A 71,753-nucleotide genomic window follows, 5' to 3' on the forward strand; every position below is an offset into this window, starting at 1 on the left:
AAGATTCTCTTCCTCTATTCCCCAGAAAAGCACTAAAAGTGGATCTCATTTTGCTTGTCGTGAAACTCATGTCTCACTAAAGGTCAGGCAAGTCAGAAAAATTACAGGCTGAAAACTTAAAATTATTTGCCCAATTGTAGTTTTATTATTATGCAGGAGCAATAGCAGCAACAAATGGAGAAGTATACTCAAATTGGCTTTCAACTAGAATGATATATGAGTATATACTGCTATAGGGATTGTGAAAGTGTGAATGAGGAACTGTCTCTTGTTTTTGTTGGTCTTTATTGCTATGGCTAGTTATTAAGTGTTGTAACTTTTAGTATGAATTTTCCTAATGGTTAGTCTCATGGGTCAAGTTTTCCTGCATTTGCCTGGCGTAGTATCATACAGAAAATATGAGACCATGTTCACAAGGTTCTAGACTTGTCTTTCTATTCGAAGGAACAAGAAATGAACTTCTTTTGGAGCAGGATGCATGATGCTTGGGTGTCTTCTGTTTATTGCGGTACTGGGGGTTGAATCCAGAGGCGCTCTACCACGGAGCTACATTCCCAGCTTTTTTTTGTTGTTGTTTTTTCTTTCTTTCTTTTTTTTTTTTTTTTTTTTGTAGTTGTAGATAGAATGCCTTTATTTCATTTGTTTATTTTTATGTGGTGCTGAGGATCGAACCCAGTGCCTCACACATGCTAGGCAAACACTCTGCCACTGAGCTGCATCCCCAGCGTTTTTAAATTTTTTGAGACAGGGTCTCGCTAAATTTCAGAGGCTGACCTCGAACTTGCCATCCTCCTGCCTCCACCTCCCAAAGAGCCATTATTACAGGTGTGTGCCACCAATCCCAGTGTCAGTTTGGACTTTTATTAATGGAATAAATTTTAATTTTTTAAAAAATTTTAATCATAACTCCATAAAATGTTTAAAGATATGAGAAAAACATCTGGGTTTAGATTTAGATAGGTGAGGTCGTGTCGAATAAATCTCTGAAGGGATCTTTACTGACCTACAATTGTTTTAAAACAGGATTCCAGAAGGTTGAAGGAGTTTTGAGAGCCTTCGAATTTAGTGGTTTTCCCTAAACAAAAATAATGAAGAAACTACATTTCCCAGGAGGCCCTGGCGTCAAGTCTCCGCATTCGGCTAGGTCTCTTCTCCGCGAAGTGTAGTGGGAAATGTAGTGCTCTGGGCAGGCCCGCACGTGATGCTTACGTAGGAAGGCCAGAGGCACCTCGCGGCCGGGGCAGGACCGGGTCTGGGGTATCTAGGTGTGGGCTGCGCCTAGTCTGTAATTTGTTGTGTTCAGTGAGGGGAGGCCACCCATCGTCTGTCCCTAGTCGTATAATAAGCTGGCCCGCGTCCCGGCACTGGCTGGAACCTCTCGGGGGAAATCCGGGTGGGTTTGGCTCGGTGGTGCGGGTCCGATTTCTCGGCAGCCGGGTCGGGCTGGTGAGAAGGTGCAAACCGCAGAGCGGGAGCTGGCGCCCTGCGCCCCACCCAGGCTGCGGCCGCACGGGGAGGAAGCGCACTTAGGTTTAGCACAAAGTTTCCTTTTCTGCTTTCTCGTCAGAGCAGCTTAAAAGGACTGGGGTCTGAGAATGCCTCACTTTAGTTTGAAGGGGGCTCAAAGCCAAACGGATTAAAATAGGAGATTTCCAGCTTCCCGAAAACGCACGCCCTGCTGGCCATGGGCAGCCGAGATCACCTGTTCAAAGTGCTGGTGGTGGGGGACGCCGCAGTGGGCAAGACGTCGCTGGTCCAGCGATATTCCCAGGACAGCTTCAGCAAACACTACAAATCCACCGTGGGAGGTGAGACGTCTCCAGGGGGAGGGGCGGGCAGGACCCGGGGTCCAACTGGAACCCGAAATGGGGACCACGTCGGGTGCGTGGTGCCCGTGGATCCTTGTTGGGGTCAGGAAATAGGTGTCTGGGATCCTCGAGGGAGTGAAGTTTGGTTTGCATGCCTCTCTTGGGTCTCCCCAGCCAGGTTTTCCCAATCGGAACCCACTGCTTGGAAAGAGGGCAAAGGTGTAAACATGAAAAATGGGGAAGGGAGAGTCCAAGTGAGCAATTGCTGTATACCAATGACCAACTGCGAACTCCCGCAGCGTTCAAGGAGACCAGGGCCAATCTCTGAAGAGCAGAGGCAACTGAGACCCTCTGTAGGGCCGGTTAGGTGCCAGCGGGGGCTTTGCCCAGCTTCTCACGGGAGGTTACAGACAGCTGTTGAAGAAGGAGTAGAGGATTTAACATGGCCGAGACAAGGGAACTTAGGGGGCCAACTGGTCTGAAGGACCCAAGGATGGGGCCAGCAGTGGGGACACAAACGAGCCTCCGCCCTCTGCCACACTGTTAAATGCCCATCGGAGCTAATAAACTCTGCCTTCTGTCCATTGATCGCTTGAATGAAGGTAACCTAGGGATTCTTAAAAGAATGTGAGAAATTCTCCAAAGAATGTAAAATGTACCAGTTCTCTGACCTATATTCCCACTCCTTTTCCTCTCAAACTGGGGAAGAGAGGGAACACTAAAGAGTTAATTCATTTCTTTCTTTCGAGTGGCCTTTTGGGATCAGCTGAGCAGTTTGTTTTTTTCTAGAGGTAGACATGTCTTTTTGTTCATTAGAAGATATTTAACTAAGAAGAGCTGGTGATGGAAAAAGAGTAACTCAAAAACTTATCTCTTAAAGTAATTTTTTTTGGACTGAAGATGTAGCTCAGTGGTAGAGCACTTGCCTAGCATGTGCAAGGCCTTGGGTTCAATCCCCAGTAACACATACAAGAACTTTGTTGAGGAAAAAAATTTGTGCTAATGTAAATTTTGAAAATGTGTCCTGGGGTTCATGAATTTTTTTTCTTTTTAATTAATAACCATCTAGTTTGCAATTAAAATATCCTCCTTAAGAAAATCCAGCAGCTGGGCACATGCCTCCAATCCCAGACACTCAGGAGGCTGAGTCTGAAGGATGACAAGTTCAATGCTAGCCTGGGCAAATTTAGCAAAAACCCAGTCCAAAAAGAAATGTGTGTGTGTGTGTGTGTGTGTGTGTGTATACATATCTCCAGCAGAATTGTTTAAGTTTCAGACTATTTCCTTACCCCTTACTCCTAAATAACATGAGGGACCTTATTTCATAGATTTGGGTTAAAATGTTCTGCTTATTCATCTTTATGAATTGTTCTAGTTTTCTCTTAGTAAATAATATAATTGGATCTGGCTTTTATTTCTGTCACAGATGTGGAAGAATATATTTGCCAACCTCAGGAATTATTCTATTTCCTTATTAAAAACTTCCCCCTGGGGCCAGGGTTGTGGCTCAGTGGTAGAGCACATGTGTGAGGCACCACATCAAAATAAACAAATAAAATAAAGGTATTGTGTCCAGGGCTGGGGTTGTGGCTCAGCAATAAAGTGCTCGCCTCACATGTGCGAGATCCCGGGTTCGATCCTCAGCACCACATAAAAATAAATAAGTGAAATAAAGGGATTGTGCCCAACTGCAACTAAAAAATAAGTATTTTTTAAAAAATGTATTGTGTCCATCTACAGCTAAAATATGAAGGGAAAAAAAAAAGCTTCCCCTACCCTATACTTGTTCATCCTTAATTCTCAGAGTCTTAGTATCTCCAGATTTGGTAGGGTTTCAGCATAACTGTTTTTTAAAAATATTTTTAGTTGCAGATGGACACAGTACTTTATTTTATTTATTTATTTTTATGTGGTGCTGAGGATCGAACCCAGTACCTCACACATGCTAGGCAAGTGCTCCAGCACGGAGCTACAACCTGAGCCCTATCAGCATAACTCTTAAGCATCATCTATGTAGTGCCCTCTTCTTAGGAATCCTTGGGGACCTTCTTCATATATCATGTTCTCATCTGGAGTCCTACAGCCTTATGGATGTAGAATTCCCCAGGGTTTTTTTTTTTTTTTCATAATACAATTTAATTAGAAACCAACAGTGAAATTGAATGTGTATAGTAGAAATGGGACAGTGTTCATCTCATTTCCTCCGTTCCCCACCCCCCAACACTCCTCCCTGAGAAAATCCCCTAAATCTCCTGAAATTGTTTAATTTGAGAATACTTGAATTCATAATCACTGTTACTACCTGACCTCAGCCTTGGAGACAAGTAGTAGCAAATAAATTGGCTTGACAGGAGAGGAAGAGCTGGAGATCTCTTTGGAGAGTATGAATTATCTGTCCCACACTTAATGTACAAGTGCAGGCTCATCTCAGCCCATTGAACGCTTACACATACATAAATGGAATTAGAGTTGCATGTCCCTTGAGTTGTAACTGCATATGTGATCTGAGTTTTGTTGTTGTTGTTTTCTGTACTAGGGGTTATACCAAGGGGTACTTAACCACTGAGCCACATTTATAGCCCTTTGTTTGTCTTTTTTTTTTTTTTTTTTTTTTTTAATTTTGAGACAGGGTCCCCCTAAATTGCTTAGGGCCTTGCTAAGTTGCGGAGGCTATCCTTGAACTTGTGATCCTCCTGCCTCAGCCTCCCAAGTCACTGGGATTACAGGTGTGCATCACTCACTGTGCCTGGCCTATCTATCCCTGGATTTTTTTAAAGGTAAATTTTATTAAAGTATAATAAACTTATCTTTTCAGTGGATTTTGCTCTGAAGGTTCTCCAGTGGTCAGACACCGAGATGGTACGGCTCCAGCTATGGGATATTGCAGGTAAACTGGGAATGCCGGAGAGGAACAAGGGAAGAAATATTGGTTTAAGCAACAAGATCTCAGAAAAAAAGTAGAGCAGCAAAAATCAGAATTTTTTTCTTCTGAAGCTGGAATGATTGAGCTGCTTTGAGGATACATGGAATGAGGAGATAGAACTTTTGCAGATGTTTTTTAGATGTTTTGTCCTGAATAAATGAAAAGCAATCTGTGTGGAAGGGTTTGTGAGATGGTGGATTGTCCAGACCCTAGGTAGATGCTTCCGTAGCAGAAGGTGGGTGCTTTTTGTAGGTTTTCAGCTGACCGTAGAAACAAGATCCCCAGAAAATAGACAGCAATAATAGTGAATCTGTATTATGTGCTACCATTCTTCTGAGCATTTCAAATTTACTGATTCATTAATTCTAACAGTCCTATCATAAAAGCTTTTATCTTCACTTTACAGATGAGAAGTCTGAAGCACTGAGTCTGATTTGCTCAAAGTCACATAGATAACAAACAGCAGGGATTTGGACTTAGAGCAATCAGAGTACAGAATCTGCCTTGGAGATAATTGGGCTTAATAATGATAGAAAATCCAAGATAGAAAACCAGGAGTCCTCTACCACCTATATGCAAACTGCTCTGGCCCACAGTGAAGGAAGGACAGGCAGGGCATCAGAAGACACTGAAAGTGGTTGTCAGGGTCACCTTCTCAAGAACTTCTCTTCTCCCCAGGGCAGGAGCGTTTCACATCCATGACACGACTATACTATCGAGATGCCTCTGCCTGTGTTGTTATGTTTGATGTTACCAACGCCACTACCTTCAGCAACAGCCAGAGGTGGAAACAGGACCTGGACAGCAAGATAACACTGCCCAATGGGGAACCTCTGCCATGTCTGCTGTTGGCCAACAAGGTACATGGCCAATCTAAGAAAATTACCCCTGGCCTCTGTGGTCAGAAAGTGGATCTAAAAATGCTCTGTGATAGTGAGCCTCTGTTTCCCCTTTTCGAGTTGGCAAGATCTTCTCTACTTCCTTTGAAAAGGTGTAGAGAATGTGACTTTCTTTCTTTCTTTTTTTTTTTTTTTTTTGTTAAAAAAATATTAGATCTTATAATTTACAAAAAGTTAAACAAATTGAAATGTAGACATTTGATGAATATGTGTATTCATCTGCATTTGAAGTAATAAATAAAACATGAAAATAACCCAGGAAACTTCCTGGTCATCTTTCCTAACCACTATTCTCCCTTTCCTCAAAGGTGACCTCATCCTAATTACTAAGGTAATACGTTGATTTTGCCTCTTTGAACCTTACACAGAAGGAATCATATGGCTCACAGTTTGCTGTGTCTCCTCTTTTGCTCAATGTCACATTTGTAAGATTCACCCATATTGTTTCATGCAGCAAAAGTTTTTTTTTTTTTTTATTGAAATAAAGGTATTGTGCCCAACTATAACTAAAATATAAGTATTTTTAAAAAAAGGTATTGTGTCCATCTACAGCTAAAATATGAAGGTTTTGCACATTTTCATTGCTCTATAACATTTCATTATATTAACGAAAATTTATGTTGTCTTGGATAGCAGAATGAATCAGACATTAGTACTCTATATGCAAATATGATTACATGACCTGTGTAACGCAACATCATGTACAACCAGAAGAATGAGAAGTTTTACTCCAATTATTTATGATATGCCAAAAGGCATTCTACTATCATAGGTAACTAATTAGAACAAATAAAAAGAAAATTTATCCATTCTAGTATACATCAACTACTTGGTTGTTTCTACATTTTAGCAATTAAACTACAGCTGTTTTACATGTATTTCTGGTCCAGAAATTTATTTAGTTATTTATTTATTTATTTATTTATTTTCCCATTTAACTCACCTTTTAAAAATTTTATTTGTTCTTTTTAGTTGTACATGATAGTAGAATATATTTTGACATATTGTACATACATGGAGTATAACTTCCCATTCTTGTGGTTGTATGTGATGTGGAGTTGCACTGGTCACGAATTCATATATGAACACTGGGAAGTTATGTCCTATTCATTCTACTGTCTTTCCCATTCCCATTCCCCCTTTCTTCCCCCCACAGAGAATGTGACTTTCTTTGGGAAGAATTTTGACTGTAGAGTTTAGATACTGATGTTCTTAGCCAGTGGTAGAGAATTTTAAGCCTACAGGTATCTGAGACATGTTCCTCTTCCTAGGAAGTTTATGGTGTTGCATTTTATGTATTTTTCTTTGTCAGTGTGATCTGTCCCCTTGGGCAGTAAGCCGGGACCAGATTGACCGGTTCAGTAAAGAGAATGGTTTCACAGGTTGGACAGAAACATCAGTCAAGGAGAACAAAAATATTAATGAAGCCATGAGGTGAGTAGTTCCTGCTGACCTGGGGACAAGCACAGAGATTTACCCATCGTGTACCGTTGCTCGTGTACTATCTTTTCTTGCTTCTGAGCAAACCAGAACAGACTGAACCACTGGAATGCCAACTCCTGCACATCGGGAATACTGACTTCTTTCCCATAATGACTGGGGACCAAGAGCTTTTAAACGTATAGCTTTAAAGAATGTCATCTACTTATGAATCTGCCTGCTGTATCTCTTTTTGCTCCATCCATTTGCTCAGGATTTTTCATTTCTTTATTTATAGAGTCCTCATTGAAAAGATGATGAGCAATTCCAGAGAAGACAGTATGTCTTTGTCCACCCAAGGGAACTACATCAATCTACAAACCAAGTCCTCTTCCAGCTGGGCCTGCTGCTAGTACATTTGACTTGTTTCTATCCCAGTTCTAGAAGGCCTTTCCATTTACTCCTATTGGGCTCCTCCAGTAATTTCATTAAGAATATTCGAGCTGTCTCCTGCCAGCTATCCAGTAAGAAGGGCCATTGTGGCTTGAAAAGACCCCTGGGACCCATGTGTATTTTGGCATCTCCTGGATATTGGCTCTGACTTGCTGCCAGCTCATGTGGCCCAGTCAGTGTCTTCTGTGAAAGAATGATCACCTCATCCCTCAATTTATGATCTGGAACTTTGTGGGAAGAATTACAAATCAGCATCTGTGTTTTCAGAGTCATAATTCTCTGATAAGGTGTGGTGGTGCACACCTGAAACTCCAGAGACTCGGGAGACTGAGGCAGGACGATCACAAGTTTGATGCCAACCTCAGCAATTTAGTGAGACCCTGTCTCAAAATAAAGAAATAAAAAAAAAAACTGGGGATGTATTTCGGTGGTTAGAGCACTTACCTAGCACAAGGCCCTGGGTTCAAATCACAGTATAAAAAAAAGGAAGGAAAAAAAAAAGGAAAAGAAAGTGTTTGAGGCCAGCCTGGGTAACTTAGAGAGACCCTGTCTCAAAATAAAAAATAAGAAGGGCTGGAGGGCTGGGGTATAGCTCAGTGGTAGAGCACCCTAGGTTCATCTCTAGTACTGCAAAATGAATAAATAAATAAATAGAACTGGGGATGTATCTCAGAAGTAGAGTGCTCCTGGGTTCAATTTCCAGTACCAGAAAATAAAAAAATAATTGTCATCTACTTTTGACCTTATTTTACCACTTGATATATGATTGAGAGAAAAATGAGATCAATTGTCTTTTCCCAAATTCCTCATAGGCCAATTGCTTTCAGATTCTTTCCGTCTTGGACATGGAATTTAAACATCTGATTCTGGGATGTAGAAGATGGGGGCTGAACATATATGGATTGGGGGCTACTGGTGGTAAACTGTAGTTACTCTATTTTTGAAACTTCTAGTCATGATTAATTTTCTCTCAGCTTCAAAAATAGTCAAGCTTTTAAATTGCCTGTCTTGTGTAATGAGAGCATTTCTTTCCACAAAGAAATTAATCCACATTAGGATTTTCTGGGTTGATGTTCTGAGGCATGATGCTGTATTATCAGTTGGCTTGATAATACTCAAGGGGCCTTGTTCCTCAAAGCTTTGGGGCACCTGAATGGAAGAAAAAAGGGGCGAGATTAACAGAACAGAATCCACTGCAGCAACTTTAGGAACAGTGTGGGTGGCTAGCACAGCCATAGGAAACAAATATTATGTACAAGCCTTGGCCTGGGGGTGGAGAGTGGATAGACAGAAAATCATTAGGTAATTTAAGTGCTAAATTGGGTAGCGTTTTAGTGCCAAATCACTTCTAGACGGTTTAATTTGTTAAATTCTTCCTAGGATGGTGATTTACAGACTACCCAAGGTTATGCATATTCGTAGTGAATCCGAGCCTAAGTTCTTTGGTAGACCTTAAATAAATGTCCTAAGTCTGGCTCATCAGAACCACCTGGGAAACTTTTTTTTTTAATTTCTTAAAGTTTTAAGGTTTTAGGGATCCCAGTCTCAAATTTAGTAAATCAAACTTCCAGGGGTGCAGCCTGGGAATACATTGTTCTTGTCAAAGCTTCCCAGGTAATTCTGAATGACCAGATTTGGAAACCTCAGCTGGAGAACTTTGTAAAAATTGACAGTCAGGTCTTTACTATGTAAAGAATCCTGGGTTTGCCCGGTATGGTGTGCACGCATGTAATCCCAGCGGTTCAGGAGGATCACAAATTCAAAGCCAGCTTCAGCAATTTATTGAGGTCCTAAGCAACTCAGCAAGACTCTGTCTCTAAATAAAATATAAAAAAGCATTGGGGATGTGGCTAAGTGGTTAAGCACCCCTGAATTCAATTCCCAGTACCCCAAAAAAAAGAATTCTGCATTTGGGGCAGGGGATATAGTTCAGTTGGTAGAGCGCTTGCCTCTCATGCACAGAGCAGTGGGTTCAATCCCCAGCAACACAAACACACACACACACACACACACACACAAGAATCCTAGGTTTGTGTTTGCTCAGTTACTTTCCAGATGATTCTCATACACACAGGCTTTCAAAGCCACAGTCCCAAGGAAGAGGCCAGGAGCCAAATAAAAGAAGGACAAAGTGGGCCAAGCCTTCAGTGACGTGTTGCTGATTGAACCCAGGGGCTCCCACTTGCAAGGCAAGTACCCTACCTCTAGGCTACATTCCAGCCCATTTCTTTTGTTTTTTGGTACTGGGGATTGAGCCACATTCCTAACTCTTTTTAATATTATAATTTTTAAAAATTTTGAGACAAGACCTGACTAAGTTGCTGAAGCTGACCTACAACTTGCATCCTCCTACCTCAGCCTCCCAGATCACTAGGGCCTCAGGTCCTAGTCCCTGCTGTGCCCAGTTCCTTATTTGTTAATGTCAGTTATTATAATTTGCTTGATATTTTAAGACCTTGAAGTTCTTTTTTGTATTACCATTTTCAGATAAGGTTTTTTTGTTTTGTTTTGTTTTGTTTGTGGTGCTAGGGATTGAACCCAGGGCCTTGTGCATGCTGGGCAAGCACTCTACCAACTGAGCCATAACCCCAGCCCATCAGATAAGATTTTGATTACAGTGATTCTGAAGATAATAGTAGAGTAACAAATTCCACTTGTTTAGAGAAAATTGATTTTTACAAGATCACAAATAAATGGAAAGTAGGTCTCATATTCATGGTGGTTAATAGTTAATGGCTTTAAATGTCAGTTTGTTAAGGTGCTATTTTATACCAGTAGTTCAAGAATATTGTAGCATTGGAGATTTTATCTTTATAACCTCTGTTTTAAAGAAATTAATTTGCTAGTACCAATGCTTAGATCCAGTTGCTTAGTACCAATTCAGAACTTGATTTAATGCCCCAAATACTGCTTGGAGATGGGACCATTTTAAAACCAAATATGTTTTCTTTTCCCATTTGCTGACTCAGGATCTGCCTGCCTTTTTGAGCATTGCTGGAGGCTGGCCCGCCAGCCCTTCTGGATTTTTTTTTCTCCCAACTGGTGAACATTATAGGCCTGAAAAATCATTAAAGGCGGCACTGAAATATAACTAATTCTACTCTATTCCCCTATCCTTAAAGAAAAGGCACATACCTGTGATCCCAGCTATGTGAGAGACTGAGGCAAGTCCTGCCTTGATAACTTGGAGAAAACTTGTCTCAAAATAAAAGATATGCCAAGCATGGTGGTGGCGTTTGAAATCCCAGCAACTTGTGAGGCTGAGGCAAGAGGATTGCAAATTTGAGGCCAGCCTCAGCAGCTTAGCAAGACCCTGAGCAATTTAGCAAGACTCTGTCTCAAAACATTTTTTTTTAAAGGCTGGGGATGTAGCTCAGTGGTAAAGTGCCCCTGGGTTCATTCCCTGGTACCAAAAATAAAAATAAAATTTTTTGAAAAAGATAAAAAGTACTGGAGATGTAATTCAATGATAGAGTCTTGTCTAGCATACCAAGGCTCTGTTTCTAATTCCCCGTAACATGGGGTGGGGGTGAGGAGGAGGAGGAAGAAAATATTTACATGAATGGAAATGTGACTATACTAAAAATAGCTAGGTCCTATCATTTGGATGCCACTCCTTGGTAAAATTGTTTAGAACATGGACATTTTTGTAGCCCCTCCCTAGAGATGTTTCTATATTTGAGTCAAAATTTCCTTTTGTCATTGGTCTGGTCTTCGGCAAAAAATAAAGTCATAAGAATTTCCTAAAGGGTGTTCTGAGCAACCCAAGGAAGGGCTGAGAACAGAACTGTGGGATAGTGACTTCCCACCTTTGTTCTTTGAACAGAATAGCAAGTGATCCAATAAGTAGGGACAAAGCAATCACAGGGCAGGGATGGCCCTCAGCAATAGGGTGATGAATTCCTTTTTTATCACTTAAAAAATAATGATCCAAAGCTGGTCCAGGGTGATTTACCTAAGTCATTCTCCCCAGCTAAGTTATAATTGGATTCCTTATTTTTTCCTATTATTTCCATATTAACTTTATTCTGTTGATTTGTGTCTGTGTCCTCAGGACACTGTCCCATCTCACAAGAGACTTTTCTTGCCAACCTTTTATAGACAGTGGCCCACATTTGACATAATCTAAGACCATGGTTAGAGAAAGTAAAAATCTCTATATAATTCCGTAAAATCAGATTACCCAAGAAAACAAACCTCAGTGTCCCTTTCCCCTCCCTCCCTCTTAACTTACTATGTTTGGGTAGACTCCCGCAGTGTAAGTGACTCAATCTATTAAAGCCAAATAATCCCCAAAGGTGCATGTTGAAATAAGTAGGAAGTCATTAGAAAGAAATGTATGTTGGAAAGAACTCGACAAGTGCTTTTGATTTATTCATAAATACTACAGACTGCAGAATATATCTAGAAGTGATGTTATTGTTCGAAAAATCCTGCTTTCTTTCCTTTAAGGCATTTCAGACATGATTTGAATCCTCTCAAGTTTTATCTGCAGAGTTTCAGTATAATAATTGTATTGATCTGTATTAGAGTTCTCCAGGGAAATAGAAACAATAAGTGAAAAAGAGAGAGAAATAGAGAAGCTGGACTTGGTGGTGCACACCCATAATCCCAGCTACTTGCAAGACTGAGGCAGCAGGATCATAAGTATCAGGCTAGACTCAGCAACTTGGCAAGACCCTCTCTCAAAATAAAAAATAAAAAAGGGACAGGAATGCATCTCAGTAGTAGAGTTCCCCTGAGTCTTATCCCCAGTACTACACCAAAAAAAAAAAAAAAAAAAAAAATTGTAAAGATTTTATATAGATATCAATATATAAAGAGATATGTAGAGAAATATAGATATCAATATATGGAGAGAGCCAGGCATGGTGGCACATGCCTGTAATCCCAGTATCTCAAGAGGCTGAGACAGGAGGATAGCGAGTTCAAAGCCAGCCTCAGCAATCGCAGGGCCCTAAGCTACTCGGTGAGACCCTGTCTCTAAATAAAATACCCAAAAAAAAAATAAGGCTGGGGATATCACTCAGTGGTCTAATGCCCCTGAGTTCAATCACACTGGTACCAAAAAAAAAAAAAAAATGGAGGTACATATATGGGTAAGTGTATATGTATTTATTATAAGTAATTAGCTCATACTGTAATGGAGTCTATCAAGTCCAAATTTTGCAAAGTGAAGGGTTCTAGTTTGAGTCCCCTTGAAGGTCAGCAGCCTGGCAGATCTAGTGTTTCAGCTGTTAAGGAGGAGAATTTTCTCTTGCTTGAGAGAAGACATCTTTATGTTCTGTTCATGTCTTCCACTGATTGGGTGAGGCCCACCCACTTTAAGGAGTCAGTCTGCTTTTCGGGGTCTGCTAATTTATTAATCTCATCCAAAATACTTTCACAGAAAACACCCAGAATAGTGTTTGACCAAATATCTGGGCACCCTGTGACCCAGTCAAGTTGAGACACAAAATGAACCATCACATGCTCTTAACAGGGCTCCCTGAGTGAGGGGTACTATTTTGATAACTTTTCTTCGCACAAATTGAATTTGATTCACATTCAAGTTGAGGCCCATCTCATAAGGAGCTAATTAAAGAAGAGAAAGCAGAGAGGAAGAGGAAGGCAATGAGACAGGTATTTTCCGATGAGTGCCCAAAGCACTGAATTCCAATACCTGATTCTGTATAGGACTCTTCCCTCGGCTCTACAAGCTGTATAGGCCTCTCATACGATCTCTCAAGCAAGAGAGCCAACAGTTCTTCCCATTTTCCATTTGAGGGAACAAATGTCTCAAAATTTGACTGACTGAAAGGCAGCTGGTTGCATTTGTAATAAAGCCAAGACATAACTGCATGTCTTCTAATTCCCCATCTCCATTCTGTCATTTGGGTTTCTGGGAAACGTTTGGCCTGGAAAACCCATTTTAGAAAATAAGCCTAGACATTTAGAGAAACAGAACTGAGCCCTTTGGGGTTTGAAACTCTTGGTTTGTATTAAGATAGCTTTTGAGAACCTGCTTATGTGTGGAATAGTGACATGTGATTAAATTTGGGGCCAAATCGAGTGCACCCTGAATAACATGCAGTGCACACGTGTCCTAAGATCTTTAATTGACAGGTTCGACTTACTAAGATATGTCACCACGTGCAATGACTGTCATTTAATTTCGCGTATCACTTTTCTTATTTGCAAGTGCAGGAATTTTAACAGCTATTCTATTTTCAACTGTTGCTGCCAGTAGCTGTGTTCATCTGTGTGTTTGCTGCAAACCACATACTCTCCTAAGCACTTCACACAGAAAATTTTAATTTCACATTGACCTTATGGGATAAATATATGAGGTAACTGGGGCCAAAAAAAATGACTTTTCTCAAAATAGTGATTTTTTTAACTTTAATCAACTCCAGAAATAGCCCTTTGTTACATCACAGTGCTTTCCACTGTGTGTGTGTGTGTGTGTTGGTGGTGGTGACATCCTTGAAGTTTTTCCATTTAACAAATTTCAGTGTGGTGGAAAGAGTAATATGTTAAGTGGGTAGGTAAATTTTCTAATACCTTTATGATGAGAATGTTTATACTTGCTCATTAAGGAAATGAGAAGGAAGACCCCAAATTGGCCATAGCTCCACAACCCAATCAAGACCTCTAATTTATTTCAGTAAATTTGCTTTTCATTAATTTTTTAATGCAGACTTTTTTTTGTTCAATTGTTTTCATACTTGAAACATCTGATTGCCTGCTATTTATGTATCTAGGGTTGCAGCAGGAATTGTAGGAGATATAAGATCTGTGCCCTAGAAATCCAAAGAAGAAAGAGGTCAAGAAAGAGTTCTTAAAGTAAATTTTAGATAGATAATGATTGAGAAAAAAGTGGGATAAGATTTCAGGTTGGGCAGAAAGGGAGTTTGAAATGCTTAGGCAAGTTTGAAAAGTAGTCAATGGACCAAAGAGTTTGTGTTAAAAATAAGGTTAGTGGCTGGGATTGTGGCTCAGTGGTGGAGCGCTTGCCTTGTGAGGCACTGTGAGGCACATGTGAGGCACTGGGTTCAATCCTCAACACTACGTAAAAATTAATAAATAAAATAAAGATATTGTGTCCGTGTACAACTAAAAAAATATTTTTAAAAAGTAAGGTTAGGGCTGGGATGTGGCTCAGTGGTAGAGCACACACCTTGCATGTGTAAGGCACTGGGTTCAATCCTCAGCACCACATAAAAATAAAGGTATTATGTCCATCTACAACCAAAAAAATATTTTAAAAAATAAGGTTAGAAAGATGATTGGCAGCTTGTTTAGGTGATTCATTTGGCCGATGTGGTATGCCCATTTTGTGCCAGGTACTTCTTTAAGTATGTAGAATGCAAGGCTGGGGAGGAGAAATCTCCTGTCCCAGAAGGGTGATCAGAAAACAGAGGGACATGGAAAGAACTCTTCAGTGTGGAAAGTGCCAAGTCTTTGCTACTTAAGAGTGGTACAGCTTGAGAGGGGAGATCAGAAAAGCCTTATGACAGACAGGACAGTCAAACTGAGTAAGAGTCTGCCAACTGGAGGGCTATGGAAGGAAATGCATTTCAGACAGGTGGAATAAAGGGAATGAAGCCAGGGGAAATGTGATGCACAGCACAACTTGCTCAGAGGAAAGTGGATATTCGTCACAGCTGGAGCTGGAAGTGGGGAGGTGGCAGTAGGATTGTATTAGTCTGTGCATGCTGCTATAACAAAGTGTTAAACTTGGTAATTTTTAAGTACCAGAAATGTATTTATTGCTCACAGTGTTATAGGCTGGGAAGTCCTAGATCAAGACACCCAGTCCTAGTGAAGGCTATTTGCTTCATAGATGACACCAATTTTGCTGTATCTAACTGGCAGAAGGGGCAAACAAGCTCCCTCAGGCCTCTTACATAAGGGCGCCAATACCGTTCAGGAGGGCTCCATCCTTATGACATAGTCACCTCTCAAATAGCTCATCTAGATACCATCACATTGAGGATTAGATTTCAACATATGCATTTTACAATCAGGCCATTGCAAGAGCAGAGGTGAGAAAACACATTTGAAGTGGGGTCAAATAAAGGATATCTTTGTAGGCCATGCCAAAGCATTTGGACTTCATCTTGTAGTACCAAGTGAAGGGATGTAGTACCTGTGAAAGGATTTTTTAAATTTTGTTTTCTTAATGAAAAATACATAAATACTAGTCTTTTTAAATGTCATATTTAGACACCATTTTTTTAACCTAATTGTTCTGGATGTCATAAGCACAATATGGTCTCACTGGGCTGAAATCAAGATGTGGGCAGGACAGCATTTTTTTAGTTATAGGGAAGCATTCTTTTCTTGCTTCTGGGCCCCCTTTCTTCATCTTCAAAGCCGTTTTTTCTTATCTCTTATCACTCTGGCCTTTTTTGGCTCCTTTTTCATTTCTTTTTTGCTGTGCTAGGGATGGAACCCAGGGTCTTGTGCATGCTAGGCAAGCGCTCTTTGCTGGGGATCACCCCCAGCCCCTCCTTTTTCCACTTTTTTTTTTTTTTTTTTTTTTACTAGGAATTGAACTCAGGGGCACTCAACCACTGAGCCACATCCTCATCCCAATTTTGTATTTGCTTAGAGACAGGGTCTCTCTGAGCTGCTTAGCACCTCGCTATTACTGAGGCTGACTTTGAACTCTTGATCCTCCTACCTCAGCCTCCCCAGCTGCTAGGATTATAGGCATGCACCACTGCACCCTTTTTTCCACTTTTAAGGAACCCTTGTGATTCTATTGGGGCCCACTTGGATAATCAAGGTCAATTTTCCATCTTAAGATCAACAGATTAGAAGCTTACTTTCCCCTCACATAGTCACAGTTTCTAGGAATGAGGACCCAAAAAATTTTCAGGGATCATTGTGCTTATGATAGACAGAAAAACTGAGAGTAGAGGGGGCGAGGAACCTGTCCAAGATCATACAGCTAGTTTGTAGTAGGACCAAGAATAAAGACAATTTTTTACTATTTAAATAATATAGATATTTTTTAAAGGAGATAGGATTCTGTAATGTCATCTCTGAAATAAAAATTGATTAAGAGATTGGATATTATTATAGGTATTTCTCTACATATACAGTCCCAGCTGTGAGCCCCTCCCCCTACAAAAATAAAGTAAAATAAGAACAGGCTTATATATGGCTTTTGGCAATTTGCTTTTCTCTCTTTAATGTATCTTGGATAACTTCCCATGTAAGAACAGAGAATTCTACTTTCTTGCTTTTCATTGCTACATAGGATTGTATGGAGATATTATAATTTATATATCCAGTTACCTATTATTGGATACTTGGGGTACTCCTTTTTCCTCTATTATGAACTCATATCTTTGTATATTTATGAATTTACTGAATTTACATGAAAACTTTTTTAGGAATTCCTATAAATACTCCAAAAGGATATAAACACTTTGTTTAAATTTTGTATCAAATTTCCCTGTAAAATATATCCATATATACACATCCATTACTAGGGTCTGAGAGGTCAGTTTTCCAGTGTCCTTAACAAGACAGTTTACTGATTTGAGAAGTGAAAAAAACTAAATTATTTGGCTTTTATTTTGTTATTAGTGAACAATATGTAATGTATATTCATCATTTTTATTTCTTCTGTGAGTCATCATCCTGCGTGTGTGCGCTGGCGATTGAACCCAGGGCCTCTCCATGCTAAACCCACACTCCACCACTGGGCTACACCCCAGCCCCTTCTTAGTGATTTATTTTATATATTAAGGACAATAATCTTTTGCTATATCTTGCAAATATTTTTCCTAATTCATGGAGGGATTTTAGCAAAGTCATGTTAGATCTGGGCTTAAGAAATCTCTCGTAGTAGCTTGAATGCTAGCTTAAGGAGCTAGACTTTATTATGGAGCTGTATGCACTTAATTTGAGGATGGATGTGAGTGCTGTGCTTTATGAAGGCAGTGTTGCCTGTTAAACCTACCACAGATTACAGATCCCATCCTTCCTTCTAGGGTGGCAGGGTGAACAGAGCCAGTAGATTGGAAATAGAAATTTTTAAGAAAAATAAATTAAAGAGGCTTTCTTTAACTTCCTAGAAGAGTGGTACCTTTCTGTGTTCCTGTGATCAGTAAAAGCAGGGACTGTCTTTTTATTTATTTTTTTTTTTCATATTAGGAATTGATCCCAGGGACCCTTTATCACCAAGCTAATCTTCAGTCTTTTCTTTTTCTTTCTTTTGTTTTGTACCAGGGATTGAGCCCAGGGGCACTTTACCACTGAGCCACATTCGCAGCTCTTTTTAATTTTTCATTTTGAGCAGCGTCTCACTAAGTTGCTTAGGGCCTTGCTAAGTTCTGAGGCTAAGTTGCTGAGACTAGTCTTGAACTTGTGATCCTCCTGTCTCAGCCTTCTAGAGTCACAGGGATAACAGGCGTGTGCCACCAGGCCTGCCTTAGTTTTTTTTCTATTTTTTTTATTTTGAGACAGAGTCTCGCTAAGTTGCTTAGGACCCTGCTAAATTGCTGAGGCTGGACTTGAACTTATGAACTTCCTGTGTGTATGTGTGTGTGTGTGTGTTTGTGTGTGGGTTTGTTTTGCTGGGGGTTAAACCTAGGGCCTTGTGCATGCTAAGCATATATCCCCTGCCTTTACTGTCTTTAATATACTCAATGAAGAAGGAAAAGACTACTTCTCAAAATACAATTAAAATCATAGGGGAAATTAAGCATTGAGATAACAAGCCAAGTGGTTTTTTGTTTGAGACAGGGTCTCACTATGTCGCCCAGGCCGGCCTCAAATACTTGGACTCAAGTGATCCTCCTGCCTCAGCCACCTGAGTAGCTGGGACTACAGGCACACACCATCACACCCTCCTCTATATTTCATTTCGGGAGAAAAGGAATAACTGCCTTTTCTGTCAACTGATCATTTTCTGTTTTTATAGCTTTTCAGAGTTTTATTACACATACTGTCTCTTCAGAGTTCTCAGATGGTGCTTTCAAAATCTGACCTATCATATATGATCAGTGTCTTTCTTCAGATTCCAACAAAATGGTTATGGTTGAGATAGGCACACAGGGAAGATTGGAGGTGCAGTAGTGGGAATCTACCTTGGAGCATGCATTCTAGGTTCTGTTAGCTCTAATAGGCAGAAGTTCTGAATTTGTCCAGTAAAAAGTAAACTAGAAGTTCAAATGTTAAGCTACTTCCTTCCTAAAAGACAGTGTTGGTGAAATCTCTTATATTATTACTATTTTGTACTAGGAATTGAACTTGGGGAACTCAACCACTGAGCCACATCCCCGCCCTTTTTTATATTTTATTTAGAGACAAGATCTCACTAAGTTGCTGAGGCTGGCTTTGAACTCACGATCCTCCTGCCTCAGCCTCCCAAACTGCTGGGATTACAGATATGCACCACTGAGATATGCACCACTGTGCCTGGCCAGTGTTGGCTGAAATATGAGTGAATAAATGAGCAAATGGAGGGGAAGCATCAGCTGAAGCTTCAGTGAAGAGACAGGGAGGACATGACTCTCACCTCGGTTGGGGAGAGCCTTCATTCAGTGGCCATCCATATGCTGGCCTTGGACTACACAACCAGGCCAAGTCTTGGAAGACCTGTTGTGAACTTTTTCCCTGCCTGGACATGTTGACTGTGGCTAGTTCCATTCATTATCTAATAAATGATTAACAAGACTGCTTCTGCCCCATTTCATAATACTAAATAACGGTGTTTGCTAAAATAATAGCAATTTGTTCTAATAAAACAGCCTCCAACAAAACTACTTTTTGATCACAGCACCACCCCAATCTCGGCACTGGCATTCTGATAATAATACCAATGGTAAGACACTTAGTATAAACATATCTGGATACCTATTAGAATAGCTATTATAAAACCAAAACCAAAGCCAAAATAAGTGCCAGTAAAGATGTGGAAAAAGGAGAACACTTGTGCATTGCTGATGGAATGTAAATTGGTACATACAGCCATTCCTGAAAAAATTAAACAGAATTGCCATGTAATCTAGTAATTTCAGTTCTGGGTATATACCTAATAGAAACGAAAATAGGGACTCAGATATCTGCACACTCATGTGCAGGCACTACCCATAGGTGGGAGCAACCCATGTGTCCAGACATGATGAATGGATACACAAAATGTAGTATATACATACAATTTGGCCTTTAAAAGAAGGACATTCTGTCACCTGCTATGATGTAGATGAACCTAGAAGATATTAATTAAGTGCAATATGCCAACCACAAAAGGACAAAAACTATGTGATTCCACTTATAGGAGCTACGTGGAGTAGTCAAATTCATACACACTGAAGGCAGAATGGTGAGGCCCAGGGCTGGGTGCAGGGAGAGGGAGTGGGGAGTTAGTGTTTAACTGCACAGAGTATCCGTTACCTTCCTGGAAGATGGAAATGTTCTGGAAATGGATGATGGTGATGATCACCCAATGACATGAATGTAGTTAATGCCATACTACTGTACACGTAAATATGCTCATTTTGTGTAATCTTTTAGCCATAATTTTTGAAAAAGCAGGGTAGGGGAGAAGTTGGCAGGACCTGGAGTAGACAAGAGATAACTTGTTTAATGTTTCACTGGTTGGCCGTACTATTCTCTTCCCTCAGAGAAGCCACGTTTTACAAAGGGAGACTTTCAGGAGGCAGATGGTGATGAGTTTTGTTGTCGTTTGGGGACTGCATCTTCAGTTGGTTATAAACGCTCTGTGGCAGGGATTGAAGACTATTTACAATGAATGGTGGGGTAAACTTCAGTGGTTCCCATAGGGATCTCTGAAATCTCTGATCTCTGAAATTTAGGTACACAACAAATGTTTGTGGATTTAAACAGAAAGCTCTGACTTACCTTCATTTATGATTTGGGAGTCAGCCCCGCCTCTACCCAAGGATGTGGTCATATTTTAAAAATTAAGTGTAGCACATACACATTGCACTTATGTATGCCAGACTGTCCTAAAGGCTTTTCACGTATCTATTCATTTAACCCTAATAAGCCTGTGCGGTAGGTACTTGTTTCCCATTTGACAGATGAGAAAACTGAGGCACAGTGAGAGAAAGTTATACAATTATAAAGTGGTGGATCTGGGATTCCACAGGAAACTCATTCTCCAAATTATTGGAGCTCATTCTCCAAATTATTATACAAAAAAAAGCGGGGGCTTTAATGACCCTGAAATGGATTTCAAGGTCCAGAATGGAGAACGTAAATTGGGGATGAAGACATCTTTGATTATGATCCTGATTCTCTACTTCAATGGCGAGGTTGGTCTCCTGAGGGGTAATGTCGGAGCCAGGTTTAAGGGCTTTCGGGTTTAAGGTCAAATTTTTTGAACCTAAGGAATTTCCCTCCAATTCTAAAGCAGCCCCTTAGTGACGAATCTGCGGCGTAGCCCACGGGTTTTGCTATTAGCAGATTTCCTAAGTGATCAAGGCAGACGAAATGAAACACGATTTCATGAACACTGAGCCACGTTGAACCCTATATAAATCTTTTTTTCTAGTCATTTCAAGATACAGCTCAAGACGAATCTGCAACTTTGGAGTGGAAGCCAGGGGGCGGGCTGAGCAGCGACCATTTTTGTTTTGCGGCCGTGCGCTCTCAGAGCATCTTGATTAACAGGACCTCACGGAGGAGGCGGGGCCTGCCAGGGGGAGGGGCGGGGCCTGAGAGACGTGATGATTTAAACTGACTAATAAGCAGGAAGCATCTGGCAGAAGCCGCCAATGAGAGAGCGTGTTGGGGCGGGGCGCCCAAACCCTAGTGGGTTTGGTTGTGCCGCTGCTTTGGCGCATTTTCGGCTGGTTTGATTCATCCATTTTGAAGAGACGGGGGAGCGGGGGGCTCGTCTGATCCAGGGGCCCTGAACCAAGGAGCGGCGGAGTTTGAGAAGCCAGCATCTCGGGGTTCGGCGGCAGCGGCCCCATCGGCCGAAGTTCGGGGGGGGTGGGGCGCCGAGCGCGCGGGGTGGGGGGGGTCCTGGTCTTTGGCTTCTCGACTCGGTCCTGTTTCGACAGCGAACATGTCTCGGCCTGTCAGGTCAGTGCGGAGTCCGAGGCCTGGAGCGGGTTGGAGGGGGTTGGGGGTGAGTGGCGAAGGAGTGGGAGACGGAGCCTAGAATCGGCCCTCCCGGTTGCCACGCGCGGCCTCCTCCCTTTCGGGGCCCGCGCGCGCCCTTGAGCGTGGGGGGGCCCTGTTGGCGCGTGGGGGTGGCGGCAGCGCGCCCGTGCGCGCGCCCCTCCCCTACCCGCGCCGCTGCAGGGCTCCGGTCTGCTCTGATGCCTCCCCCACCCGCCGCACTGGAACGGGCGGGGTGTTCCCGAACCGCCAGGGCCAGAGGGGGAGGGGTGTGAAGTCAGCGCCCCCAAGCAGGCCCCACCTCCTCGGGGCGGGCCCCTCAGATCCCGTTAGGGAGACTGGCAGACTCGCGCTCGGCCCCCCCAGATTTAGTGAGGAGGGGCGCAGGCATGGTGTTACCCCTTCATCCCGCGCCTTGCGTCGGGGTGGGGGCACTCGCCCTCCTGCTCCAGCGGACAGGGTGTTCCACGCAAAGGGGGAGGGGCAGCAGTGCTGCCCGGCCCCGCCTCCCGGGCCGGACGTGGGCGGGACCCGTTCTTTACCCTTGGAGCAAAAAGTTGAGGGATTGGACCCCCCCAAAATAATGCACGGCTCTCTCTCCCCACCCCGGAGTTTGGAGAACTTTAACCCCGAAGTTCGCTCTTTCCTCCGACTAGAAATGTCCTTCGGGGAAATGTCCGTACTCAGGGAGGTGCGGGTTAACAGCAGGACCCAAATCCCGTGTGGTTCTCGTTCCGCCCTAACCCGGCCTACAAGTCTCGGGATATTTCTGTAACCCTCTCTCTCCCCGGAGTGACTTTTTAATCATAAAGGGGCTAGATTCCGTTAACCATCAGACTTTATTCTCAGAATTTCAACAAGTTTGCTGCTCCCCCAGCGGTCGGTGGGATCGCCCTCTACCATTCTCCAGGCTGTTGTATGGAATGTGCCATTTACGGAGGGGTGTGGTTTAGTCCGATCTGTTAAGGCCTTAAAGAGGAGAGCTGTTGTAAATAAATACGCTTACTATAAAGGATTGGCTACTTTGTATAGTGTTTTCTAAACAGATATTTAGTTTTTAAACGTTTTCATGCTTGTCGATTTCCCTTCATTCCAAGTTTTGTGGGCAACAGAAGTATTTTAAGAGTTCTAAAAAAAGGTTTGGGATCCTGGGAACGGTTTTGTTGCACACCATTCTGTCTCCTACTAGATGATCCGTTTCCAACTGGTGGTGGTATGGGACTGCGTACTCCTATGCCTGGGTGGGAATGCAGAGAATGAGCTAACTACCTGACTGCTTCTGTGCCATCCAACTTCAATCCGCATCTCTATAAATCACCACCTACTGACAAAAGTTTTGCTGGCTTTTTGGTAAGGAGTCTAGATGGCTCTTTCAAATTACAGCGTGAATACTTTTTTGGCATAGAAAGTGGCCAGTGTATTTCATCAGGATATTTTTTCCTTAGGATCAGGTAATTAGACAATATTATAATAAAGATTTATTTTATCTGGATTTGATCTTTTCTCTCCTGGAAGTAATTACTGTGTGGTGAAACTAAACTACTATTTTTCCCTGCCATGAAATCAGTACACTAGGTTGTGATGAATTTGTATTCCTAGATTTAGATAATGAAATATCCACAGAACTTTTTTACTGGAAAACTTGGGGTTATCACTTTGTGGACATAAATATATTAAGAATATTTATTATTTTTTGGAGGTATTGGGATTTCTGCACAACTTTTTCTTAATGTGTTGTTAAAAATAATTAAGCTTTGTCTATCTCCATAATTTGAAGAGCGAGGTCAATATATTGTGGGCTTCTCTTTTGTCACTTTCAAATTATTAATTTCAGAGCAGTTTGGTTTCTGATTATATTTTAGTGATAAACTCTGTAATTATTTTTTAAAGATTCTTTAATATACTTATGACCAATAATAAAGCAGAAACAAATAAACTTGAGTTTGGTGGTTTGTCAAATTTTGCTATAAATAAGTCCTAGCTTAGGGAAATGCTATAGTTTCAAAGTGTAATTGAAGAATCTGTATTACCCTAGATCATTTAACAACAAGAATGTAGACATTGACTTGATTTTAAAACAATCAAAAAGAAGTATATGTTGAAAAATATCAATGTCAGTGCATCATTTGCTGTACATTTCTGTCCATGGACCATTTTTCTAGTTCTCGTTTTTACTGTAAGTGTTTATTTTAATATAAACCTAAATATTTAAAGGGCATTTAGAAATGAATTAATGGTGCTTTGACACGAGTATCTAAATAAAGCATATAATGGGCGGATTGTATACAGCATGGTTTTCCATGGATGTCTGGATTGATAGTACATTATTTCGTTTTAAATTATTTATTTCATGGTGCTGGGGATTGAACCCAGGGGCTCATGGATGTTAAACATATACTTTGCTACTGAGCCACATCCCCAGCATAATACGTTATTTCTAAGTAATTTTTTTTCATACAAGGTAGCTGTCTTTACCTTTTACAGTATTTATGACAGCTCAAATATGTTGAGCCTTAGTTTCAAATTAATAGCATAAAACTATAATCCTGGAACTAGAAAGAAAGGACAACTCAGTTCACAGGACAAGTGACATGCTTTGTATCACATACTACTAGTAGGTCCCAAAATTGAATCTAGAACCAAGTCTTAATTCCCCATAGTAATCACTTTACTTCTGCCTGAGAAGTAGTAATAATGTCTGTGGTGATTCAAAAACGGTATATAGTGTTTTTTAACTTCAGAGTGCTTTTGTGACTCTTAATCCTTGTATAGAAGGAAGGAAAGTGCCACTTGTAAAAGATGAGAAAGAAAGCTCAGATTTACTGACTGGCCCTCACTAGAAACCAGGATTCTTGATCCAGCTTGGTATATTCTCCAGGGATCCTCCTCCCTTGTTGAAAATAGAGATCTAAGTCACTCAAGTCAGTCTTACTTGCTCCTCTTTGTAACAGAGGTGTGCTTGATATCTTTTGTTTAATACTTGAGAATACAAAGAGTCTTTGCCATTGAAAATTTAAATGTGAAAGCAGAGGCTCTTACAAGTTACTTTTATTGTTTATAATTACAATGAAAATTAACAGTTTTCCCAAGATTCCAGATTGCTTTCTTTTCAAGAATGTGTGTTTAGACTCTAAAAATATGTTTGTAGCAAAAAAAAAAATTTCAAGAATCCCTCAGTTGGGGCTGGGGTTGTGGCTCAGTAGTAGAGCATTTGTTTAGCATGTGGGAGGAACTGGGTTCAAGTCTCAGCATCACATTATAAACTAATAAAGATTGTATCCATCTACAACCAAAAGTAATGCACATACCCAAAAAAGCCCTCAATTATAGGGAAAACTTAGAAACCTGGAAATTCAAGGTAGCTTGGAATTTGTTACCAAGCAACCACAGGATGACACTTAAGTTGTTATGGCTGTAAATAAGCCAGTTTCTTTATATCTCTTCAGGTATTCTTTTTGGTGTTTATGGATATGTGTGAGATGAGTATGACTTTATTAACCTTGGGTCTGTACATTTTATTATTAGCTTTTATCTAAAAAGACAATCCCAGACTGGGTGTGGTGGTCCACACCTGTAATCTCAACTACTGTAGAAGCTGAGACATGGTTTGAAACTTTGAAGTCAATTTAGTGAGACCCTGTCTCAAAAACTGAAAAGGGCTGGGGATGTGGCTCAGTGGTAAAAACACCCTTGTGTTCAATCCCCAGAACCAGGAAGAAGGAAAAAAAGGATAACATAATTTTAAAAGCCTGAATAATGGGGAAGTTGGTTTTATGAGAAATTAAAAGCACTCAACTTTTTCAACATATTTGATTAATTAAAATAATAATACAATGATTAAAATAGAGTAGACTACTGAATAAACATTCATTGAGGAAAAAAATGCAGTCAGGCACTGTGCTTTCACTTTATCTTGTTTTATCCTTTCTAAAAATATTTAACCAGGGTATTTTTTTTAATACCCATAAAACAGAAAAACTTAAAAGCTTTTTGGTACTCAAGGTAATAGAGTAGTAGCAGAACCATGACCTAATAAATCAAATCTAGCTATAGCATTCTTTCATGGTACCACTCTTTACTACCTAGTATTTGGTGTTAAAATGGTCAAGGTTTTTTTGTTGTTTCTGTTTTGTTTTTTGCATGGGATCCAGCTTAGACTTGTTCTTGCTAGGCAAATGTTGTACCGTTGAGCCACACCCCTCATCCTGAATACATTCTTTATTCATAGATTTTAGCTCCACATAGGAAATTTTTTTGGAGAAAACATAGCCAAAATATTTCAGTATGAGCACTGTTGTTTGACACTATACAAAATAATTTTCAGATATATTTTTTAAAGAAAAGCATTACATTAAAATCAGTTTCTTCAGTTTACCAGTGATGATTTTGAAACCCGAAGAATTAAATACAGATAATAGCAAGGCTGCATTTAGACTGCCTGAATCTTAGCCATTCTACTTTCTGCATATTTACTGTATTTGGTTCCACAGAGAATATATTACAGGTATACAGGTCCCTGATTTGAAACCTTTGGGGCCAAATATGGGAATTTTGAGTTGTTTTGGTTTTCTTTTTAATTTAGAAAAGATAATGGGGTACATATAACATAAAAGTACTACCTCTTGGGTAGTACTATAATCAAACACATTGGTATCTTATGAAGTTTTATGAATATTCACAGAGGAGATGGGTTTGTAAATTATGAAAAAAAAAGGTTTTCAGAATTTAGGGCGTTCTGAACTGTGAATTAGGGATTGTGGACCTTTAATGGCATAAATTGAAAAAAAATCACTTCTAAACTCAAGAGAGCTGTCAGTCACTGAGCAACTCTTAGGTGCCAGGTATTTAGCCAGGTACTTTATACAACTGTTTCAAAATCATGCAGTAGTTCTTCAAGCAAGGTATATATTATCCCATTTCATGTGTGAGGCCTGAGGCTTGGAAAAATTAAGTACCTGGCACAGTCCACCTAACTATTAAAGAGACAAATCAGGAATTTGAATCCAGGTGTGAACAACCAAAAGCCATTATGATCTTTCTCATGTGGCACCGTCATAAGGTGTGGTTTTTCCTGCAGTGATTGTGCACTGTCTTTGGAGGGTGATGACATTTCATATTGGGACTTGTGGGGAGGGTTAACTTTAAGGAAGTTGGGAGGGTGGTAAAGGACACTCTTGGAAGGAACAAAGCATGTAAAGCAATTAAATGAGGATAAACTTGACTAGGGAGGAAAAATTGAAATTAGTTTGAGTCTTTTGAGGGAAAATGTCAATGATAAATGGTATTATTGCATTTACACATTTCATAATATGAGGGCATTTCCCTTGATTAAAATATGCCAAAGAAATACAAGAAAGTTATATGCTTATTTTACATTTTTGTTTTGTTTTGATACTGGGGTTGTGCCCAGGGATGCTTAATCACTGAGCCATATCTCCAGCCCTTTTAAATGTTTTATTAGAAACAGAGTCTTGCCGAGTTGCTAAGTGCCCCTTCCTAAATTGCTGAAACTGGCTTTGAATTATAATTCTTCTGCCTCAGACTCCCAAACTGCTGGGACTACAGGCATGCACCACCTACAGCTTGTTTTACATTTTTTTTTTTTTTAAATTGACGCCAAAACAAATCCAAACAGACTAATAACTGACTGAATCCAAGGTATATTAAAAGAATTATGTGATCAAGTAGTTTGTTCAAAGAACAAGAGTCTTATCACTAATTCATTATAAAGACTAAAAGAAAAATCATGGTAATTGAAAGTTTCAACATCTATTAACAAAACTTGTTAATGCCATTAAAATTAGAAGGAATTTAATATTAGGAGTTTAACTTGACAAAGTTTCAAAAGTAAGTGGTTAAGTTTTTATTTTTTTAAGTCTCGGTGATAAAATTTTTGCTTTTGAGGTGCTGGTGACTGAGATAAACTAATTCTTTGGGGGAGATAGCATGGTATAGCAAAAGAAACCCTGGGCGGGGGGGCGGGGATGTGTTTCAGCCTCTTTTAGGTTTGTATAATGGACATGTTGAACTTCACTGGAGTATTACTACATTGCATTTAACAAAACAAGCATTTTAGTTTTCAAAGCTTTTCTCATTGGTTTGAGCTCTAAAGTTACCATTCATGGAGCTGTGGTTGTGGCTCAGTGGTAGAACACTTGCCTAGCATGTGTGAGGCACATGGGTTTGATCCTCAGCACCACATAAAAATAGATAAATAAAGATATCGTGTCCATATACAACCTAAAAATATAAATTAAGATATTAAAAATAAAAAATTACCATTCATTATTAAGGAGAAAATAATTTCAAATAAAGATTTTTGTTTTGAGCAGTGTTTGGTCTCTTGTTTCCAGAAATGTAAAACAAGGCCACCACACTATAAAACTCAGGGACATCATCCTCATTATAGTCCATGTGTATGTTGAACCTATATAATTGTGTGATTTATAGTCTGCATAGCCAGAATTTATTTCTGTTTACTTGAACTAATAAAGATATTATTGCTATAAAGTGTTAATTGTTTGCAATTTTAAAAATTCTTAGCTGCAAGGATAAATGTGACTTAAGATTCAGAAGTAGTTTTTTAGATGGTTGAGACAGCACCTAGGGGACTCTGTAATGTTGTATACAAATAGAGACGATAACTGATTTAGCACAGGACCACTTTGGTCAAATTGAGCATCCTTTTTTTTATTGTGGGAAAATCTGACTATCATTTGGCAGTGGCCTACGTCAGTAATCCCAGCAACTCTAAAGGCTGAGGCAGGAGGATCATGAATTCAAAGCCAGCTTCAGCAAAGGCCACACTAAGCAACTCAGTGAGACTCTGTCTTGAAACAAAATACAAAATAGGGCTGGGGGTGTGGCTCAGTGTTCCAGCACCCCTAGTTTAATCTCAGTACCAAAAAATAATTTTAAAAATATTTGACTATCTAGAGTCAAGGAAATGAAGCTGATTATAGAATTGCATTTCCATGTTTAAAATAACTACCATTTAAGTAGTCATAATTATAGGTCTTTGAAATACTTTAGATGAAGAGACCACCTGCTGCTAAAAGTTGCAACTAGGTATTGCATATTTTCAGGTGCCTTGAATTGTATTTTTGTTCAGTTTCCACTAAGCAAGGTACTCTTCAGAGAGATTTCCTTTCCAACTACTTTTGGTTGTATAGAATCCTTCATTTGTCAAAATCATAACCTGAAAAATAAACTACATGAGAAATTAAAAATTGGGTTACCAAGAAAATAGAAGTCCACCCTGCTATGTTTTTGTTGTTGTTGGTTTGTGGTACTGGGGATTAAATCCAAGGCCCTGTGCATGGGAGGCAAGCACTCTACCAACTGAGCTGTATCCCCAGCCCATCCTGCTATGTTTTGAGCTAGGATAACAGATGTAGTTGTCTTCCAAGAACATGCCACAGCTGTAAAGTTTCATGGCAACCTGTTCTTTAGTTGCTACAGTTCTTTTTTCTAGGCAGGGCTGGGGATTGAGTCCAGGGGTACTCTACCACAGAGCTGCATCACCAGCCCTTTTTTATTTTTTATTTTGAGACAGGTGTCACCAAGTTGCCGAGGCTGGCCTTAAACTTGCAATCCTACTTTAGCCTCCTAAATTGCTTGGATTACAGTGTGCCACTGCACCCTTCAGTCACTACTGTTTTCTTAACAAGAAACCTGGTTTCTTCAAAATCAGAGACTTAGAAAGATTTTTGTTTAGAATTATAATATCACATTTTTGTCAGGAAGATCTTAGTCACTTTGACATAGAGAACTAGTCTTGATTTACAGTTTCAGTGCTTTGGATGAGGGATTGCTAGCCATGAAATTCCAGATCTATCTTGCCTTTTTCCCCAAGAAATAGGACCCTTGGTCCACTTTGCAGTCCAGGCCTGTGTGTACCCCTCTAACACATACTCCTACATTTAGAGCCTGTCGAGACCTGCTCTTTTTACCTTAGTTCTGTATTTTCCCAAAATCCTAGAATTTTTTTTTTTCTGATATCAGATGCCTGGCACTACTGATGTGTTTTGTTTTAATGAGTCAATACACCTCACTTGGTCAGGCCACAGAATTGTCCCTGGTGATTGAGTTAGGCAGTTGAGTAGATTCCATATGGTTTCCAAACACCCTCTGCTGAAAAGCAGTCCTTTAGCTCAATAATGTGTAAACCTGAGACCCCTGAGTCTTTACCATTTGAGACTTCTCTGTCCCCATTTGCATAGGTTTTACAGTAAAATTCAATTGGGAAAAATCTTCTAGCACATCTCATAGCAAATATTTTATCTTATACTCATTGACATTTGTGTGTGATTTTCCTATGGAGTGGAACTGAATATGGTAAGTCAGTGAAATATCTTGAGCCTTGGTAATAAAGCATACTATATAGGAATTAATATTTGTGTGGATTAAGACAAGTTAGTAAAATGTTTAGTAGAAAAATGTCATTTATCTAAAAAACATGTCTGGCTCATCATCCAGACTTTCTATAATTTTCTTGTTTGTTTGCTTTCCTGTATCTGGTAACTTTGTTTTTAATTTATATATAGAAGATTATATATATATATTACATATTTATAGTATATGCATGTATTTATATATAAATATTTTATATGGGTATATGTATGTATATATAGATATATATAGTATTTGCATATATATTCATGTATGGTACTATGGATTGAACATTGAACCTAGGGCCTAGTGCTTGCTAGGCAAGAACTGTACCACTAAGCTACATCCCCAACCCTTGATGTTTTAAATGTGAATAATAGAATTACATAAAATCTACTTAAAATTATATATCTTAGGGGCTGGTACTGTTGCTCGGTGGCAAAGTGCTTGCTTAGCACATGTGAGGCACTGGGTTTGATCCTTAACACCACATAAAAATAAACATACAATACAGGCACGCTATGTCCATCTACAACTACAAAAAAAAATTTTTTTAAATTATATATCTTAGAAGGAACTTGAAGGTAAAAATAAGTGAAATAATTTTAAGAAATTGTCCTGAACTAAGTTCAGGTATCCTGGGCCTCAATGAGCTAACATTTTTATATCCTGAAATATCTGATATGTAAGATTGCTTAATCATTTGAGGGATAGAATAATAGAAAAAGGTAAATGTCCTAGATTTTAAAAAGGAGCCGATAGTTGATGTGCAGAAATTTTAATGGGATCAGTTCCACAGAAGAGTTGGCTTTATAATGTTTAGGAAAGTTCTAGAGGTTGCCTCAGTAGCATATGTGAGTTTGAAATAGGATGGACTTAGGTTGGAAAATAGTCTTTGTTGTAGTAAATTGTTTATTGAAGTAAAGTTATGTAGCCTTTTCGAGCATTATTTTCCTCAGGCAAATCTGATTTTGTAGATCAGTAGTCTTCATAATGTTGAATTTCAGAGATATATTAGACATTTGATTCACATTTTGTTTTTTAAATATGGATAACTTGGGAGACATTTTTTAAATGTTTTTTTATTGTTGACGGACCTTTATTTTATTCTTATTTATACGTGTGCTGAGAATCAAACCCAATGCCTCACACATGAGGCAAGCACTTAGCTACAGCCCCAGCCCCAGGAGACATTTCTTTTTTTAAATATTTTTTTCCCTTAGTTGTTGATAGATCTTTTATTTATTTATACGTGGTCCTGAGAATCGAACCCAGTGCCTCACACATGCAAAGCAAGGGTGTTACCACTGAGCCACAGTCCCAGCCCGGAGACATTTTTTAAAATGTGAATTATAAAACCAATTTATACTTTTTTTTTTCTTTGTAGTGTTAGAATTTTTTTAAAATTTAACTTTTTGTTCTTTTGCAATTGAACACAGGGCCTTAGCATGCTCTGTACCTTTGCGCATACTCCTAACCCCAAGTTTATACTCTTAAAATGCTACTTACAAATAGCTGTGTTTTATTTGTTGTTTCTAGGCAGTTTTCTGGTTGGTTGGCTTTTGCTTTGTTGTTGGGCTACTGGAGATTGAATCCCAGGGGCACTATACCAAAGCTACCTCCCAAGCCCTTTTTTAATTTTTGAGATGGGGTTCTCATTAAGTTTTCAGGGCTAGCCTAGAACTTTTTACTCCAGCCTTAACCTACCCAAAATCTAGGCAGATTTTGTTTCAACAAAAGTATACTGCTTTGAGTTATGTCAAACAGATCCTTTAGTGTTCTCATCTTAGCTCCCCACTTTACTTTTCATTTCTACATTTTAAATGTATATGAAAGTGGAAGCTTCCTGTTTCAAAGCCCCGTGGGATCATCCAGGAATTGGTATGTTATGACCAAAATCAACTTTTTTTTCCTTGATGCTTGAGATTGAACCCAGTGCTTTTGCACATACTACATACATGCTCTAGCACCAACTTATATCCCCAAGCTCCCTCCCCAAGTTACACCTAAAATCTAGATACAGCGGTTATATAAGCTTTTTAAGTGAGAACAGGCACAAAATTGGCATTTAAAGTTTCTGTGTTTCTGCCAGGAGTGGTGGCATACATTTGTAATCCCAGCAGTTTTGGAGGCTGAGGTAAGAGGATTGCAAGTTCAAGGTCAGTCTCAGTAATTTTAGCAAGAACCTATCTCAAAAATTCAAGAACAGTTTTTAAAGGGTCAGGGATGTGGCTCAGTGGTTAGGCAAACTTGGTACCAAATTCATGGTACCAAAAATAAATAAATAAATAAATAAATGCATACTTTCATTCATACATACATACATACATACATACAGTTTTTGTGTTTCTGCCAGGCATTGTAATGCAACATTTTGAATCCCAGCGACTCTGGACACTGAGGCAGGAAGGTCACAAATTGAAGGCCAACCATGCACATTGGTGTACACCTGTAATCCTAGTGGCCCGGGAAGCTGAGGCTGGAGGATCATGAATTCATAGCCAAACTCAGCAACTTAACGAGGTCCTAAAAGCAACTCAGAAAGATCCTATACCTAAATAAAAGATAAAAAAGGGCTGGGGATATAGCTCTGGCAGAGGGCTCCTGGGTTCAATCTCAGGACCTCAAAAAATCAAAAAATTTTTTTAAATAAAGCTTTTATGTTCTAGATTTTGTATTGTTTTCCTTGTTGGGTTGCAGTTTTCTTTCTGGCGCAAACTTTGAGACTAGTTTAAATGGAACTCATGTTGATTTGAGTATTGGGAATTGTTATAACCCATTTGATGGTTTTAAAATGCTATTACTTGCTGCTTTCTTGGATCTAAATGGTGGGGTTTTTTTGTTTGTAGTGCTGGGAATTGAACCTAGGGCCTTATGCATGCAAGGCAAGCACTCTACCAACCAAGCTATATCCCCAGCCTGATTGGATCTAAATGGTAACCTGAAAACTTTGCCATAAAGTTAAAAATCACGTAGTATAAAAATAGGGAGATGTAGGGCTGGTATTGTGGCTAATTGGTAGAGTACTTGCCTGGCATGTGTGAGGCACTGGGTTCAATTCTTAGCACACCACATGGATAAATGAATAAAATAAAGGGTCATCAACATCTTAAAAAAAAATAGGGACATGTAAGAAATAGTAGCTGATATTAATTGGAGAATAATCTACCCAACACTCGCTTATTCTTAGAACAATCTTGAGAGGTACTCCTGTTTTAAATGTGAAGAAAAACTGAAGTTCATTGAGGAGAAAGCACTTCCTTGGGGACATACCACTAGTAAGTGGCAAAGTCAGGATTTAAATCCAGTTTGGAAATTTGTTTTTGACCTCTCTGATAAATTGTAATTTTACAATATGGGCCTCTAAGTTCTAGTTATTATCCATTATACACTGGAGAATTAGTTTAGCTTTGGTTTGAATTTAAATAATAATAATTGGAGGGACTAATGTTATTTCTGTTTAGGCTAGAAAATCTCTGAATACTCAAATCCCTTATATAAAATGGTATCTTTGCATGTAACCTATGCATATTCTTCTGAATGTTTTAAAGTCATCTTTAGATACTTGTGATGTCTGTATACTGTAAATGCTGTGTTAATAGTTGTTATACTGGGTCTGAGGTATAACCCATTGGTAGAGCACTTGCCTGACATTCGTTAAGTCCCTGGGTTCAATCCCCAGCACCACACACACACACACACACACACACACACACACACGCAAAAGTAGTTGTTATACTGTATTGCTTAGGGAATAATGACAAAGAAAAATATACACTTTTTTTTTTAAACACTGAATGTTTTTACTCCATCATTAAATCTGCAGATGTGGAACCCACATTTAAAGGACTGACTTTAGTAGAATTGGTATTTTTTTTTTTTTAGGTATCTTTAAAAGGCAGGATATAGTTTGAGAAATCAACCAAATTATTATTATAAGTCAATATAACTAGTCATTATGAATGGCCCTTGTTACCATAGATCATTTACCTAAATAATCCTTTCCTTTTTATCAATTTTTTATTAGTTTAATTTGGTTTGGCTAGTTACCCTTAATAAGACTCCATTCCTATACTCATATTTTGCTTTCCTCTGTTTTTTCTATTTGTTTGTTTTGTTTTATTATTTTTTAGTTGTAGTTGGATATAATACCTTTATTTATTTATTTTTATGTGGTGGTGAGGATTGAATCCAGGGCCTTGCATGTTTTAGGCCTTGCATGTTTTACTGCTGAGCCACAACCCCAGCCCCTTTACTCTATTTTAATAGTTTTTATGACAATGACATAATTTAAAAAAAAACTTGTTATTTTTAGCTATACATGACAATAGAGTATATTTTGACATACATACCCATGGAGTATAACTTTTTAGGATCCTATTCTTGTGATTGAACATGATGTAGTGTTCAAATAACAATTCAGGTCCAAATAACATAATTCTCAAAATTCTGGCTGTTTTCAGATCATTTAAAAGTTTAAATAATGGGGGCTGGGGATGTGGCTCAAGCGGTATCGTGCTCGCCTGGCATGCGTGCGGCCCGGGTTCAGTCCTCAGCACCATATACATAAAAGATGTTGTGTCCGCCAAATACTAAAAAAATAAATATTAAAATTCTCTCTCTCTCCCTTCTTTCTCACTCTCTCTCACTCTTTCTTTAAAAAAAAAAAAAGTTTAAATAATGGTGGTTTTAAAGGAAGGGATCATCTTTTGATTCAGTTTTGAAACTTTCTTATTTCTCAGTATTGTCTGCGTAGAATTTCTGTAGTTCTCTTTGAAAATTAGAATAGAGAAAATATACTTAATAATAGACTTCAACTAAGTTGTTTTTGTGTGTGGGATTTTTCCTTTTTTTCTTTTTGCCACATTGGAGATTTAATTTGGGTGTGTTACCACTGAGCTACATCACGGCCCTTTTTGTGTTTTTGAGACAGGATCTCACCAAGTTTCCCAGGCTAGCCTTGAATTTGAAAATTTATTAAAGAAACAAGTTATTTCATAGGAAGGAAATAGTTTTGTCTTGAAAGGCATTGTTAGTCAAATGCCTGATAGGCTGAAAATGACAGTCTTGCAAACTTCCTCTCTACTGATGCCTTTTCCCGCCCTAACCCTTTGCAGATGCTAAATCCATTTACACATCAAATACCTTGCTTAAGGGGCTGTGTTGGTGGCTTAGTGGTGGAGCCCTTGCCTAGCATGTGTGAGGTACTGGGTTGATTCTCAGCACTGCATATAAATAAATAAATAAATTCCCATCAACAACTAATAAAAATATTTTTTAAAAATACATTGCTTGAATTTGGTGTTCCTGATGAAGAAGAGACAACCCCTGCCCACAAGAAGTTTAAGTTCAGTAAGACAGAAGTTTTAACAAATTACATAGTATCAAAGGATTAAGGGTGTTGAGAGGTCAAGTTGGATTTGAATGGGAGTAACCTGCACAGCCTTCTGGGACAAAGCAACAGGAGCAAGTGGTAAGAAACCATAGGATTGGAGGAACTTCTAGGTTGCTTGATTGTCAAGTGGCAAGGGATGAGATCTCAAGACTTAAAGGATATTGGATATTATTCTATAAAACAGAAAAATAAGCTTTAACAGAGCTCTCAAATTTGACCTAAAAGCAAACTTTTTACCTTGCCCTTTGCCATAAATGTGGATATCCAGACATGATTGTTACTTCCAAGAAGCTCAGATGATGAAGAAAACATGACTACTCCTTTTCATGTCAATGAATGCTGTAATGTAGCTAACATGTTTTCTCTTGCAAGGAATGTGTTCAGTTTATATTCATATGATGCATCCTTTTCTATTCTGGTAGCATACATAAAGTAGTCTCGGGATTTGTTTATGGCTACTTGACACTCAGAAATTGAGTGATATTTTTGTTGCCATATCACAAGTACGAGATAAACTAAAATTATGCCTACAAGTTTGGAACCTAGAGTCCAATTATTAGGGATTAAGATTTCAAACTTCCTCTTCTGGGGTTCAGAGTATAACTCAAGGATAGAGCTTATGTGGGGCCTGGGTTCAATCCCTAGATTACAAAAAATAGATAAATCTACCTGCTGTTGGTTTATTTCATGAACTTGTTAAATAAAAAGTTTTGTTTTTAAATCGTCCCTCTTCTGGGTATTTTCCTTTCCTCGTTTCCATGTCCTTTTTTGTTTGTTTTGTAAATAATACAGAAGATGCCTCTCTGCATTGTAATCATAATACTATTTTTCATGGCATTTGTCATTAAAAATAATCATTTTTCCAGAGCACAGTGGGCATTTCCATACTAGCCCCCAAATACTTTTTAAAATAGTTTTAATAGTTACATTTTCATTTGGATAAAACCTATTTAATATGATATTTACCATCTTGACCATTTAATGTACAGTTTAATAGTGGAAAGTATATCCTAACTACTCATGCCCCCTCTTCTAGCCCCTTGCAACCACCATTCTACTTTTTGCCTCTGTGAATATGACTACTGTAGGTCCCTCATATAAGTGGAATTAATAGACTTTTTTTTTAAAACAGGCAAAGTACAGATTTATTGAAGTGAAGGGAAAATAGCACTCGGAGGGGGCCAAGTAAGAGAGTCTCAAGGCTTAATAGACATTTAGTTGGAGCATATTTCATGCTTTTGATAAAAGAAAGAAAAACAAAGCAAAATTCCTCTAGATCTTTATTTCTCTCTCTAAAACTGATATGACTAATACCTCTTTCTACAGCTAAGCCCCACGTGTGTTTTGAAAATCCTCACACCCAAACCATCCTTACATATTATGATAATACTAAATAACCAGTGCTTATACTCACTGTCTTTGGATCTTAAGTGATGTCCTATTCTATACAACCTGGAATATCCTTTTAATACCTTGATTCACTTATATGTGCATCTTTTATCTAAGACCCTTTTGGAAGCTGGTCTGTATGGTTTCTAACATGGAAGCTTGCTAATATTTCTAAAGGAGGAATTTCAAATTTAGATTTAGTAAGAAAGCAAAAATTAAGATTAGTTTGAGGCTGGCACCCGGGGCAGCAGCTCTGGAAGCCAGCCCTGTCTGGTGACCCGCCAAAGGTCCCAGAAACCTCTCTGCTGATCTAAGGGTGCAGCACAAGTGGCCAGAAGTTGTAAGTGACCAAGGGAAATCCTGAAGGAATTGGATGAATATTTTGAGAAGTTTGAATGAAGGAGAGATGGTTGATGCCCAGAAAAGGTGAGTGGTACACTGTATCCAGACAGCTCTGATTTGGAGCTAGGAGCAGGGCAATGAGAAGATTCAAGTTGAGTCAGATGGCATAGCTAGTAGAGAACCAGGACAGACAATTCATGTTGAAATTTTTTGAAGCACATCAAGAGAGTGTGACCCCATTGCAAAGTGGCAAAACTGGCCAGGATAAGTCCAAGAATGAGATTATCACACAGGCAAGAAAACTGAATAACGAGGTCCCAGCCACAATGCAACACTAAAAATGGAGAGAATGCATCCAATAATCATAACCATGATAACATCACCTTGGGAACACCCAAGGAAAAGAAAGCGAAGACCTCAAAGAAGAAGAAAATGTTCCAAGGCCAAAGCAGAGATGGAAGCATCCCCTGCAGACCTTCCCATTAACTCAAGTGAACCCAAGTACTGTGCAAACAGCTCTCCAATGGAGAAATGATAAGCTACCACAAGGAAGAGTGCCCCATCCAGTGGTTCCACTTCTGAGTATGACTCAGTCACAGACCAAGTCAAGTGATACTGCACCAAGTGTCAGGGAAGATGAGAAAATAATGACAAAGCACTGGAAAAATTCAAAAAAAGGCGACTTAAAAAACAGTTTGTGGACATTAAACAGTCTGAAGAGAACAGAATCAACCAGTATGTTTATTACATTGTCACTTTTGTTTAGGTGTGGGAATTGTCAAATGTAAATTTTTTTTAAAAAGATTGTGTCCATCTACAACTAAAAAAAAAAATTTTAATGATATACCCTTTAATAAAAAACTTCTTTTGACTAAACCAGTAAGCTTTAGTCTCCTTCTCATGTATAACATTTAATTTAGTGTTATATTTTTTGTTTTACTGTAACTATATTATGTCTAAAAATTGCTGTTGCCTTGAAAACAAAGTTTAGCAGTAATTTTGTTTATGAACTATACATGTGTATAGCAGTAAGAATAAAAATTTACAATTTTGCCTTGCAAATATGGTATCTGTATAATGAAGGTATGGTGAGTTAGTTTATTTTGCTGACGTGTGTTTTGGGAAGGTAGTTTTATGGCATTTGAACTGTCACTGAGATGAGCAGTAAAAAAGAATAATTTGAAATATTTTGAATTAAGCTGCATTTTCCTATAACAAAATGTGAAGGGCTGGGGTTGTGGCTCAGAGATAGAGCACTCACCTAAGGTGCATGAGGCACTGGGTTCGATCCTCAGCACCACATAAAAATAAAGGTATTATGTCCACCTACAACTAAAAAATAAATATTTTTTAAAAAAATATGAAGTATATTGGCTAAAATATGGAACTGTTAAATAATTTTCAGAGAGCTATTCTAATTCTGTGTATGAAATAAAAGTGTACTTTCTGATATCTTGTAAAAGTTTTGCATATATATGATGTTAATTATTCTCTTCTTTCTACAGAAACAGGAAGGTTGTTGATTACTCACAGTTTCAGGAATCTGATGATGCAGGTATGTTTTGTGATTTCAACAAATTTTATGTTGGACTGACTAGTGGAAGAGTTGGCAGCTAATATATCATATTTTAGTAATAAATTTTATTTGTTCATTTTGCAGTACTAGGGATTGAACTTAGGCCACTTTACCACTCAGCTACATCCCCCAGCATTTTTATTTTGAGAAAGGGTTTCGTTAAGTTGTTGAGGCTGGCCTCAAACTTGTAGTCTCCCTACTTCAGCCTCCTCTGAGTCAACTTGGATTAAGGCATGTGCCACCCTTCCTGGTAAAATAAGTTTTATTTTTTATTTTTAGAATATTTATCCAAATTATTTGTGTTATCCAAAATAAAAGTTGAATTTGTATGGGAATTAGCTTTCTTGTAAGTCATAGATAATAAACACTTAATTTTTTTTCTCACATGGTTTTTGAGTCCTAAAGTTAAATGTCCTATAATTCCAATATAGTATTTATTACTTAAAATATCTCCTGCTAGCCAGGTACAGTAGCCTGTTTGTAGTCCCAACTACTTTAGAGACTAAAGCAGGAGGATCACTTGAGCCCTAGTTTGAGGCCAAACTAGACAACATAGTGAAACGCTGTCTCAAAAAATTTTGGCTATTATCAGAGTAAAACCTGTGTCTTATATTGGAGGGCAGGGTTAAGGTTTTTACATAATAAAGTAACTAAAATGGGATTCCATTTTGTGTAACAACTTTGATTTATTAACTAATTCATCATAGTATTTCCTTCCCTCTTCCTTCCTTCCCTCCTTTCTTCCTTCCTTCCTTCCCACTCTTCTACCCTTCCCCTCCTTGGGAAAACTTTAAAAAGTGCAGAAAGATACAAAAGAGGGCTAGGGTTGTGGCTCAGAGGCAGAGCACTTGCCTAGCATGTGTGAGGCACTGAGTTCAATTGTCAGCACCACATATGAATAAATTAATAAAGATCCATCAACAACTAAAAAATAATATTTAAAAAAAAGATATACAAAGGAGTAAAAACTAAATACCAAATGCTGCCTTTTGCTCCAGGAATTTTGCTCTAAATGTTCGTATTAATAATTTATTCCTTAGAACAGTCCCATTAATATGAGATGTGCTATTACTATTCTCATTTTATAGTTAGGGAAACTGAGGCAGAGAGAATATTCCAGACCCATTAGCTAGCAAATAGTATTTCAACCTTTTTGTTAATTCCTGGTCTTTTTTTTTTTTTTTTTTTAACCTTTTAAAAATGGAATTGAAGCTACATCTCCACCCCTTTAAAATGTATTTTATTTAGAGACAGGGTCTTGCTAACTTGCTTAGGGTCTGGCTAAGTTGATGAGGTTGGCCTTGAACTTGCCATTCTCCTCCTCAGCCTCCTGAGTTGCTGGGATTTTAAGATTGTACCTCCATCCCCAGCAGGAGTGGACATTAAATTCTTGAAGTGCTGCATGATGGATTCTCCTGGGGGATGGTAACATTCTAACCCTGAACTCTGTCCCACATGGAGTGGAAAAGGACTCCTTGCTACCCACATAATTAGTGTTGCAGGAGAGAATAATTGCAAGCAAGAACCAAATTTTAAGAAGTGGATGAAGAAATGGCCAATACAGCTAGGCACGGATGCACACAGCTGTAATCCCAGCAGCTCAGGAGACTGAGGCAGGAGGATTGCGAGTTCAAAGCCAGTCTCAGCAACAGCTAGGCACTGAGCAACTCAGTGAGACACTGTGTCTAAATAAAATAAAAATGGGGCTGGGGATATGGCCAGTGGTCAAGTGCCCCCTAAGTTCAATCCCTGGGAGGGGGGAGAGTAGGAATGGAGTTGAGGTCTTGGTCTTTGCCCCTATCTCACTCATACTTAAAAGCATGTTTCAAATTTTATTAAAGGTTATTTGAAAAATTCCTCTAAATGGTATGATAGTTCATCATGGAATTTATAATATATCCAGTCACTTAATAATTGCTGAAGCTCCAGACTACTTCCACCTTCTTGCCATTACATGTAAAATGGTGTAGTACATAGTTTTGGAAATAATCACCTTTTGATGTAGGACAATTTTCTGTAATGTATAAGGCTTTTGAAGTTAGAGCTATTTTTCTGAAGTGCTAGAGTACCCAGAATACATTATATGTGTTTAATATTTTAGTTTACAAGTAATTTGCTTTATAACAGTAATTATGTTAGGACTGTAGAATTCTAAGTTTTTTACTTTCTAAAATGCTTTTGACATAACCTTATTATTATAATAATATTCAAATAAATATGAAGATGTTGATGATGGGAAAATCATGGAATGATATAAAATGATGAGATTTGGCTATAGGTATATAAAATATGTATATATGAGGACTAGAGGGTAATATACAAAAATGGAATTAATGTAATAAAACTAGGTTGGAAAATTTTTTTAAATAAAAGAAAATATTTGGAAAATCCTCTGTTTGCCATTTAAGTAACATGAGATAATTATTGTCAGTAAATATAAGTTGGTGCTTTTAACGTGTAAACATAATATAGTTAAATGAATTTGAAAAAATGCTCTGTTTAGATGAAGATTATGGAAGAGATTCAGGTCCTCCTGCTAAGAAAATTCGATCATCTCCTCGAGAAGCTAAAAATAAGAGGCGATCTGGAAAGAATTCACAGGAAGATAGGTAAGAGGCATTGTTTTTCTATTCTTGCTGATGCTGTCACTCTGAAATGAGGGCAGTCTTTGATCTTTAAGTTGGTGAAATCTCCTTATATTTTTTGGAGAGTTCTTACTGTCTACTTAGTGTTTTGCATATTTCATTATCTCAGGTCATGCTCTAGGTCTAGAGTTGAGTCATGAGGCTTGATCAGATTCAACCTTAAATCCGAAGTGATCAGCCAGGCTTGATGGCACATACCTATAATCCCAGCAGCTCAGGAGGCTGAGGCAGGAAGACCACAGGTTTGAAGCTAGACTCAGCAATTTAGTGAGAACCTGTGTCAAAATAAAAAGTAGGGCACAGTGGTGCACGCCTATAATTGCAGTGTCTAGGGAGGCTGAGGCAGGAGAAAGGTGAGTCAAACCAGCCTCAGCAGCAGCGAGGTGCTAAGCAATTCAGTGAGATCCTGTCTCTAAATAAAAAAGGGCTGGGGATGAGCCTCAATGGTTAAGGGCCTCTGAGTTCAATCCCTGATACAATATAAATAAATAATTCAAAAGAAAAAACACAATAAGCTGGCTGCAGTGGTGCATGCCTATAATCCCAGCAGTTGGGGAGGCTGAGGCAGGAAGATCACCAGTTCAAAGCCAGCCTCAGCAAAGGCAGGGCCTTAAGCAATTTAGTGAGACTCTGTCTCTAAATAAAATACAAAAAGGGCCAGGGATGTGGCTCAGTGGTTAAGCACCCCTGGGTTCAATCCCTGGCACTCCTGCCCCTCCCCCCCCCCAAAAAAAAAAAACACAAGAGAAGGGGAGGGAAGAATAGAAGTTCATTGGATTAGACAAAGGGGAATGAAGGGTAGCAATGGGGGTGCTGGTGGGGGCTGGGGTTGTGGTTCAGCAGTAGAGCACTTGCCTAGCATGTGTGAGGCCCTGGGTTCAATCCTCAGCACCACATAAAAATAAAGAAAGAAAATAAAGGTATTGTGTCAACTATAACTAAAAAGTAAATATTTGAATTTCCTAAGAATGCCTCTGCTGCTGCCTCAAACCTCAACATAAGCATAAAGACTGCTTTAGAGTATACTTGGTTACTAAAATTAGTATTGACATTTTCATTGTAGTGATAGCAAATATCAAGTGACCTCTCATTCAGTCACAAATCACTGGTCAAATTAACTAAAGCTTATAGAATCTTAAGTAGAGTTTTACTGTCTCATACTCAATTCTCTTTTGTTTAAATAACTTAATCATTGTTGTGGGCTCCATCCTCACCCATGCTGGGGATCAAACACAGTGCCTTGTGCATATTAGGCAAACACTCTATCACTCCAAGCCTTCTCTTCTCTTAGTTTTACAATGAGTTTAAGTGAGTTTTAATTTAACTAATTTTGCCTCATGAAGCCAGAATCTTGTAACTTTTGCTTGTTTTCCAAGATTTTCACACACAGTCTCATATGCAGTGCAGCATAACTTCAAGACTTCCTTTATGATGATGATAATAATGAGAGTGAGGATAGCTACCACTTTGACTATTAATGTCAGGCTCTATTATATGCTTTATATACATTATCATTTAATTCTCTTAACACCTCTGTTAGGTTAAGTGATGTTAACTTAGATGGGTTCGATGATTTAACCAAGGTTACCCAGCAAATGAACAAGCAGGTTTTGAAACCCTGTCTGTTGGACCCAAAATCCATATTTCAGCCATTAGGCTATGCCACTTCCAAGTAACTCTACTACAGATGAGCAGTTCAAAGAAATTACATAGTATTTTTCATTTCTTCTAAGAAACTTGGAGCCCTAAACTTATTGTTAAACCTATACATTTAGCCATATGTGATGGCACACTCCTGTATTCCAACTTCTTGGAAGTCTAAGGCAGGTGGATCGCAAGTTCTAGGCCATCCTGGGCAACTTAGCAAGACCCTCAAAATAAAATTTAAAAAGAGTTGGGGATGGGGATGGGGATGGGGCTATAGATCAGCTGCAGAGTGCTTGCCTAGCATGCGTGAGGTACTGGGTTCAATCCTCAGCACCACATAAAAATAAAAACAAATAAAATAAAGGCATTCTGTCCAATTACAACTACAAAAAAAAAGTTGGGGATGTAGCTCAGTGGTAAAACATTTGCCTAGCATTCTAAAGGCCATAAGTTCAATCCCTAGGAAGGGTGTGTGTGTTTGTGTGTATGCATGTATGCATATATCTAGGGGTTTTTTGTTTTGTTTTGTTTTTGTTTGTTTGTTTTGATTTTGCTTTATGGGTTGTTGTTTTTTTTCCAAATATGTTTTTTAGGAAAAAAATAATATAAAATTATACCATTGGAAGAGAAGTCTTCCAGAGTTCCAAAGGGCCAGGGATGCGACTTAGAACAATTTTTCATTATATTCACTTATATTTCTCCTAGGAATGAACTGCTTATTGCTGTTACAATGTTTCATCAATGTAATTATATCTAGTCTAAAGCTTTTCTTATTGCAACCATTTGATTTTATTATTCTCTCTGAATTCTCTCTGAATTTTTATTGCCATTGGATTAGATGCCTTGTGTATTCCCTTAGAGCAATGCTGTGTTGATTTTTCTATTATTCTTCACTTAAAAGTTCAGCTTTCATTAAGTTTTTTTGGGTTTTTTTTGTTTGTTTGTTTGTTTGTTTGTTTTTAGTTGTAGGTGGACACAATACCTTAATACCTTTATTTTATTTATTTTTTTATGTAGTGCCAGGATTGAACCCAGTACCTCATGCATGCTAGGCAAGTATTCTATCACTGAGCCACAACCTCAGCCTTAAAAGTTATTTTTATGGGACATTCCTGTAATCCCAGCTACTTGGGAGGCTGAAGCAAGAGGATTGCCAAGTTTGAGGTCAGCATGGGCAGTGAGACCAGGCTAGGGATATAGCTCAATGGTGGAATGCTTACTTGCCTAGCATATTCTAGGCCCTGGGTTCAAGCCTTAGTATCACCAAAAAAATAAATAAATATTTTTTTTTAATTTTCCATTTAACTTTGAAGCTCCTCAGCTTCTTTTGCACAGTGGTTGTAAGCTCACTCTTACTTTCTCCATGATACAAAGCAGGCATTGTTGATGTTTCTTTCTTTCTTTCTTCTTCTTCTTTTTTTTTTTTTTTTTTTAAGTACTGGGTGTTGAACCCAGGAGCACTGTACCACTAAGCTACATTCTCATCCCTTTTTTTGGCTTTATTTTGATACAGGATTTCACTGAGTTGCTGAGTCTGGCTTCAAACTTGCAATCATCCTGCCTCAACCTCCTGAGTCATTTGGTTTCTGAAATATTTGAAGCAAAAGTTATTAGAAAATAATTATTAGTAAATAACAAAATTGTTTTATTTTCATTTTATATTTAGTATTTTTGTACTTTCTCTATGGAAAATACTTTTTCTTATGAACCAGGTCTGTGCTGAGACACCTTCTTTTTTACTTTGGGTCTTTAAAAGCAATTTGTTTTCCATAATAGATAAAATTAAGCTTATTCACCAACATCACTGTGAAATGAAGAAATAATAGAAGCAATTTTACTGTTCAGCATTTGTTTGAACATTTTATTTTCATGCTTTTCTCAAGTCAGACATCGGAGATCTGTGGTCATTTAGACTTTGATCTAAGACTTTAAGTGTTTACCCTTTCTCCTTTACTTTATAGTGAGGACTCAGAAGAAAAAGATGTGAAGACCAAGAAGGATGATTCTCATTCTGCAGGTAGTAAACTATTTTCAATGTGATAAGTTCATTAGGCATTTTAACAAGCAATTTTGTACATCAGGCACTACTGCAAAAACTGGACTTACAAAGATGTCTCTAACTTCAAATAATTAATAATGATTCTGTCCTGGTGGCTTATTATAAAACAGGCACTCTGGGTTGTGCCCCAAGATTTTCAACTAAATGATGAATATAGGTGGAATGTTGAGGCTTTCTGTGTGTTTTTAAGTATCTGTAGATTATTCTTATGCACAGTCAATATTGAAAAATTCTACGTGAACAGATAAGACTTCAAACTAAATTTATATATGTGTATAATCTAAGTGAAATAAAGGTATTAAAAAGGAAGTTATCAATTCTAGGTTGAAAAGCAAAAAGGCTTAAATTTCAGTGCCACTTTTTTTAGATTTACATCTATAATTCTAGCACCTCAGGAGGCTAAGGCAGGAGGAAGGCAAGTTCAAGGCTAGTCTCATCAACTTAGCAAGACCCTACCTCAAAATAAAAAATACAGATCAGGGGAAATAACTCAGTGGCAATGGTAGAGCATCCCTGAGTTCAATCCACAGTATCTGAACAAAAACAAAAAAGAGAGAGAGAAAAAAAAAGAAAGAAAGAAAGAAACTACCTACAAAGAAAACTTTTTGTAAGAATTAATGAGGCATCTTCATGGACTAATGTTCAATCCTGATGACTTATTGCTGGTACTAAATGTTAAGTTTAACTTTTAAAAGAATTGAGGATTTTTTTCCTTATTGCTCCCAGACACTAGTTTTGACCTGTATCCCTGCTTTGTCTTCTTGGGTTTTCCTTTTAACTAGACAGCTATTTAGCTGATATTTAGATGGTAAACAAGGTTCTGCTAAATTCACTCTGTTTTATTTTCCTGCTATATGTATGCTGTTTGGCTGCCTACATTGAAAAAAAATCATTTTAACATTTTATACTATCCGGTGATCTTAAGATAATGTAGCATACACTTATTCATTTGCCTTGTGAATCCTAACTTGAATATCTTACCTTTATTAGTTTTTTGAGCATTTCAAGATACATAACTCTGTACTAATATCAAGAATAGGTGAATTTATTTTAGGGTCTACCAACTCAGCTTTCTTCTCTGTTGTCTGTAGATGAGGTTCTTGGCAGTGACGGTGAGGATTTGAACACTGAGCATGGCAAGGCTCACAGGACCCTGAGTATTTCAGAAGAATGACAGCTAAACCTTAGTGTAGAATAAGAGAACTTAAAAGGGCTATACTAGAGTCTAATACAGCATAGTTTATTCTAGAGCCAGGGACCTTAACCAAATTAAGACTGTCCCTAAACCAAATTTATTCTCAAACACCCTGGGTATTGAAAAAAAAAAAAAGTTTTTAATTAAATTAAAACTTTAGCTAATTGATACAAACATGTTTTTAAAGGATTCCCTCTAGCCCCTCTAAATTGTAAAGGGTAATGATTTGACATTGGTTTTTGTCTTATATCTTAAGATCACTGGAAAACATTCATCCCCTCTTAAAAATACTTTAAAATATTTTTCTGTCTTTTCTAAAAACATAGGTTTGAATGTAATTGAGATTTTTAGGGCAAAATAGTGATACAAATTTAAAGTATGTTATAGGAAATGTGTTCACTCTTTAATTCAGCTTTGTTATTTGCTTAAAACTACATGTTTAAGTTATTTTTATAAATGTCCTGGGTATATAGAATTATTCAGGTTCTTTCCTTGTGAACTTTAACTCCTCCTTTTTATATTTTGCAGAAATTTTTAAGGATAGAATTTACCTTTTTAGAATGAAATAAAGCCAGGTGCTATGGCACTCACCTATAATCCCAGTGGCTTAGGAAGCAGAGATAATAGTATTGCAAGTTCAAGGCCAGTGTCAGTAATTTAGTGAGGCCCTAAGCAATCTAGTGAAACCCTGTCTCAAAAAATAATAAGGGATGGGGATATAGCTTAGTGTTAAATTGCCCCACTAAGTGGTAAATTTAGTGGTTAAATCCTCAGTACCAAAAGAAATAAAGCCATCTTTACATACTATATTGGCCACTAGGTTGACTCTTTCAGTCATCTTTGATATGCAAAAATGATTTGATCCTTTCATCATGATAACTTTCATATTGCAGAGGACAGTGAAGATGAAAAAGATGATCATAAAAATGTACGTCAACAAAGGCAGGCAGCATCTAAAGCAGCTTCTAAACAGAGAGAGATGCTCATGGAAGATGTGGGCAGTGAAGAAGAACAAGAAGAAGAAGATGAGGCACCATTCCAGGAGAGTATGTGAAGTTGCCTAGTGTCCTTTGGTTGTTTGGTTACTATTATCATCTATGACTGGTTATTTTGGCATTTTCTAAGATACTAAATGTTTCATAAAGCCCCTTAAATTAGGTTGATAGTCCCTGTTAAAAGAGATGATGACCCATTAATATTTTAAGTATTCAGATATTCTTATTATTCACTATTTGTAATGGTTGTCCTTTTTCTTAAAGATGTTCAGGTTTGAACACAAAATGAACAAGTATTAAAGTAATGACTACATGTTGTGATTTGAGATGTGTTTTAGCCTGGTACAGAATGTAGGACACCCTCCAAAAAAATAAATATTAATAGCAAAGTGTAGATATTGCACAGGTTATTTAGATTAGTGATATGAATTTTTGTTTTACCTGTAATTTTCTTGTTTGATTTATTCAATATCAGGCCCAAAGTACCAGGTCAGTTCAGTTTGATTCCCTGGTTTCAACCAGTCCTACATGGGACTGATAAAACTACCAAAAGTTATTTTACGGTTTCAGTTTTTATTTAGATTGTTTTGTCCCTTCTGTCTCTAAGCAGCTCTTTAACAGCCATGTAACCTTTATGTGAGGTACATGCCAAGTCGGTTTACAGATGGGGCCAGTGATGACTCCAATCACATTGTTAGAACAACTACAAATAGAATCCAGTAGTGTTTGACTCCCAAATCCTCTGATCATTCTTCACAGTCTTTCCCTTTGTTTATTTGGAAGAATGTTTACATTAAGTTAGATGTCGAAATTCTCTTTATTCTCAGAAGATTCAGGCAGTGACGAAGATTTCCTAATGGAAGACGATGATGATAGTGACTATGGCAGTTCAAAAAAGAAAAATAAAAAGATGGTTAAGAAGTCCAAACCTGAGAGAAAAGAAAAGAAAATGCCCAAACCCAGACTAAAGGCTACAGGTAAGTTCTGCAAATGTGAAATTTAATTGCTACTTTCAAAAAATTTTAAGAACCAGTACTTTGTCTTCATCTACTTCCAGGTATAAGTAAAATTTGAAATGGCTTATTTGTTTCAGATATAGTAGTAGGAATACTGTGTCAGCATACCTTTTAACTGCCCTGTTCTCCAACTGATATATATCATAGTCACCACATCCAGTCTGAAGATTTGAAATTGTCATACAATAGTGCATTCAAGTTCTCATTTCTGGTTTCTGCCTCATTCTCTGTACTATGAGAATAAAATCACTCTTGAAAATATGAATTTATTTTCTCTAAGTCCTGATGTTTTCTGCCAGATATTTTCCTAGTTGGAGCTAGTTTGTTAATTAAATCAGAAATCTAGATTTGCTTTTTGTGTAAGTAGTTTTATTCTCGCAAATAGAATTAGAGTTTTGTTTTGGTTTCGTTTTTTGGTACTAGAGATTGAACACATGAGCACTTAACTACTGAGCCACATCCCCAGCCTTTTTCAATTTTTATTTTGATACAGGATCTCACTGAGTTACTTAGGGCCTTGCTTAGTTGCTGAGGCTGGCCTAAAACATGGAATCCTCCTGCCTCAGCCTCCTGAGTTGCTGGGATTACAGGCGTGAACCACCACACCCCATGTAGAATTAGAGGTTTTTTTAACTTTTCCTAAAAAAAATACTTCTTGCTGTTGGGAATGATGGAACTACCAAAAATTGTTTGACTGCTTCAGCTTCTATGCACATTAAGTCATATCTTTCCCTCTTCTTGTCCTGCTTTTTAAACGTAAAAACAGTTTCCATCTTGAACACTTACAGTTTGATAAGCCACTAAGGATGACGTGCATTTTCTGTAACATATTTCTTTATTAAAGGTATTACTGATACCATTAGAGAAATGATTAGATAACTGTTTGAGGAGCTGGGTGTAGTGGCATGCACCTGTAATCCCAATTACTCAGGAAGCTGAGGCACAAGGATTACAAATGCTAGCCAGCCTCAGAAACTTATCAAGACCCTGTCCCAAATTAAGAAAAATTTTTAAATGGGGGGATAGCTTAGTGGTAGAATGCTTGCCCAGCATGTGTGAGGCCCTGAGCTCAATCTTCAGTACCACCACCAAAAAAAAGTTTAAACATTACATAGCATATATGTATATTGAAACATCACATTATACCATATAAAAATATGCACAATTTTTGTATTTTTATATATCAGTTAAAAATAAATTTTAAAAATATTTGGAACTTACTACAACATATTGTAGTAATATATCAGGACTTGTTTAGAAATTGAGATAGGTTGGAGTTGTTTATAGATTTTATTCTTACAGAAAGACATTTTTTCTCTTCCCTAAACATTGTTTTTCTTCTTTCAGTGACACCAAGTCCAGTGAAAGGCAAAGGGAAAGTGGGTCGCCCCACAGCTTCAAAGGCCTCAAAGGAAAAGACTCCTTCTCCCAAAGAAGACGACGAAGAACCAGAGAGCCCTCCTGAAAAGAAGACGTCTGCAAGCCCCCCACCTGAGAAATCTGGGGATGAAGGGTCTGAAGATGAAGCCCAGTCTGGGGAGGATTAAAAGTGATAATGGTTTGGGGAGAGATTTTATTAAAAAAAGAAAAAAGAAAAAAAGAGGGGGAAAAAAAAGAGAACCTACTTAAGATAGAACATGGTTTTGGCTATGGCTTGACTCATGGGCTTTCAGTGCTTTTTTCCATTTGTTGAAAATAACATTCTCTCTATCTCTCTCTCTTTTTTAAGAAAACCATTGTTTGTTGAAGTGTTTAAGTTACCTTTTGTCTATTGGGCTTCTCTTTGCCACCACCCCCCTTTCCCAATGAAAGCCATGTCAACTTAATCACTGGATTGACTGCTTCATCTTTTTATTTTTAATGGAAGGTATACCACAGTTGTAAAGCAATAAGATTTGAGATGAACACTTTGGAAACTTTGCTTTTTGCTAAACAATAGCAAGTTAAACAGTAATCAAAAACATAGAGAGGTTTTAGTTAAAAATGATTGCTTCTTTCTCTGCCTGGACTTTTTAAAAAAATCAGTTGTCATCTAATATGAGTTTATATATCTATATGCATAAGTATAAATGTCTAAAAAAATCATGACTCTAAACTTCCACTGATGAGGCAGGTAGGATATAAAGATGAATTCTGAATTGTTACTAAAAGTACTCATATTTTTTACCTGGGTGGGGGTTGGGGATTGGGTTTACCTGACCTTATTTGGGGGTGTGGGTTTTCCTTTTTTATCTCATCACTTAGTATCTCAAAGAGACTCGGAGCCAGTGATCCTTTTATCCTGCTACAGTCTTTAAGGAACTGAAAAGAAAAAAAAAAACAAGAGCCGCCAAAACTGAAATCACTCTTGATTTCATATTTCATTCTCTAATGGTTCATGTTTTAAAAATATATATGTATCCTGTTTTTTGGATAAAATTTTACCAAGGATCAAAAAAAGAAAATAGACACCCTAGAATTTGAATGGTAAGATGAATCTACACATCACAGGGCGTTTCTTCTCAAACTGACAATGTTTTAGGTTTTAAGCAAATAAAGTTCCGGTTAATGTGAAACTCAGTCACAGAGAGTTGAGGTATTTCCTTTATGAAAACAGAGAATTGAAATTCTTTTTATGCTATAAATGTACATTCAGATCCCATGAACCATGTGGTTATTTGTTATAGAACATTTTCCTTTTTATACCCCAATCTTCCCGTTTCTTTGTAGAAATATGGTGTGAAGTACATCTCTGTTTCCTGCTGCTACATAGAACACCACTGCGCCCCCTATCCCCAGGCCTACCAGCTCACTAGGGGACACTTTTCCTAACTATTCTTCACTTACTGACAGGATAGGAAGTATGTTAAATGCTGCTTCCATACTATTGAGTTGGCTTTTCTTGTCTTAGTCTGACCCCCTGCTTACTGCTCATGTTTCTCAAAGCAAGAGACTGAGACTCAACAAGCCTAGAGAAATCCTGCATTTAGGAGGCCTGTGTGCCATTGGTAAACAGACATTTTACATGCCTTAGGAAAGTAGTTAGGAAATAGATTTGCAAGTTTGATCCTCCATATGCTGATACCATGAACTAAAAGGAGCAAAGGTTAGAGAGGGATCCTGGTATAATAATAAATTGAAAATATGGTGAAATTTAATTTCTGCATTTTTCCTGCTTTTTAATTGAGATTTGCTTCCTCAATATCTTCCTCTTGTTGTTTTCTGTCTTTTAAGTGATGACAGCATGTATTTCTCAGACAATATAGCTTTCTTGCAGGTGTTCCTAGGACAAGGGTTATTTAAGGAATTATTTTTACTCTTAATTATGAAGACACTTTAAGGAACATTCTTAACTTTGATTTTTTAAAAACACCCAGTGGCAGAGAGTCATTTCATTGTTGCACTGTGTGTTAAAGAATGAATAAGGAGTTTTTAATACATGGCCAAAAATTGCAGGACTTGAACATAAATAGCAGTTGGATTTTTATCTTACATGATGGTTAAATTTATGGTTGCAAACATTGTAATGAGGGTGTTAAGGATTATTTTCTGTGCTTTAGTGATTTTATTCAGATATCCATTTTTAACAAAAAAGGTTTGTGTTTGTAAGTAAAAGACCTATCAGTGTTTCCACCATGCACTTATGTTGTTTGGGGTTTTTAAGTCTTACATTCCTAGAAACATCTGGGCTTTTCAAAGATTTGTTTTGTAAGGATTGGGGAGGATTTCTCTTTAAACTTTAGCCTCCCATTTTATGTGTGTGTAACTGTCTCTTTAAGACATTACTCTGCACTAACATCTCTGATCGTGATATATGCACATACTTTAGAGATAATCGTGTATTTTAGTTAACTTGTGTGCATTTGATTGGGCTTCTCTTTTAGGGTCCCTTTTAAAAATAAAAATTAAGTTGAAAAATATATTTTCTATTTTTAATAGGCTGGACAGAAGGATCTGTGTCCCCAGGTGAGACAGGCTCTGAATTACCTTTGTTTCCTCCTCTTTTGATGATTTAAAACACTCTAGTCTTCCCCTCAAATCATGCATGCAAATGGAGGACTGTTTTGGTGACTCAACTGGAAACAGGTGCCCAATAGTCAGGCTTGATAATGTTGTCAGGATGCGTCGTAGCTATAAGCCAATAGTGGCCAGCCATTGGCACCTCCCTCTGCTGAACTTCTCTTTTTATCTAGTGTGCCTATGGTGAAGTGGCAATAGCATTCACTGTCTTATTTTGCAGTGCTCAGGAAGTGGGACATTAACTTTGAAGGTGCTTGTTTATGTTATCTGAATTCTCTTAGTTAGCTGTGCTAGGTTTACCTCTGTAACAGATTTCGGCAGCTATGCTGACTGACACTACATTCTAGTTGTTAAGGTTCTTTTTTTCCAGCCTCCCCTCCCCTAACTAGAAATGGGTAGCTTCCCTCTTACTCATTGGTAACTTGCTGCTGCTTTTAGCCCTCATCACCTCAGATTGGAATCAGAGGAGTGGGCCCAAAGGATAAATATTAATCTCAGTAATGGTAGATTTGTCCTACTTTCTAAAACATTTCTCCCTTTCATATTTCCCCTCCATATTGATTCTATAAAGGAAAATTAATGGGTGATTCCTTCTTTAGGGAGGTAATGAGTGGAAATCTTTTGATCTGGAAGAATAGTAATTGAGTTTTCTTGAAGAAGCTTTGATAGTGGGTTGTGGGTTTTTTTTCGTTTGTTTTGTTTTTGTTTCCCCACAATAACTGGTTTTCCCCAGTTCAGTCCTCAAATTCAATACTTATTCTTTGTAAGTTCAAGCATTGTCTTACAGATAACAAATCAAAAATGGAATTTGGGGTTATATTCTAGTAGTTTTCTGGTAACTTGTGAATATGGTCAGCTAAACTGAACTTGAGTCACTTTTTTTTAATAGTTCTTTTTATGTCCTTGAGCATTCAAGTAACAAGTGGATTTTCAAATACTGGTTGGGGAAGGGAATAATGCTTTTCTTTAAACAATCTTCATTGTAAGAGCTGTTTTAAGGGTTAGAAAGGCAAGAGCAGACTTTAATAGGAGTAACTGGGAAAGCTTTATAAAAGACCGTGAGGCCCTTGTTGCTGTTTGGAGTGTCAGTCTTTATTTGGCTGCATCCTCAGTAGCTAAACAGAAAAAACTCACCTAGGGAATTTGGAAAGGAAGAAAACCGGGCTGTGGTCTTTATGGCATTCAAGCTGAAAGACTTAGAACAAGTAGTACATACACATTTCCTGCCAAAGGGTAGGGAAAGTAAGCTGGTTGCTCTTGAGGGTAGTAATCTGTTCCTTTCTCTGTGGATGAAGCTGAGTTTACTTGGACAGTTGGTTTTTTGTTTAAATATTGGGACATCAAGCTATCTAGCTGAGTTTCATTCTCAACTCATTTCCCTTTGTCTTAGACAAACTCAATATGATTCTTTTTAAATATAAAATCTATAAGTTATACTTTTATTCAAAGCCTAATTGATAAAATTCACAGTGGTGCTGACTAATAACCACTATTGGGAAAAATCCCGTATACCTGCCCGTTGCCATGCCAATGGAGTGACTGACTGGTGACATCTGTATGAGCATGCTTTGTGTGGCTGGGAGAATGCCACCGGTTGTGCAGACACTTTGTACATCAGGGGTGAGGGAGGGTTTTCTAGATTATGGGGGGGAGGGTAAAATTGGGGTTTTTGTTGTTGTTCCTTTTTATTATTTTTTTCATGGGGTGTGGGAGTGTAGTACTCAGCTTATGCCCTAAAATAACGTGTATAAAAACCCCTGAAGTATCGTGTGGGTGTGCGTGTGAGTGTGTGTTTGTGTACATCTGGCAGTTAAACTTTGTCTTCTGGAAATTAGTGAATTCTTTTCTTTTTTTCCTCCAGAAGTATTTGTTACAAGATTTGTAAATAAGAGCTCTACTTAGTTTGTTTACCATGAACGTGTTGCAGCAAACCTTACACACCTAATCCTGTAAGACTTCAGGAAAGACAGACTTGCCAGGTTAAGCAGCAGCCAAGTTCTCAGTAATTGTTTGCTTTGATTCATCTTTTAGACTTCATTTTGCCAGCTCTAAAATTCCCGGTCTTCCTTGATTTTAGTCCTTAATCGTTTATGTTCTGAGCAGGAAAGGTAAAAGAAAGGAACCTGCTTAAATGTATTAATTAGTCCATGGGCTGTGACCCTTTCTTCATATTGCAGTGTGGCTAGATACATGATCTGACACCAGAAGGTTGGGCATTCTTGCAATACCTTAACAGTGCTGAAATCTGCAGCATGGTACTAAGGAAGTTAAAGTTTGAATGTAACCACTTTATTTAAAAGATTTTTTTTCTTTAATTTAAATGAAATGGGGTTGAAGTGAACATGATTTTGTTGACCATGTTCGTGGCTTATAGATGCAACATGCATTGGTAGAATCGTGTGATGGTCTTTTGTGATACTTAATTTTTACATATCCCAGTCTCTGTATGTATCTGCATAGACAAAGAAAAAACAACTCCACTTTGCTTTTATTGAAGGGTTTCCAGGACTGCGTGTCTGCTCCTGAGCTTTGTTTTGAGTATGTGTATCCTTTGCTTGTATTTTGTATTAAAAAAAATAAGAAAAAGAACCCCTTATTGTTGAGCATGTTGGCATTGTCCCCTTTATTTTTTTTTTCTCTTTTGGGGACATGCAAAGCAAGTTAACTCTTTTTCTGTATCTTTTTTTTTTTCTTTTGTAAACTTTTTTTTTGTTTTGTTTAAAAATGGCTTTATAAAAGGGCTTTTATAACCCAGATGTGTGCTCTGTGTACTTCTTGTAATACTTCAAAACAAATACACTGACTTACAGCCGATTACCTTGGCCCATCAGATCTCTGTCCAGCCTGACTTTGGGGATAAACAGTTCCCTGAATAATTTAGAAACTTTTAACAGTGACCCCCCTGTTGTTGAAAAAGGAAAGCTTATCTTGTCTTAAAAGCATGAAATCAAGAGGCAGTGGGTTCACTAATTTGTAATGAGCTAAGAGAGGGAGGACTGGACTGAGTGCAAAAGGATCCCTAACTAGTGTTTTTCCTCATGTTCTTATCCAAAGACAGGAAGTATTGTGAAGGACAAAGTTTATCTCAGCGATCTGTATTATAAAAGATAATTTTTATGCTCACAAACATTTCCATTCAATTTCAAATACCCTTTAGAACTACACTAAATCATCTTTTATGACTTAAATGTTACTTAAATGAAGAACATGGTACAAGCTCCCTTGTTAGAACAGGGCTATGACGTAGCTATTGGGGCTTTTATTCTTTTTAGTCTCTCCCCTCATTTATATACTTGCCTTGTCAGCAAATACTGTAACTGACTTATATGCTCCCCTTTGCTTTGAAATTAAATGCTTTTGTGCATGCTGTTATATGTCAGTGACTAGCTAGGTTTATTTTATTTCCTAATAAAGTTGTCCCAAAGTGGGATATCAGAAGAATGTTAGCAATCCATTTTTCCTCAATCTGTGTTTTGTGGTTAATATACCAAATTTTATGTTTCTGTACAGTACTAAAGACATAATCTGGTTTAAAGAATTTCAAAAACCCTAAGCGGCTAAACACCAAACACATGGAGGTAAAAATATATTTAGAACTACCTTGACTTATTTAGAAATATGACTGTACAGTAATTAATAATGTACTTGTACAGCCCATTGCAGTCTTATGAAGTTTGTGTTTACATATTACCTCATTTAATTTTCACAACGATTATGAAATAGGCAAGATGGTTTTTTTCTTCCAATATTACAGAAAATAGACTGGTTCAAGTAGAATGAGTCTTCATGTGGTACCTGATGGGGCTAGTATGTGGTACAAGGGTTTGAATCAGGTTTGTGTCATGTTGTCACAGCTGGTAGTAGCATTTTGCTGTTCTTTGGCATCTCCAAGTAACAGTGGTACTTGAACCAATCCAATGAGTTACAACAAAGGTTTAATGAAAGGGCTGGGGATGTGACTCAGTGACAGTGTTTGCCTAGCAGTTCAGTGCCCTGGATTCCATCCCCCAAAGCGCAAAACAACAACAACAAAAATTAATAAAAGTACAACCTTTCAGTGAGGTATGAAGATTTTTCATTAAGTACTTCAAAATTCCCATGACCCCTCAGGAGACAGGTAGGAGGATTGCAGGTTCAAGGCCAACCTTTCAGGAGACCTTGTCTCAAAAGAAAAAATAGCTGGGTGTCCGTAGAGCTCACCTGTCATCTCAGCCAGCCTCAGCAATTTAGCAAGACCCTGTTTAAAAAGGCTAGAGATATACACCTCAGTGGTTAAGCACCCCTTGGTTAAATCTCTACTACAAAAAAATAAAAATTAAAAAAGGCTAGGGGCGTAGCTCAGTGGTAGAGGGCCTCTAGATTCAATCCTCAGTGCCATTAAGCGGGGGATATTTTCAAATTATTTAAATTCTTGTTATCTTCTGATTGTTTCAGGATTGTAACTTGAGGAAAAAGTTTAGTCATCTTGACTACATAATATTGCCTTCTGCCAGTAGAGGGCAGTGTTTGTCCTCCACATCAACTATGACTGCTTTTCTCATCTCATGTTCTGGTACTGCGCTCTGCATCCTGTATATCAGGACACCTTGCCACTACTTGGATTAGAAAGTGTACACACTTATCATCCTAGTACACGCAGCAGCAATCTTTTTTGGATGTTAAATGGGAAATAGGATCTCTTGATTCATACACACCTGTAATCTCATGGTGTTCCCTTCTTATAACTCCCAAACTTACGTAGACAGCCTCCCAAAATGATAGTGTGTTAAGGTTTCAAAATGCAGCTGTGATCTCCTGGCCCTATTTTGAAACAGGTGTTGCCTTTTGAAATTGGTCTCCAGCTCATAAACCTTGTTTCTTGCATAAAAAGCACTGATATATGTATTTGCATACAACAAATACTAAGACCGTTTTCCAGGTAATGTGGTAGCTTGTGTTCCTTGGTTTTTAATTTTTATTTATTTATTTTTGTACTGGGGATTGAACCCAGGCACTTAACCACTGAGCAACATCCTCAGCCCTTTTTATTGCTAAATGTCTAAGGTGGCTTTGAAATTGCAATCCTCCTGCCTCAGCCTCCCAAGCTACTGGGATTACAGGTGTGTGCCACTGTGCCCAGCTGTTCCTTGATCTTGATGACATACCTGTTTTTCCCTTCATTATCTTAATCAAGTGAACAGCTACCCATTTTGACATGCTTTCACTGGGTCACCACCAGGAGAAATTGGTGTTGCTCATGGGTGTGCCCTGTTTCGATAGTTAAGTCCTGGACAAATATTGTGAAATAAATGTGTATTAATTCAGGGTTTAGGAGCAAGAAAGTGCAGTCAGAGTTTCCATCCTAGTAAAGCAAATAATTACTTTAAAACGTGATAAAAAATCTTGGGAATAATTGTTTGCCTTGAATTTACTCTAAGCTAGCACCCGGAAGTGATTTGTTTAGAAATCTAACTTTAAAGAACGGGTAGAGCAAGGAAGAGTACACATATATATATTAGTGTTATTGGTAATGTTTTAGCTATTAAGTTGAATATAATATATACACAAAAGCCATTTTATTCCAATATGTAAGATTACTTCCTTGTCTGATGGGGATGTAATGTGTCCTCTGTCTCTGTCTTGGGTAGGAACAGGAATAGGTCCTCTCTAAGTAGTCAGAATTCCCCTGACTACAAGAGATAAGGTGGATAAATTGAGTCAGGCTCTGAAGGAGATAGAAAGGAATTGATCCAGGGAAAAGGATGGCCTAAATGTTAGGAAAAAATTACCAATTTGGTGGCTGGGGTTGTGGCTCAGTGGTAAAGTACTCGTCTCGCATGTGCGAGTCCCTGGGTTCAATCCTCAGCACCACATAAAAATAAGTGAAATAAAGATATTACGTCCAACTACAACTAAAAAATCTTTTTTTAAAAGACTACCAATTCAGTAACCGTAGCTGATTGGATATATGTGGCAAAAAGTGATTCTTATCCATTTAATGAACTGTGGTATAATTAACCAAAAATAGATTATCAAATAATGATCTTTACCAAAAAGTGTAAGTAGTGACATATACTCAAAAAGTTTTTTTTATTTATTTATATATTTTTGGTGATGGTACTGGAGATTAAATCCAGGGCTTTAGTGAATACTAGGCAAACACTCTACTGACTGAGCTATATTCCCAGCCCTAATCAATCCTTACCTGTGGCTATAAAGTAGTTCTCTGTGTTCATTAATTCACCCTAATCGGGGTAAATTTATTTTGGAATAAAAGTATACTAAGCTCTTAAAAAACATAGTTTTACTTCTAAAGTGGTTAAGAATAATGATAAAACAAAGTTCTTATATAAGACACTAAATGTCTTGAGGAATCAAGAAAGACACCTGGTATGGTGACGTACGTCTGTAATCCCAAATGGCTTGGGAGGCTGAGGTAGGAGGATCCTAGATTCAAAGCCAGCCTCAGCAACTTATCAAGGCCCTAATCAACTCAGTGGGACCCTGTCTCTAAATGAAATACAAAATAGGCCTGGGGATGTGGTTCAGTGGTCGAATACCCCGAGTTCAATCCCCAATACCCATTCCCCCACACACACACACACAGAATTGACATTCTGTTTAGATCTTAGAACATAATCTTGAGCCCCTTAATCTAACTTCATACCTAATGCATGCCACATCTCAATTTCAAACTCCAAGCTCCGGTTTTGTCTTTCCCTCCTGCCTCTGACCTCATTTTGCCACTCTCTTTTCCTTCTCTTGTTTTTGGGAAGGAACAGTTGGTTTCCATGGGGTTAGTGCTTTTGAGGCAAATATAATGCTTGTAAATGAACATGGAACCAGCTGTTCTGTAGATAGACACACAGTTGGCCGGACTGCAAGATAAACAGCATTTCCTGGTAAACCTGGAACAATGCAGAGTGCAGATTCCAAAGCTCTATTGTAACAAATGTTGGTGCGGTTTCAGGTACACGGGATAGAGACGGGATCTCGTTCAAGGGTGTGGGTATTTTCCTAGACCTTGCACAATGGGCCAGCGTTGGGCCATCAGCAAAGCAGGTCATCCTCTCATCCTGCTTTCTTTCATTCTCTACCTACTCACCCCATGGCTCTACGACTGGCTTCTGGGTTACTCATTCTTCACAAGTCGACACCATTGAGTAGTGGCTGAGAAGCAGATGCCATTCCCTGGGAGAATTAAGTCTAACTGGGGGACACACTAACAATTCCAGACAGTGGTTATAGGATAGGTGTTCCTAGAACACCTGTTCCTCTATAGTTTGCCTCTGAATTGGCTGGCAATATCTACTGATGATGACAATTATGGTGACTATATTCCAGCCTCCAAATTGGGATCTATGCTGGAGTGAAGAGTTGTGTCATGTTTCTCAATATTCCTAAGATATCTTTTGGCTCTCAGAATATTGGCACATCTGGGATGTGCTAATGGTTTAAGAAACTAAAGCATGAGATATTTAAAATTGAATTATTCTAGGGAATTTCTGTGACTAGTGTAAAAAGTGCAACAGGCATTCAGGCAGCAAACCGGGAATTGCCCATAATGCTCACTCTAGGGTAAGTAGTTGTTTGGAGTTCATTTGGTTTTGTTTTTCAGTACTAGGGATTGAACACAGGAGTGCTCTACCACTGAGCTACATCCACAGCATGCCCCCCCACTTTTTTTTTTTTTTTTTTTTTTTTGAGAAAGGTTCTCACTAAGTTGCCCAGTCTGGACTCAAACTTGTGATCCTCCTGCCTCAATCTCCTGAGTAGCTGGGATTACAGGTGTGAACTACCACACCTGTAAATAATTACTGTTTTTCTTGAGCCCCCAGTCACTTTTCCTCACTTGGTGATATGCTTTGGAGAAGCTTTGTGAATGATTTAGATGAAATCAGAAAATCAATTTGCAGGGTGATCTTGGGCAAGTCACCTATCCATCCACCACCGTACCATGACTCTCTCTCTGTTTCATGTAGTGGGGGATAATAAGAGACTTCTTCTCTGCTTTACAGGGACATTATGTGAAGGAATGAGACTGTGTGCACCCAACACTTGGAAAACAGGCTCTCTATGCACACAGGTTACTGCAGGCATTGAAGACTGATCATCCTCAAACAAAAGCAGCAATGTACCTCTAGGCAGGGACGCTGCAGGCAAAAACCCTCATTCCTTCAGTGCTGCAATCCTTTTAACATGTCTCTGAAGTGTAAATGGGTTATTTATTAGTAAGAACACTCTTGCAAAAAAGGTAATCTTTAACCAGCCCGCAATATAGAATGGTTTTAAAGAAAAAGGGAGAGTGACAGTAACTCCCAAGTCACCTGCAATAGTAAGCGTACAGACCTGTTGGTTTGAGTTTGTTCCTTCAGCTTCTAGTAGGAAAAAAGAATTTCATCCAGTGATTTTTAAATGGTCTTCCTCATTATAGGCATATTTCAAGTGAGAGAACATTCATTTGGTCTGGAAAACTGATTAGAGATACTCGTCAGTAGCAGATTTGGGGTATTTGAAATCACCTTATTTCTATGTCCTTGGTCTTTCTAACTTAATACCTTTGAGAAAGGAAGCCACAAAACTATCTATTGGATTCACAATCAGGGACAGAATCCAGGGCTCAGCTGAAACCATTAGATGAAAGTGACATCATATGTAATATATATGTACACACACACACACACACACACACACGTTTGTATTGACACCATCAATACTAAAGCCTCACTAGAATGCTTTTTTGGGGACCCCTATTCTGAGACCCTTTTATAGACTAATAGCATTTTGACAACTGAACCCCAGGGACATGCGACAAGATAGATGCCTCTCCCCGCCCCCCCCCCATAAATTTTCTCTTCAGTCTTTGGGGGAAAAAAGAACTTATTTCAACAGATGAAGAAGAGAACTTTTTAAAAAAGTTTGACTTGCCAGAAATGGTGGTGCATGCCCATAATTCCAGTGGCTCCAGATCCTGAGGCTGGAGGATCACAAGTTCAAAGCCAGCCTCAGCAACTTAGTGCTCTAAGCAACTTAATGAGACCATTTCAAAATAAAAAAATTTAAAAAGTCAGGTATGTGGCTCAGTGGTTAAATGCTCCTGGACTCATTTCCCAGTACAAAAAAATAAATAAATATTTGGCTTAATGTAAGTTGAGTAATAATCAGACTATATAAATACTGAAATTTGGTCAGGAGCCTGTTATCTTACATACTCTCCCATCAGATTGTGAAGAACATCATTTGTGCTTTGGGGAGAGATAAGATAACTCTCCAAAGTTGAAAGTTCCCTTTGTCATGTTATCTTGCTGAATGAGATAGAATTGTTCGTTTTTGGCTTTAGTAAAAATTTCAGTTTTCTCAACTGGGTTGCTATCACTGAGTTCCGTTAATGTGCATGACACATGCTTCCTCTCATTAGGCATGTTGGACAAGTGTCAACATTTAAGGTCGTGAGAACTAGATTTTTGTTCCCCTTAAGAGTCTGCTATTAGGAAAACTTGAGTGAAAATCAGAGTAGCATTCTTGCCCCCAGGCTTAGCTTTTACAACATTCTTCTAGAGTTGGAATGTTAGCTTGGTCAGATAGAGACAAGGCAGAGTCTCAACTTGAAGCATCCAATGGCGAAGAAGTGGAGTGAGGAATAAGGAGAACTGCTATTGAGGCCTCTCTCCATCCACAGGACAGACCATTTTCAGTTTCTGTTTATGTCAATCAGACTTTCAAAGACTTTCAAAAGAGATTATTTTGGGATCGAACCTAGGGCCAGAAAAGCATTCTACCACAGAGCCACATCCCCAGCCCCTCAAAAAAGATCTCTTGGTTTTGGATTTTGGGTCTTTTTTTTTTTTTTTTAGGATAAAACTCTTAATTGAGAATACATATTTTCATTTTCTAATCAATGAGAAAGAGTGGCTGGTAACTATAGGCAACTGTTATTAGAAAGCAAGGTATTGGATATTCTTTGGCAGCCTGTAGAAAAATGCCTTAAATCAGTGGTTCTCAAAATGTGGCCCCTGGATCAGCAGCCTCAGTCTCAGCTGGAAACTTGTTTGAAATGTTAAATCTTGCGGCCCACACCAGAGCCTTTAAGAAAGAAACTGGCTGGTGCTGTGGTACACACCTGTAATCCCAGCGGCTTGGGAGGCTGAGGCAGGAGGATCCTGAGTTCAAAACTAGTCTCAGCAACTTAGCGAGGCCCTAAGCAACTCAGTGAGACCCTGTCTCTAAATAAAATACAAAATAGGGCTGGGGATGTGACTCAGTGGTCAAGTGCCCCTGAGTTCAATCCCTGGAACCCCTCCCCCCGAAAAAAAAGAGAAACTCTGGGGATAGGACCTGGCAATTCGGGTTTAACAAGCCCTCCAGGTGACTATGACACACAAACACTGCTACTTTCAATCATGCCAAAGGATCAGTTGAACTAAATCCTTATCCTTTTCTGCTTGTTGGAAAAGGCAGCTTGGCCTGAGCAATGCTGAGACAGACCAGTTATGGTGTCATCTAACTGATGGATTGGCTCAGCAATACCAACTAAAACCTGGAGCTGCATCCTCATTTGCCATTCCTGGAAATAATTTTCTTCACTTTCAGATGCTCTGTACCTCTGTAGGAGTCACCAAAGGGAGAACTTATCCTTTTCTCTTCACTGACTCCCACTGTCACACACTTCTGGCACCTCTGCTTTTTATCCTATAACTTTCCAATCCTGCCTATTGGCCTTCCTGCAGATTCAGGTCTTGGTTTGGGATTGTGTGTCTATTTTATTTTATTTTCATTCTCTTACTGGAAAGAAGACTGGACAGATGTGTGTGTGTGTGTGTGTGTGTGTGTGTGTGTGTGTATGTATGTGTGGTTCTGGGAATGGAACCCAGGGTCTTACACATGCTAGGCCAGTGCTCTACCACTGAGCAACACTCCTAGCCACTCTAGTGAGATCTTTAGGTCTTCCATAATCTACACCTCACCCTGGAAAACTCATTTGGGCTGTTAACTTGCACTCCTCCCAACACTAATTCTTGGTAACGACAGTAGCTCCTGTTAGGAAGGACTTGCTGCATTCAAGGGATCATCTTGAACATTCCCTCTGCCTTCTATTATCAAATTCTCGGGGCTGGGGCTGTAGCTCAGTGGTAAAGCACTTGCCTCACATATGTGAGGCACTGGGTTCAATCCTCAGCACCACATAAAAAAAAAAGAAATAAAGATACTGTACATTCATCTACAACTAAATAAATATATTTTTTTAAATTCTCACCACACTCCCACAAGGTACAGGTGCTATGACTATCTCCAGTTTGCACAGGAAGAAACTTAGGCCTAGAGATGGTTAAACACTGTGCTCAGATCACTTAGGTTGACAGTCACAATGTTCTGCAACCTTTTTGACTAAGGTCAACAACAATCAATTGCATGTTGGTTCCCTTTGCTTGTTTCCCGGAAGACACAGCCTCTGACAGAAATATCAGGAAGCAGTGAATTAACCAACATAGATGAAGAGAGAGAGAGGGAGAGGGAAAAATTCTGGACAGAAAATCAGGAATCTGGGTTGGAGTGGGGTTCTCCACTAACCAGCTAGGTGCAAGACACCCGCTGAGTCCCAGCTTCAGAGATGGTGAACTTTGTCAGTAACATCACTTTCTTGGGATTGTTGAGACTCATACCTAAAACCATCTAACAGGAGGGCTTTGGGGGGCAGGGGGCTGAGAAGTTAATAAAGCATCAATAGCAAAAGTCAGGTGTGGCCTGGTCTGTGAACCACAGTACCGTTCATGCTTGTTGCACAGGGAAGTTTTTGGTCTCCACTGTTTTTTCTTCAGGGTGAGATGATGGTGCAATCTAGGTAAATAAGGGGACAGGAATGAGGGCTGAGAATCCCACAGCCTGCATATCTCAGTGCTGCTGATGGCCTCCTTCTTTGCCTCTGGTGTACCTTGCTTCAGGCGCTATCTGTTTATTTATATTTGCCCTGCAAACTCTCTGGCAAACAAGGTGCCTCTTGTGTACATTTTGATATTTGTGAAGGGAGCCAGACAGAGCTCTTTGTTAGAATGCCCTAGGATTTAGGAAGGGCACAGACCAGGCCTGTCCCCAACATTCTCCTGGATGCTCAGATCTCCCTGGCTCTGGGAGGGTAGCTAGTACCCCTAGTGAGACATTTACTATGGGAGCTGTGCCTGGGAAAGTAAGCGAGGGAGGCCAGGATGGGCTGGGGTTGCTGTGAGCTCCCACTCGGCCCTCCCTCTCTATGCTATGGTGGAGGGGCCGGGTGGGCAGGGAGATGCAGAATAAGCCCACACAGCCCTCCTGGTCCTCCCTCGCTTCTCTGGAAGCTGGCTTGTGTCTTACAGTCAGGAAGATATACTAGCACGCCTTTGCCTCCCTGGAGAGGCTTAGCAGTGTGTGCTGCAAAGGCCCGGAATTACCCCCATGCCTAGGTGGACAGACTCCAGCTGCCAAGCTAGCACAGCATTGAGGGGGTCTGTCTTGCGGCAGGGTGGGAAGAACTGATGGTGATTGGAAAGTGAACATGAGACAAGGAGCAGGAACAGAAAGGTCATACGACTCCCCCTCCCTATAGAAACTCAAGTTGTGGCTCATGGCAGGAGGGAGTCCTGCGCCCACCCTTCTCAAAGGAAAAGGGTAGATGCTGGGGTCTGAAGTAGGGCCTGAAGACCCCTCCCCTCTAGCCCAGCTGCCAGACTGTAGAGTGCAGACTTCAGGATAAACAGTGGTGACCAAGTAAACAGGACTGTGCCCTCCCTTCCAGGATGTACAATTTTAACTATTTGGTTATTTCTTTTTCTTTCTTTTTTTTTTTTTTTTTTTTTTAACATGTCACTGTAGAAAGGCTAAGAGCTGATGCATAAGCTAATTTAAGGAGAAAAGTCTTGTTAGGAGTTTTGCTTTCATATTTTTCTTTGGGAGAAGAAAGGTTTGCTCAAAACAATCAGGAAGTGATATCTTGTTAATGGGTAGTGGTGTGGGGTTCCCCCACAATGCACACTTAGGAATGAGGAAGAAGGAGAATTTTGATCATAAAAGAGTCAGAGAAGTGTTTATTGATCTAAATCGGGCTTCCTCCACCTTGGCACTAAATGACATTTTGGATCAGATTATTCCTTGTTGTGGGGGTGCTGTCCTGAAAATTGTAGGATGTTTAGCAACTTGTTTAGCCCTGTCTTTCCACCCATTAGATGCCCATAGTACCCACTGGCCTGTGGTAATAATCAAAAATGTCTTCAGACATTGTCAAATATCCCCCAGGGGACAAAATTGCCTCCAGTTGAGAACTACTGATCTAATTGTTTCCTACCATTTCCCTCCTAGTGATTTGGTTTTAAATTTTGTTTGTTCCCTGGGTCTTTATTCTTAGAGTCAAGAAATGAAGCTGGCTTTTCTGAAGAAGCCCAGCCCGTAGGCCCTGCTGGCCCTGCCCAGCTCACAGGAGCCCCAGGAAAGTCCTCTGCTTTTTCATCTGGACTGGACCACTAAAGCACTTTCAGCAATATGGGCCTAGCCTAGACCAGAAGCAGGGACAAAAAGGGGTAGCAACTCTGGGAATTCAACTTACTCACAGCTGGGGGAGTCCTGTGTCTGTGTCCTGCCACAGTGTGCTCCTAATTCAACAAGATCTCAAGGGGACTCATATATCCTGGGCACCTAGCATTTCTTTTGTGTGTTTGGCTGGTACATGTGTATAAGAGAGTATCAGGGAGAAAAGGGTTGATCCCAGCCCTCGCCCATTTCTATAACAAAAGACAGGTTAACAAGAGAACATGAATTTATTTAATCAAAGTTTTATGTGACATGGGAGTCTTTAGATTGAAGACCCAAAGATCCAGGGAAAACTGTCCATTTTTATGCCCAAGTTGGATGAAGAATGGACAGCCGTGTGAAAATAGGATTGGATAAAAGGTTATGATCTAATGGTCAGAGACTGGACCCAGCAAGGCCGGCTGTTCAGATTCTTCTAGGTCTCTCCATGCAGCATTGGGCAGGAATAGGGATCTCGTGTGTGTGTGTGTGTGTGTGTGTGTGTGTGTGTGTGTGTGTGTGTTGCTGGGGATTGAGCCTAGGGCCTTATGCATGTAAGGCAAGCACTCTACCAACTGAGCTATTTCCCCAACCCTGGAGTAGGAATCTTATGACCTAATATCAAAAGAGGTAGGTCAGGACTGGACTGTAGCTCAGTGGCAGAGTGCTTGTGTGAGGCACTGGGTTCAATTCTTACACTGCATAAAAATAAACAAATAGAATAAAGGTATGCTGTCCATAAACAACTACAAAAAAAAAAAGGTAGGCCAGAGAATTTCTTTACAACTAGCTCTTACACATAAAGGTGGGAGAAGGTTAGAGTAATAATTTTAGGCTCTGTGCTGGTTTTTAAGGAAAGGGGTGCTAATTTCTATGGCACAACTTGAGAAAGAGGAATTCTGGATTCTATGGCTTGCCTCAGGGAAGAATAGGAGGCAAGAAACAGAAGGGAAGGAGAAACTGCTTCTGGGACCTTCACTTTGGGGCGTTGCTTTGAGCCCCAACAAGAGAAACAGAGGCAGATGATGGAGTATTTGCATGTTGGGGGATGGAGGCAGGAAGGGGGATTCTCATCTCTCCGGAGCCCCTCTCTCCTCAATGTAACCAAAGGATACGTTCCTCCCTGGGGCCCTCCCACTTCCCCGGGCTAATTACATGCTTCTTTAATGAAAGGAAATAGTTTCTCAGCTGAGCTGGGAAATCCAGGTCCTGATGCCCCCTCCTGGCTCCTGACATGGGTATCATGGGAAGGACAAGGAGGGAAGCAGCTGCTCCACTCGCACCTTCCCTGCCCTTTCCAGGGGTGCCCAGCCCAGTCTGGGACAGGGCCAGTGTCTTTCTGCCAGCAGAAGCCTCCAAAAGCTGCCTCTGGATGTGACTGGGACATGGATGCTTTAAAAGAATCCAAGCAAAGGATGAGATTAGGTGGCAGATACAGGCCAGTGTTGGAAAGCGCCTCTAGGAAGCCAATTTTTTTTTTTTTTTTTTTTATTCGCAAAATAAAAAAAAAGCAGCTGCTGCCTGGGAGTGAGAGGGAGTGTGACTGTCCCCTTTCCCTGCTGTGTACAGCTGCTGGGGACAGAGCCGGCTGCCTAAATCTTGTGCTGGGCAGACGGGGCCACAGTGGGGACCAGGGGAGGTTGGCTGGAGTCCCAGGACAGGGCTGCAGGATCTCCCTCTCCCTGCAGGGCCTCCCTAGTCAGCACAGTCCCTGGGAGGTGGTTTTAAAAAAGAGTCCCCTGTGGGACCATAGGTGAGGGGGATGTGAGGGAGCGTTACAGGGGCAGGAAACAGCTGGGCTCTTGCTTCCCTAGAGAGGTTACTCATGGAGCAGATTCCAGGATGTGAGGGTTATGGGCACCTTTCCTCTTTCCACTACTGGAGAGAGAGGGAGGGAGAGAAAAAACCCCACGGAGCTCCACGGCCTTCAGTTCCGACAGTAAGCTGGTCTGCTGGGAGCCAGGGTGATGGGAGACCAGACAGGAGAGAGTCTCTCTGGCCTCCTCTCTCTCAACTGCCTCTGATTTCTAGGCCACCACCCTGGAGGTTCTAAGTGCCTCCACCTCCCAATACTCTCTATCTGTAAAAATAAAATGCCAACACAGAGGAAACAGCATCTGGGGAAATCAGGAGTGAGGACTGACCTGAATTTATGGTCTTTCCCTGACCATTGAGCAATGACTTCCCCGAGGTAAACCAGGGTGGTAATTTATTATGCATCAATTACTTTGGACTTGGATAAAAGAAAAAGGGAGGGGAAGGAAACAGGGGGCACCTTAGAGACTGCATGCCCCTTGAGGACAGGAGATTTCTTAAGTCTTTTATTTTACTTTGTTTTTCTTCTGGTGCTGGGAATTGAACCCAGGACATTGTGCCTGCTAGGAACATGTTCTACCACTGAGCTGCATCCCCAGCCAATATTGAGATAATTATAGATTCACATGCAGTTCTAAGGAAAAAAATACAGAGTTGGGGATGTAGCTCGGTGGTAGAGCATATGCCCAGCATACAAGAAGCCCTGAGTTTGTTCCTCAGCACCACAAAACCAAAAAACCCACAACCAGAAACTTTGCCCAGTTTTCTCCACTGATAAGATATAGCAAAACTTTAGCATATCACAACCAGGATATTGACTCGGATACAATCCACCAGTTTTTTTTTTTTTCCAGGGATTGGAATCAAACATATACCTTTTAGACAAATGTTTTATTATTGAACTCCTTCTGTAGGCCTTTTTGTAAAATTTTGAGACTGGGTCTTGCTTAGGTTGGCCTTGAACTTGCAATCCTCCTGCCTCTACCTCCCTAGGAGCTGGGATTATAGCTGTGTGCCAGGCTAATTCATCAATCTTATTTAGATTTCCCATTTTACGTGTGTGTGTGTGAGTGTTTTAGTTCCTACACAATGTTTTCACCCGTGTATGTTTGAGCACCCACCACCATAATCCAGATTCTAAATGTCACAAGGATCCCCAGTTGCCCTTCTATTTTATTTATTTTTGCAGTACTGTGGGTGGAACCCAGGGCCTTGCACAAGCGAGGTGAGTGTTACCACTCTACCACTGCGCTACACTCCCAGCCCCAAGCTGCCCTTTTATGATCACACTGCTCCCTTTCCCTTTCTGGTACCCGATCCCCAGCAACCACTCTTCTGTCTTCCATTTCTAAAGGTTTTCTTCTAAAATGAATAAAGGAGCTGGACGTAGTGGCACACGCCTATAATCTCAGAATTGAGGAGCCTGAGGCAGGAGGATCACAAATTCAAACCCAGATTCTGCAATTTAGTGAGGCCCTAAGCAACTTAGTGAGACCATGTCTCAAAATAAATAAATAAATAAATAAAAAGGGATGGGGATGTGACTCAGTGCCCCTGGTTTCAATCTCCAGTACCAAAAATAAATAAATTAATTAACAAAATAGAATTAAAATGTTGAATAAAGGGATCCTACAGCAAGGGACCTCTGGGGATTGTTTTTCTCAGCATAATTCTCTGCAGATCCATCCAAGAGGTAGCAGGCATCAGTAGTTCATTCCTTTCTAGTGCTGAGTAGTAATCCACGGTATGTTTGTTTATTGCAGGGGCACTGTACCACTGAGCTACATCCACAGACCTTTTTATTTTTTTGAGACAGGGGTCTAGCTAAGTTACAAAAGCTGGCCTCAAACTTATGTTTGTCCTGCCTCAGCCTCCTGAGCTGCTGCGATGACAGGTGTATACCACCACACTCTGTCGTAATCCATTAGTGCCAGAGCTTGTTTTGCCATTCACCTGTTGAAGGACACTTGGGTTGTCTCTAGTATGGAACTAGACAAAGAAGGCCACTATGGACATTCATAGACAGGTGTTTGTATGAACCTCAAGGTTCATGTGTTTTTCTATCCAGCCACAGCATGGTGCTGGACACCTACAAGATCCTCAGTCCATATTCCTTGGTAAGACTTTAGGGAATGTAGAAAGTGAGAGTAACGGTAGTTACCACAAACAGTGAACCAAAAATTGAGGCACCGTCTGAAGAAAGGATTGATCAAAGGACACATGGTCATCATTAGCATGAAGCAGGCAGGATTACAAGAGGACAAAATTGTCTATAGGAAGCAAAGGTGCAATATACAGGTGAGAGAGAGGGAATGGCCGTGGGCAGCAGCACAAGGCTGTATGGGAAATGATGTGCACAGAGGCCCCAGGGACACTGAAGCAGCCCTGATAGTGTCAGGATCAGGGCTTCGAGAGCACCTCTGCTTCGGATCCTGCCTCACCCACTTCTTAGCTGTGTGTTCTAGGCGAAGCATTTAACCCCACTGAAAATTCTCTTCCCTCATCTGTAAGATAAAGATAGTATTTTTTTTCCTAGGAATTAAGAGTTATATTCATAAGACATAAATAAAGTAGTATATATAAAGTTCTTGGCCCTAGAGTCCCTGGGTAGATGTTAGTTACCATGCTGTTTCCCCTCCCGGGGGAAGTACAGCCATCAGAGCTATTGTGATAAGCTACAGACCTCTGAAAAGGTGCTTGCTTTAGAGGTAGTCTGCAGAGGGGCACAGAGTAGAGGGAGGACTTGAGCTCAGTTGAGAGACTAGGCCGAAGGCTGCAGGAGGCGCAGGCCACCTCTCTGGGGCCTAAGTGTCACTTTCACGCACTACAGTAATCTGCCATGGGCTCCACCCCAGGAGTCAAGGTAGCTTCAGCTACCATCTGGGTGGGTACTCACTCCACACATTGCTTCTTCTCCCTTCAAGATGAGCTCCTCCTTTCTTTGCTAAAGGCCTGAGATGGACAGTGGGCAGCTCTCTTTGGAAAGGCTACAGGGGCCACACTGGACAGGAAACTCCTCCCTCAACCCAAGCACATGCAAATCATCCACAAGCCACCTCTCCCTCCAGATTCCAAACCCCAGGCAGCCAAAGTTCCTGGTGCCAACGCCTTCCAGAAAGTGCCTGGCCCTCCACAGGGCCCTCTGTCCAGATCTGCCTTTGATCTGACAAAGATGCTTAACCTCTTGATCCTATCATGGGACTTGTCCCCAGCCCCAGGTCACTGGAGAGGGGGAAATAGAGACATCCTTTCCTTGTTCCTATTTCTCCCTTCTTCTGAACAAGGATTACCTCCCTTGGGGGTCTCTCTGGAAGAGAAGGTACTTGATTCTTCTCTCTCTTCTCATCTCTCTTCCTGCCTCTGGTGCCTCCCAGGTCCCAAGTTCCTCTAGATTCTAATTGGAGCCAGGGATGCAGCTGGGAGGAGCCCCTGGTCTTTGAAGCCAGAGGTGGTGGTGGTGAGGGACAATAGGCTCCTGCCTCCAAAATGCTATGGCCTTCTCCCCCAGGTCTCTCTCCCATTACCTTTTTGGGTCGGGGAGACAGAAAAAGGATAGACAGGGCTCCCTTTGGAAGAGACCAGTGAGAAGGAGCTCTCCCCAGCCCTCCAGGGTCCTCTATGCCACTCCAACAGTCACAGCACACTTCTGTTCCAATCCTCTTTGTGTCCATCATCATCATTATTATTACTTTTTTTTTTTTTTTTTTTTTTTTGGTACCAGGGATTGAATCTAGGGATGCTTAACCATTGAGCCACATCCCAGCCCTTTTTATATTTTATTTAGAGACAGGGACTTGCTAAGTTGCTCAGGGCCTTGCTAAATTACTGAGTCTGGCTTTGAACTCTCCATCCTCCTGCCTCAGCTTCCTGAGCTCCTGGGATTACAGTTATACGCTGCTGTACCTGACTCATCATCACTTTTTTCAGTGGATGTATTAATACTTTTCCCTGCACAACTCAAACCTTCTAACCTGATCTTTTTTTTTTCTTTTAATATTTTTTAGTTGTCAAGGACCTTTATTTTATTTATTTATATGCAGTGCTGAGGATTGAACCCAGTGCCTCACACATACTAGGCAAGTGCTCTAACACTGAGCCACAATTCCAACACCCTAAAGTGATCTTTAAAATTATAAATTACATCCTGTCACTTGTCTGCTTGCCCCTTCTAACGTCTTCCT

At 39.4% G+C, this 71,753-nt stretch overlaps 2 protein-coding genes and 1 pseudogene across 4 annotated transcripts; all 3 read left to right on the forward strand.

The window, feature by feature from the left end:
• The first annotated feature begins 1,208 nt into the window (after nt 1-1,208).
• Rab29 (RAB29, member RAS oncogene family) lies at nt 1,209-10,326 on the forward strand. 2 transcript variants are annotated; one of them, XM_076873106.1, is made up of 5 exons: nt 1,209-1,808; nt 4,624-4,695; nt 5,410-5,591; nt 6,943-7,064; nt 7,348-10,326. In XM_076873106.1, exons 1-5 carry the CDS (start codon nt 1,685-1,687, stop codon nt 7,460-7,462), a joined length of 615 nt encoding a protein of 204 aa, XP_076729221.1. In that variant the 5' UTR covers nt 1,209-1,684; the 3' UTR covers nt 7,463-10,326. The 2 variants fall into 2 exon arrangements, with proteins under 2 accessions (XP_076729221.1, XP_076729222.1); XM_076873107.1 differs by lacking the exon at nt 1,209-1,808 and having other exon boundaries at nt 4,654-4,695; nt 5,415-5,591.
• An 11,156-nt stretch (nt 10,327-21,482) lies between these two features.
• On the forward strand, nt 21,483-51,383 carry Nucks1 (nuclear casein kinase and cyclin dependent kinase substrate 1). 2 transcript variants are annotated; one of them, XM_076872867.2, is made up of 7 exons: nt 21,483-21,557; nt 38,619-38,668; nt 41,193-41,298; nt 44,943-44,998; nt 47,129-47,281; nt 48,058-48,207; nt 49,594-51,383. In XM_076872867.2, the coding sequence occupies exons 1-7, from the start codon at nt 21,541-21,543 to the stop codon at nt 49,791-49,793; spliced, it is 732 nt and encodes a 243-aa protein (XP_076728982.1). In that variant the 5' UTR covers nt 21,483-21,540; the 3' UTR covers nt 49,794-51,383. The 2 variants fall into 2 exon arrangements, with proteins under 2 accessions (XP_076728982.1, XP_076728983.1); XM_076872868.2 differs by having other exon boundaries at nt 48,061-48,207.
• On the forward strand, nt 37,275-37,879 carry LOC143379501 (inhibitor of growth protein 1 pseudogene; annotated as a pseudogene).
• Nucleotides 51,384-71,753: the final 20,370 nt, after the last annotated feature.

The sequence above is a fragment of the Callospermophilus lateralis genome, chromosome 13, assembly GCF_048772815.1.
Source record: "Callospermophilus lateralis isolate mCalLat2 chromosome 13, mCalLat2.hap1, whole genome shotgun sequence".
NCBI lineage: Eukaryota > Metazoa > Chordata > Mammalia > Rodentia > Sciuridae > Callospermophilus > Callospermophilus lateralis.

What these genes read in the sequence shown, in the direction of transcription:
- Rab29 (XM_076873106.1), top strand. Translation starts at nt 1,685, where the DNA reads ATGGGCAGCCGAGATCACCTGTTCAAAGTGCTGGTGGTGGGGGACGCC. An exon ending in CCAGCTATGGGATATTGCAG is followed by an intron (nt 4,696 to 5,409) that starts GTAAACTGGGAA and finishes TCTTCTCCCCAG; the next exon opens with GGCAGGAGCGTTTCACATCC. An exon ending in GTCTGCTGTTGGCCAACAAG is followed by an intron (nt 5,592 to 6,942) that starts GTACATGGCCAA and finishes TTTCTTTGTCAG; the next exon opens with TGTGATCTGTCCCCTTGGGC.
- Nucks1 (XM_076872867.2), top strand. An exon ending in TCAGGAATCTGATGATGCAG is followed by an intron (nt 38,669 to 41,192) that starts GTATGTTTTGTG and finishes TGCTCTGTTTAG; the next exon opens with ATGAAGATTATGGAAGAGAT. An exon ending in GGATGATTCTCATTCTGCAG is followed by an intron (nt 44,999 to 47,128) that starts GTAGTAAACTAT and finishes TTCATATTGCAG; the next exon opens with AGGACAGTGAAGATGAAAAA.